The 56,186-nt window shown below is 53.8% G+C and overlaps 3 protein-coding genes across 5 annotated transcripts in view; 2 read left to right on the top strand and 1 right to left on the bottom strand.

The window, feature by feature from the left end:
- Positions 1 to 203, top strand: part of LOC119974352 (protein KIAA0100-like) — a 28,933-nt gene extending 28,730 nt beyond the window's left edge. The window contains exon 7 of the mRNA XM_038813123.1: positions 120 to 203. Coding sequence (XP_038669051.1) covers positions 120 to 203 — 84 coding nt within the window. The remainder of the gene's footprint in view (positions 1 to 119) is intronic.
- Positions 204 to 2,186: 1,983 nt separating this feature from the next.
- On the bottom strand, positions 2,187 to 8,820 carry emc6 (ER membrane protein complex subunit 6). Of its 3 annotated transcripts, none has more exons than XM_038814715.1 (2): positions 8,803 to 8,820; positions 2,187 to 3,829 (listed from the first exon to the last, which is right to left on the bottom strand). In XM_038814715.1, the coding sequence occupies exon 2, from the start codon at positions 3,794 to 3,796 to the stop codon at positions 3,464 to 3,466; it is 333 nt and encodes a 110-aa protein (XP_038670643.1). In that variant the 5' UTR covers positions 3,797 to 3,829; positions 8,803 to 8,820; the 3' UTR covers positions 2,187 to 3,463. The 3 variants fall into 3 exon arrangements, with proteins under 3 accessions (XP_038670643.1, XP_038670642.1, XP_038670641.1); XM_038814714.1 differs by lacking the exon at positions 8,803 to 8,820 and adding an exon at positions 8,243 to 8,342; XM_038814713.1 differs by lacking the exon at positions 8,803 to 8,820 and adding an exon at positions 8,119 to 8,213.
- Positions 8,698 to 38,391, top strand: shpk (sedoheptulokinase). The gene is made up of 8 exons (XM_038814712.1): positions 8,698 to 8,752; positions 13,663 to 13,824; positions 16,736 to 16,877; positions 19,673 to 19,856; positions 23,798 to 23,950; positions 24,444 to 24,619; positions 29,566 to 29,766; positions 37,134 to 38,391. The coding sequence occupies exons 2-8, from the start codon at positions 13,669 to 13,671 to the stop codon at positions 37,526 to 37,528; spliced, it is 1,407 nt and encodes a 468-aa protein (XP_038670640.1). The 5' UTR covers positions 8,698 to 8,752; positions 13,663 to 13,668; the 3' UTR covers positions 37,529 to 38,391.
- Positions 38,392 to 56,186: the final 17,795 nt, after the last annotated feature.

Raw genomic sequence — 56,186 nt, 5'->3', positions numbered from 1 at the left:
CCTCCTCTCCCCCTTCCCACCCCTCCTCTTCTCCCCCCTTCCCACCCCTCCTCAGTGGTAAAACACGCTCCAGACCCCAGCTTCAAACAAAACCATTATCTTTATTTTTTAAAATGTAGAAACCCACAGGAACACAACTAGGAAAGCAGCCAATCACCGAGAGTAAATGCTACACGGTCGGTGCCTCTTCATTCCGTTTTTAAATAAATTTTGCAGGGAAAATTTTGATTTTTGTTTGGTGAGGTTTTATTTAGCACGTGTGGGGCAGAATAACTGAAAATACTTTCACCGCCCCTCGGGGTGAGGGGGGGGTGAGGGGGGGGGGAAGGTTGGTTCCTCTCCCGGATTGCAAGTAAACCTGGGAATGGTGAACTTGGGGAGGGGTCCTGAAAAAACACCCCATCGCCCCACCTTAACTCAGTGGTGTTACCATTGTGCTTCTTGTGGCCAATTGTCGAGCTCCCTCGCGAGAGAGTTAGAGCCTAAAGCACAAACTCGCAGGGTGAGCACTGCCCCTCCCCACACTCCTCCTCATGAGGTTTCAGCTCCAAGCACAAGTGAGTGAGCCCCATGTACTCAGGACACGTTAGTGGAATTCTCACATTATCTTTATTGATGTAATCAATGCATTGCTTTTTTTAAAGAATGATTTTTTTTTAAGTAGGGTGCTGCTCTGTCAGATTCCACGGTAACGGGCTGATGAACGTAAATTTTACATGTGTGTAAAAGAAAAATCTGCAAAAAGCTACGAATAAAGTTGTTTTGTAACAATTGCTTGAGCGTGTTTCTGATTCAGACTAAGTGTCGCCAACTTAATAATAGTCTTTTAGTGTCACAAGTCGGCTTACATTAACACTGCAATGAAGTTACTGTGAAAAGCCCCTAGTCGCCACAATCCGGCGCCTGTTCGGGTACACAGAGGGAGAATTCAGAATGTCCAATTCACCTAACAGCACGTCTTTCGGGACTTGTGGGAGGAAACCGGAGGAAACCCACGCAGACACGGGAGAATGTGCAGACTCTGCACAGACAGTGACCCAAGCCGGGAATCGGACCCGGGTCCTGGCGCTGTGAAGGAACAGTGATAACCACTGTGCTGCCCACTTTCTTATGGCAGGAAGGATTTTCATTTCTAACCCATCTTTCGCAACCTCCGGATGTCCCAGTGCACCTCCCAGCCAGTGAACCTCCTCTTGAACTGCAGTAACTACACATAGCAACACGAATGATCAGATTATCTGCTTTCACTGATGTTGGTTGAAGTGATGGATCAGGACACCGGGGAGAGCCCGTCTGCGATGTGGGGCCTTTTAATGACGCACTGTAACAGGACAAAGTTCTGAAAGGTTCTCACCCTTCTGAAAGAGTCATTTACAGCATAAGAAAAGGCCATTTGGCCCATTAAATCCATGGCCTCCCTCCATGGACCCATCTCGTCCCATTTCCCCCACTCTGACACTAAACATTTCTATCTAAAGTGATTAGATATCATGCATGGACTAAACTTTGGATAGCTCTTGATGCGTTTAATTCTGGGGCCTAGACAACACCTGGAAGTCATTCTGTTTTCCATGACACTGGAGACCTGCATCATACAAGAATATAACAGCAGTCTGCACCTCCCATGGTGAGTAAACATGGCTGCTCCTGCCGGAAACAAATGGGGCATTTTATTGGCAGACTGTGCATCGATGTCGATGCACATTGCTTTTTGATGATTTGTCTGCTTTAAACATGAATACAGTAAGAAGTCTTACAACACCAGGTTAAAGTCCAACAGGTTTGTTTCAAACACGAGCTTTCGGAGCACGGCTCCTTCTTCAGGTGAAGAAGGAGCCGTGCTCCGAAAGCTCGTGTTTGAAACAAACCTGTTGGACTTTAACCTGGTGTTGTAAGACTTCTTACTGTGCTCACCCCAGTCCAACGCCGGCATCTCCACATCATGGTTAAACATGAATGGCAGGGCATGTGTGTTGTATCAAAACAAAACTCCTTTCCTAGCGACCTGTGGACACTGCAGCTGGTGACTGGTGGCGTCCAGTTGTGGGGGATGCCCTGCTCAGCGCAGTCTGTTAATAAGCTGCACTGAGCAGAGGGAGCGGGGAGCGGAGCGAGCTTGTCGCGGGGAGCAGAACCCAACTCTCGGGCAGCCCAAGTCAGACTTAAAAAGAATTCCAGAGTGGGAATGGATCTCCAGGTTCAGTTTATTTTTCTAAAAGCAGGTGGTCGGCCTGGAAACACAAATTAAGACCAGGTTATTTGTTACTTTTCTCAAACATTCACTGGTTCCCACACAACAGCCGAGGCTCTCCTTTAAAAACACACCAATTACCAGCAGTAGTGACAAAACTGTTTTAATTGTAAATCCCCGATTATCAGATTCTGAATGTGTTACAGCCTGTCTCACAGTGAAGCCGATCCGATCCTCCCTGACTATACTCCAGGGCCCATTTCTTAAATCTGCCCAGGCTCAAAACATTTCAGCAGCATCCCAGCCTTTCATTTTGCCAAATGCAGGCCATGGAGCACAGAATAAACTGTAGACGGTGCCAAATCTCTGTGACTGTGGCAGTCTTTGCTGCAAACTATCCCATCTCACTGTAACGATCATTCCCAACGGAGCCCTTCAATCTCAGTCAGGAACACCTGCTGGGATTTGTACAGCTCAGCTCAGCGAGTGAGGTCAACAAAACAATGCAGCGAAGAGAAGCCCCAATCTGCACTGCACGCCAGGCAAACAAGAACTTGTCCTGCCAGGTGTTGTTTACATAGAACCCCCCACCGGCCAGATAGTGGGGACGTGAAGCAGAGCCACTGCCCTCAGTGTTCCTGAGCTCCAGCCTGTGGATCCTGCACAAGCCGAGGGGCAGTGGGGCCACTGATCGGGTGGGTGGGTACATGTAGCATGCAGTAAAGGGAGACGTTGTGCTTTACACACGGAGGAGCTGGTGGCTGGCTCTCACTCACACAGCAGGTTTTAACCAGCAAATGGAGATGAGCGGGGAAGGGGCTGGATTCCAAGAAACGTTCTCTCCCCCCACCCCCCACAAACAAACACATTTCACAACATGGCAGAGGAATTGGAAATTTGAGACCTCCCTCCAGGGCCCCCCCCTCTCCAGGAGACCTGGCCAGTTCCACAACCCCTCACTGAGCAGCTCCAGTGCAGTGAGGAAGACGCTGCCTGATCAGACGCTCCAATCCCTGGGTTGCTTTTCCAGATTTGTAATGGGATTGAAACATTCCCGCAGCATTTGAAAAATGTACAACCACACTGACCCACCCAAAACCTAATGACAACTGGAATCTGAAGCGGAGTTTGACCCTACAACTGGTAAGAATATCTGTGCGGCTTGTAACTATGATGGGTTTAAATAGGAAGATTCAATACGTGGATAGGGGCGAGAGTGAAGGTATTTGTATCGCTCCAATTGTCCGCCGGAGTTAGTGGGGGTTTCCCACCTCAGTACACGTGCACCATCCCATACAGGAAGGTCCAGAACAGGATGTAGGTGAAGAGCCCACCAACTAGGCCTCCAGTGAAGAGAGGACGGCGGGACTTGAAGTACTTGCTCCAGCGACGGCCGGCTTTCACTATCAGCAGCACAGAGAGGAGGAAGGAGGCAACAAAGTAGAAGATGAAACCAGTCAGTGCTGTCAAACCCAGGATCCCGGCAGTGGCTCCAGACAGTGCAGACACGGACGTGCGGCAATAGTCCAGGATGGCAGCGTTTCCTCGTACCGCTAACTCGCTGATAAACTGGGGACCTTCCCGTTTAAAGCCCATGGCAGCCATTACAAGCTCAGGAATGCCACTGGAAAGAAGAGCCTGTGAGTGAACAAAGAGATGCAATGATAGCCTGCATTTATCTAGTGACTTTAACATAGTAAATCCCCAAAGTGTTTCGTAGGCGCATTAATTAAACATGGTTTGCTGGGTGGCGCAGTGGTTAGCTCTGCAGCCTCACGGCAGCGAGGGTCCCAGGTTCAATCCCAGCCCTGGGTCACTGTCCGTGTGGAGTTTGCACATTCTCCCCGTGTCTGCGTGGGTCTCACCCCCACAACCCAAAGATGTGCAGGGTAGGTGGCTTGGCCACGCTAAATTGCCCCTTAATTGGAAAAAAAACACAGTTTGAGACTGAGCTACAGATGGCGAAAAGGTCACCAAAAGCGTGGTCAAAGAGGGAGATTTTAAAGAGCATCTTAAAAAGGAGAATAAGGCAAAGGATATTGAGGGAAAGTCCAGAGCTTCGGACCCAGGCAGCTGACAAAGCCATTTAAATCAGGGATACCAGGGTGGCCTGAGATCTGAGCGAGTTGGAGGTTGGAGAAGATTTCAGAGAGGGGGCGAGGTCATGGAGGGATGAGAATTGGGGGCCCAGCAGACGGGTGGACTTGGTGCAAATGGGACATGAGCAGCTGAGGTTCACAGAGGCTCGATGGTGACAGGCTGGCATACAGTGGGTTGGAATCGCTGAGTGCGGAAGTAACAAAGACACAAATGTGAGTTTCAGCAGCTGATGGGTGAGGTGGAGATCAGCAATGCTACAGTGGCATGGTGCTGAGCACTGTTTCCTCACAGCGCCAAGGACCTGGGTTCAATCCCGGCCACGGGTCACTGTCGTGTGCCATGGGCAGCACGGTAGCACAAGTGGATAGCACTGTGGCTTCACAGCGCCAGGGTCCCAGGTTCGATTCCCGGCTTGGGTCACTGTCTGTGCGGAGTCTGCACGTTCTCCCCGTGTCTGCGTGGGTTTCCTCCCACAGTCCAAAGACGTACAGGTTAGGTGGATTGGCCATGCTAAATTGCCCTTAGTGAACAAAAAGGTTAGGAGGGGTTATTGGGTTACGGGAATAGGGTGGAGGTGAGGGCTTGAGTGGGTCAGTGCAGATTCAATGGGCCGAATGGCCTCCTTCTGCACTGTATGTTCTATGCTCTAGTGGTGGGAGTGGATGGTCTTATTGGCAGAGTGGATAAAGCTTTGGAACTTCATCTCACAATCAAATCAGATGGCAAGGTTGTGTTCAGTTCAGCTACAGATAAAGGGCAAGGAGAGGACAAGAGCTCGTACCTTGGGAACAAAGTGTGGCAAATACAGGGTAAAACTGCTGAGAAATGAACAGGACAGACAGGTACAGCACGGGGTTAGATACAGAGTAAAGCTCCCTCTACACTGTCCCCATCAAACACTCCCAGGACAGGTACAGCACGGGGTTAGATACAGAGTAAAGCTGTTCCCATCAAACACTCCCAGGACAGGTACAGCACGGGGTTAGATACAGAGTAAAGCTCACCCTACACTGTCCCCATCAAACACTCCCAGGGCAGGTACAGCATGGGGTTAGATACAGAGTAAAGCTCCCTCTACACTGTCCCCATCAAACACTCCCAGGACAGGTACAGCACGGGGTTAGATACAGGGTAAAGCTCCCTCTACACTGTCCCCATCAAACACTCACAGGACATGTACAGCACGGGGTTAGATACAGAGTAAAGCTCCCTCTACACTGTCCCCGTCAAACACTCCCAGGACAGGTACAGCACGGGGTTAGATACAGAGTAACGCTCCCTCTACACTGTCCCCATCAAACACTCCCAGGACAGGTACAGCACGGGGTTAGATACAGAGTAAAGCTCCCTCTACACTGTCCCCATGAAACACTCCCAGGACAGGTACAGCACGGGGTTAGATACAGAGTAAAGCTCCCTCTACACTGTCCCCATCAAACACTCCCAGGACAGGTACAGCACGGGGTTAGATACAGAGTAAAGCTCCCTCTACACTGTCCCCATCAAACACTCCCAGGACAGGTACAGCACGGGCTTAGATACAGAGTAAAGCTCCCTCTACACTGTCCCCATCAAACACTCCCCAGGACAGGTACAGCACGGGGTTAGATAGAGAGTAAGACCATAAGACCATAAGACATAGGAGTGGAAGTAAGGCCATTCGGCCCATCGAGTCCACTCCGCCATTCAATCATGGCTGATGGGCATTTCAACTCCACCTCCCAGCATTCTCCCCATAGCCCTTAATTCCTCGCGACATCAAGAATTTATCTATCTCTGCCTTGAAGCCATTTAGCGTCCCGGCCTCCACTGCACTCTGCGGCAATGAATTCCACAGGCCCACCACTCTCTGGCTGAAGAAATGTCTCCGCATTTCTGTTTTGAATTTACCCCCTCTAATTCTAAGGCTGTGCCCACGGGTCCTCGACTCCTCGCCTAACGGAAACAGTTTCTTTGCGTCCATCCTTTCTAAGCCATGTATTATCTTGTAAGTTTCTATTAGATCTCCCCTTAACCTTCTGAACTCCAATGAATACAATCCCAGGAACGCCAGCCGTTCCTCATATGCTAGACCCGCCATTCCAGGGATCATCCGTGTGAATCTCCGCTGGACACGCTCCAGTGCCAGTATGTCCTTCCTGAGATGTGGGGCCCAAAACTGGACACAGTACTCCAAATGGGGCCTAACCAGAGCCTTATAAAGGCTCAGTAGCACATCGCTGCTTTTATATTCCAACCCTCTTGAGATAAATGACAACATAGCATTCGCTTTCTTAATCACGGATTCAACCTGCATGTTTACCTTTAGGGAATCCTCGACTAGCACTCCCAGATCCCTTTGTACTTTGGCATTATGAATTTTCTCACCGTTTAGAAAGTAGTCTATGCTTGGATTCTTTTTTCCAAAGTGCAAGACCTCACATTTTCTCACGTTGAAATGCATCAGCCATTTCCTGCACCACTCTCCCAAACTGTCTAGATCCTTCTGCAGCCTCCCCACTTCCTCAGCACTACCTGCCTGACCACCTAACTTCGTATCATCAGCAAACTTCGCTAGAATGCCCCCAGTCCCTTCATCCAGATCATTAATATATATGGTGAACAGCTGCGGCCCCAACACTGAACCCTGTGGGACACCGCTGGTCATCGGCTGCCATTCCGAAAAAGAACCTTTTATCCCAACTCTCTGCCTTCTGTCAGACAGCCAATCCTCAACCCATGCCAGTAGCTCACCTCGAACACCATGGGCCCTCACCTTACTCAGCAGCCTCCTGTGTGGCACCTTATCAAAGGCCTTTTGGAAATCCAGATAGACCACATCCACTGGGTTTCCCTGGTCTAACCTACTTGTCACCTCCTCAAAGAATTCTAACAGGTTCGTCAGGCACGACCTCCCCTTACTAAATCCATGTTGACTTGTTCTAATCCGACCCTGCTCTTCCAAGAAATTAGAAATCTCATCCTTAACGATCGATTCTAGAATTTTACCAACAACCGAGGTTAGGCTAATTGGCCTATAATTTTCCATCTTTTGTCTTGATCCTTTCTTGAACAAGGGGGTTACAACAGCGATCTTCCAATCGTCCGTAGAGGGAGTAAAGCTCCCTCTACACTGTCCTCATCAAACACTCCCAGGGCAGGTACAGCACGGGGTTAGATACAGAGTAAAGCTCCCTCTACACTGTCCCCATCAAACACTCCCAGGACAGGTACAGCACAGGGTTAGATACAGAGTAAAGCTCCCTCTACACTGTCTCCATCAAACACTCCCAGGACAGGTACAGCACGGGGTTAGATACAGAGTAAAGCTCCCTCTACACTGTCCCAATCAAACACTCCCAGGACAGGTACAGCACGGGGTTAGATACAGAGTAAAGCTCCCTCTACACTGTTCCCATCAAACACTCCCAGGACAGGTACAGCACGGGGTTAGATACAGAGTAAAGCTCCCTCTACACTGTCCCCATCAAACACTCCCAGGACAGGTACAGCACGGGGTTAGATACAGAGTAAAGCTCCCTCTACACTGTCCCCATCAAACACTCCCAGGACAGGTAGTGTCTGGTTGATACTCTGCACTGCTCCCTTTGTCCTGGGCACTGCGCCCTCTGCTGTCCACCCTGTGGAGATGCAGGCCCGGGGTCCTCCCTCCCGCTAAGGTGTCCCAATCAGTGCCGGAGGGGGAGTGGCGGCCCCCCTCTCGCCAGCACGGCCCGCCAGCGCCGCGAACCCGCCGCCTGGCCGCTGCTGTCCGCGCTCTGTGGTCAGTGATGGAGAGCCGGTGACTGAGCATCGGGCGCCGCAGCCGCTCCTTCCCTCACACTCACTCAGACGGATGGACGGCGCCTTCCCCTCAATCGGCCGCCATTACCCAGGGATCCCCGCCCACGTCACCTTTAACCTTCACCATCCCGTCACAGAAAAACACAACTAAAATATCGCCGGCCTCACCCGCGGGGATTGGAACTCAATTCCCTGCCGACTGGAGCGGAGTCAACAAAATTCCAGCGGCGGGATGTGATTCCCGCAGGCTCGGCTTTGATTGACAGCGTGCGGCGGGATGCCCCGCCCACTACATCAGCCCGCCCATCTTTTCAAAGCCCCGCCCCCCGCGGAGCCCCCGCCCCATCGCGCAGTCCCGCCCCCCGCCGCGTAGTCCCGCCCCCCGCCGCGGAGCCCCGCCTCCCGCGGAGCCCCCGGACATCGCGCAGTCCCGCCCCCCGCCGCTCAGTCCCGCCCCCTGCCGCGCAGTCCCGCCCCCCGCCCGCGCAGTCCCCCCCCCCCGGGGAGTCCCGCCCCCCGCCGCGCTGTCCCGCCCCTGCGCAGTCCCGCCCCCCGCCGTGGAGCCCTCGCCCCATCGCGCAGCCCCGCCCCCCGCCCCATCACGCAGCCCCGCCCCCCGCGGAGCCCCGCCCTCCCCCGGCGGGTGACGGTTGGTGCTGCTGCGCGCGGCTCGGGCAGGTAATGATTTCCGCCTCTTTATGGAATCGCAATCCCCGGATTTCAGTTACCTGAGCGCACGGTGCGCGCTCTGCTCCTCCTAACCTGCCGCTTGTCCTCAGTAAATCATCCAAATGTCTGTTAATGCCATTGAGGCCGGTTTCCGAGGCGGGGCTGTCAATCCAAAGGTTGCTCCCGCCCTAATCTGTGCGGACACGCCCTAATCTATGCATGCCCCGCCCTAATTTATGCACGCCCGCCCCAATTTATGCACACCCCGCCAAAATCTAGTCATGCCCCGCCCGTCATGAATATACTAATCAGAAGCTCCGCCCCCGGAAGTGCGACTGAGCCAATGTCAGGCCCCTCAGGCAGCACAGGAGGCCATTCAGGCCGCACAGTGAGATAGCACAGGAGGCCATTCAGGCCGCACAGTGAGCCAGCACAGGAGGCCATTCAGGCCGCACAGTGAGATAGCACAGGAGGCCATTCAGGCCGCACAGTGAGCCAGCACAGGAGGCCATTCAGGCCGCACAGTGAGATAGCACAGGAGGCCATTCAGGCCGCACAGTGAGCCAGCACAGGAGGCCATTCAGGCCGCTCAGTGTGACAGCACAGGAGGCCATTCAGGCCCCTCACAGGCAGCACAGGAGGCCATTCAGGCCCCTCACAGGCAGCACAGGAGGCCATTCAGGCCCATCACAGGCAGCACAGGAGGCCATTCAGGCCGCACAGTGAGCCAGCACAGGAGGCCATTCAGGCCGCACAGTGAGACAGCACAGGAGGCCATTCAGGCCGCACAGTGAGACAGCACAGGAGGCCATTCAGGCCGCACAGTGAGACAGCACAGGAGGCCATTCAGGCCGCACAGTGAGACAGCACAGGAGGCCATTCAGGCCACTCAGCGAGACAGCACAGGAGGCCATTCAGGCCACTCAGCGAGACAGCACAGGAGGCCATTCAGGCCACTCAGCGAGACAGCACAGGAGGCCATTCAGGCCGCACAGTGAGACAGCACAGGAGGCCATTCAGGCCGCACAGTGAGACAGCACAGGAGGCCATTCGGGCAGCACAGGAGGCCATTCGGGCCGCACAGTGAGACAGCACAGGAGGCCATTCAGGCCACTTAGTGAGACAGCACAGGAGGCCATTCAGGCCACTCAGTGAGACAGCACAGGAGGCCATTCAGGCCACTCAGTGAGACAGCACAGGAGGCCATTCGGGCCGCACAGTGAGACAGCACAGGAGGCCATTCAGGCAGCACAGTGACAGCACAGGAGGCCGCACAGTGAGACAGCACAGGAGGCCATTCAGGCCACTTAGTGAGACAGCACAGGAGGCCATTAAGGCCGCACAGTGAGACAATTCAGGCCGCACAGTGAGATAGCACAGGAGGCCATTCAGGCCGCACAGTGAGATAGCACAGGAGGCCATTCAGGCCGCACAGTGAGATAGCACAGGAGGCCATTCAGGCCGCACAGTGAGACAGCACAGGAGGCCATTCAGGCCGCACAGTGAGACGGCACAGGAGGCCAATCAGGCCGCACAGTGAGACAGCTCAGGAGGCCATTCAGGCCGCACATTCCACATCACAACAAGCTCTGCAGAACAATCTTACCATCATCTCCCTCTGCTCCTTTATTTTGCCATTATGCCCAATAAAAATTATTATCTGTGTCCCTCTGCTTCCCAACCCTCCTGCCCCTCGGAAGGTTCCCCTCATTCACTCTGTTTAAACCCTTCATCATTTTGAATTCCTCGATTAAGCCCCGTCCTTAACCTTTTAGAACTGTTCAGATTCAGTCCGAGCGCTTCCAGCATACCATAGAATCGTGGAATTTACCATGCAGAAGGAAGCCATTCGGCCCATCGAGTCTGCACCGACCCTTGGAAAGAGCACCTTACTGAAGCTCACACCTCCACCCGATCCCCATGACCTAGTAACCCCACCTCACCATTTCTTGGACACTGAGGGGCAATTTAGCACAGCGATTCCACCTAACCTGCACATCTTTGGACGGTGGGAGGAAACCGGAGCACCCGGAGGAAACCCACGCAGACTCGGGGAGACTGTGCAGACTCCGCACAGACAGTGACCCAAGCCAGAAATCAAGCCTGGGACCCTGGAGCTGTGAAGCAATAATGCTAACCACTGTGCTACCATGCTGCCTACTCCACCTCAGATCCAACAAATGTTCAATCAAGACTTATTGTTATTTTTTTTTAAATATAGAATTTAGGAGAGTTTACGTGATATGCCTATTTGTTATTTTTGTCCACTTGTGATGTTCTTATTTTACATTTACTTGGCCTCAAATTCTGGCCTTATCAAACCTTTTTACAATTCGAAAAGATATTTCTTGTAATTCCCACGGGGAAGCCTCTTGTGTTCAAACCCCTCTGTGACCTCTCTGTAACCTCCTCCATCCTCCCAAGATTTCTGCACCCCTCCAATTCTGGCCTCTTACAATTACTGATCGCTGGCAGCGTCCTCAGCTGCCTGGGGCATACGTTCTTGAATTTCCTTCCTGAATTTGTGCACCTTTCTTTTCATTAATATTTTCCTTGAAACCGCCCTTTTCTTTTTAAATTTAGAGTACCCAATGAATTTTTTTCCAATGAAGGGGCAACTTAGCATGGCCAATCCACCTAACCTGCACATCTTTGGGTTGTGGGGGCGAAACCCACGCAGACACGGGGACAATGTGCAAACTCCACACGGACAGTGACCCGGGGCTGGGATCGAACCTGGGACCTCAGCGCCGTGAAGCAGCAATGCTAACCACTGCGCCACCGTGCTGCTCATGATACCACCCTCTTTAACCACACTTTTATTTTTAATATTAACCAAGTATCTCCCTAAATGACATGGTGTCAAATTTTGTTTGTTAATGCTACTGTAAAACACCTTGGAATGCCTTACTAAGGTTAATCAGGCGCTGTATAAATTGTGATGAATGTGAGAAATTGTCATATTTTTGCAGCAGTGTTATCTGCTGCAGTAATACCTTTTCAAAAACCTGGTCTAAAAGAAAGACAGACACTGTGACTGCAGAAGTTGCAATTAAGACATTGTAATGTGAGATCATTCTTCTTTCAAGCCATGCTTATGTTTTGGAGTTATCAAGCTTGTGGTATTTCTTTCAAAGAGCAGGGAGTTCTGAGTGTCCCAAACAACATCCCATGCTTAACCAAAAGGTCAAACTAACTGGTTACTCACTTCATTTGTTTTTTTTTGGACAAAATTGGCCGCTGTGTTTAACTACATAACAATGGTGACTGTGCTTCACAATGGCTTCTTCCCTGTAAAAGAGCTTTTCGTAGAATTTTTTCTGTGAAAAGCTCTTTTACAGGGAGGAAGCCATTGTGAAGCACAGTCACCATTGTTATGTAGTTAAACACAGCGGCCAATTTTGTCCAAGGGGCAGCACGGTAGCATTGTGGATAGCACAATTGCTTCACAGCTCCAGGGACCCAGGTTCGATTCCCGGCTTGGGTCACTGTCTGTGCGTTCTCCCCGTGGGTGCGTGGGTTTCCTCCGGGTGTTCCGGTTTCCTCCCACAGTCCAACGATGTGCAGATTAGGTGGATTGGCCATGATAAATTGCCCTTAGCGTCCAAAATTGCCCTTAGTGTTGGGTGGGGTTACTGGGTTATGGGGATAGAGTGGAGATGTTGACATTGGGTGGGGTGCTCTTTCCAAGGGCCGAATGGCCTCCTTCTGCACTGTAAATTCTATGAAATATTCCTGAGTGCTAACTGTATTTAAAAGTGGATTGGGCCAGGAGATGTTTGATTGGAAATAGATTGCAGTTGAATTATTATGTCACTGCATTTATTAGCATAGTTTAAGGAGTAATTGTAAGCTATTTTTTGTGTGATGTCAAAGATACTTTAATACTGTGTCAATAGTAACATTTTTTTTAATATACCATATCCCTGGTTTTGGGTGGAATCCCTCCTGGAGCGAAGGAGTATTCTTTCCTCACAGTCTTCCAAATTTAAAAACCGTTTTGCGGTTTCTGTCTGGTATCCTAGGAAACATTGGGGTCTGGTCCAAGATCGTAATAATGCCTGTTAAAGCTGTGATTAAGGGATTGTAAAAGTGAAGTCATCATTGATTTTGCAGGTGAAATGTTCTGCTAATGGAATATTGTTTGTATTTAAACAACAACTGGGGTGTCGATAATTAAGGAGGGGTATTGTGTTTGGTCCTGGCTAAACAGGTCATGGGTGATCTTGTGGGAGGAGGCAGATAAGCTTTGGATGCAGATGGTGTAATTAAAGGGAGGAGCTAGGTCTGTCTGAAAAGGTAGTTCTTCCGAGGATTTTAATCTGAGCAGAGTTTTTTTTGGTCCAGAAAGGTTCTCTCTCCAAAGACTCTGTACCGAGAAAACCAAGTAGAAACCTGGCTATTAACTTTATTCATGGGCGGCATGTGGCACAGTGGTTAACACTGGGACTGCACGCTGAGAACCTGGGTTTGAATCCTGGACCTGGATTTGAATCCCGGCCCTGAGTCACTGTCCGTGTGAAGTTTGCACATTCTCCCCATGTCTGCATGGGTTTCACCCCCACAACCCAAAGATGTGCAGGTTAAGTGGATTGGCCACGCTCAATTGCCCCTTAATTGGATAAAAAATAATTGGGTACTCCACATTTATTTTTTAAAAACTTTATTCGTGCGTGGTGTTTGAACTATGTTGGTTTGCTTAACTGGAATATAGAGGCAGATTTAGGAAGTAAGTTAAAGGTTCTCTTTTGCTTAAGAATTGTTAACTGTAAAGATATTTCTCTGTTGTTAATTTAGTTAATCTGTGTGTAAATTAAAGTAATAATTTCTCACAATTTAACAAAGTTCAAATAGTTGGGTTCACTTCCAAGGACCCTAACAAAATGTAAATTGTTAACTTTTTTTTGGTGTTTTTATAGTTGAAAATGAGTTTGCAAGCTCCTTCTCCCCAGTACGTGTTGGGTCTGGATCTTGGTACCAGCTCGGTAAAGGTGGTGTTGTTGGATATTGAGAGCCGGGCAGTGGTTGACAGCCAGATCCAGGAAACCAAGGCAGAGGTCAGCTGCATGGAGGGAGACAAGGTAAAGAAAACACAGCATCTTGCTTTGATTTACGCTGGCTGTCTCATTGAATTTCATGCAAAAAGGGGGCCAGTCTCCCCAATAAAGAGAACCCTTGCATTTTCATAGCACCTTTCATGACCTCAGGACATCACAAAGCACTCTACAGCCAAAGAAAGCCTTCCAAAGTGTAGTGACTGATGTCATTGTGTTAGACGCAGTTAAGAGAAGATTTACTGAACTGATATCTGGAATGGGCGGGTTGTCTTATGAGGAAAGGTTGGACAGGCTAGGCTTGTATCTACTGGAGTTTAGATGAGTAAGAGACCATTTGATTCCCTCAGTCCTGCGGCGCTCCCTCAGCCCTGCGGCGCTCCCTCAGCCCTGCGGCGCTCCCTCAGCCCTGAGGCGCTCCCTCAGTCCTGCGGTGCTCCCTCAGTCCTGCGGCGCTCCCTCAGTCCTGAGGCGCTCCCTCAGTCCTGCGGCGCTCCCTCAGCCCTGCGGCGCTCCCTCAGCCCTGAGGCGCTCCCTCAGTCCTGCGGTGCTCCCTCAGTCCTGCGGCGCTCCCTCAGTCCTGAGGCGCTCCCTCAGCCCTGCGGCGCTCCCTCAGCCCTGCGGCGCTCCCTCAGCCCTGCGGCGCTCCCTCAGCCCTGCGGCGCTCCCTCAGCCCTGAGGCGCTCCCTCAGCCCTGCGGCGCTCCCTCAGCCCTGCGGCGCTCCCTCAGCCCTGCGGCGCTCCCTCAGCCCTGCGGCGCTCCCTCAGCCCTGCGGCGCTCCCTCAGCCCTGCGGCGCTCCCTCAGCCCTGCGGCGCTCCCTCAGCCCTGCGGCGCTCCCTCAGCCCTGCGGCGCTCCCTCAGCCCTGCGGCGCTCCCTCAGCCCTGCGGCGCTCCCTCAGTCCTGCGGCGCTCCCTCAGTCCTGCGGCGCTCCCTCAGTCCTGAGGCGCTCCCTCAGTCCTGCAGCGCTCCCTCAGTCCTGCAGCGCTCCCTCAGTCCTGCAGCGCTCCCTCAGTCCTGAAGCGCTCCCTCAGTCCTGAAGCGCTCCCTCTGTCCTGAAGCGCTCCCTCTGTCCTGAAGCGCTCCCTCTGTCCTGAAGCGCTCCCTCTGTCCTGAGGCGCTCCCTCAGCCCTGCGGCGCTCCCTCAGCCCTGCGGCGCTCCCTCAGCCCTGCGGCGCTCCCTCAGCCCTGCGGCGCTCCCTCAGCCCTGCGGCGCTCCCTCAGTCCTGCAGCGCTCCCTCAGTCCTGCAGCGCTCCCTCAGTCCTGCGGCGCTCCCTCAGCCCTGCGGCGCTCCCTCAGTCCTGAAGGGTTGCCCTAGATTTTGTGCCGAGGTCTTTGGAATGGGACTTCAATCCATGACTTTCTGACGTGACAGTGGGAGCGCTGCCCACTGACACATCCCTAACTACAACTTTCTTCATTTACAAATAAACCCAAGGCCTGGTGAGGAGAAATTGTTTTTTTGCACAGCGAGTTATGATTTAGAATGACTGAAAGGGAATTGGAAAAATACCAGGAAAGAAAATATTTGGAGGTCTGCGGGGAAGAGGGCACGAATTGGACAGATGTTCCCATGCATATGCTGGTGCAGGTATTTTAAAAATTTAGAGTACCCAAATTATTTGTTTCCAATCAAGGGTCAATTTAGTGTGGGGCCAATCCACCTACCCTGCACATCTCTGGGTTGTGGGGGTGAGAGCCACGCAGACACAGGGAGAATGTGGAAACTCCCCACGGACAGTGACCCAGAGCCGGGATCGAACCCGGATCTTCAGCGCCATGAGGCAGCAGTGCTAACCACTGCGCCACCATGCTGCCGACTTGCTGGCACAGGTCTGATGGGCTGAATGGCTTTCTTCTGTCTTGTAAGGCTCTGCGATTTTAGGAATCAGAATTAACGGTTAAATTTGAATTGGAGAAAGAACAAAACCCCATTTCCTGTGCTGTTTTATGCAGATGATTCACACAAATAAGATAATCGTGTTGAGCCAAGAGGAATCTGCCTGCACCCAGTTACAGACACATTGTTTTCTTTGCTCGTGTTGCCAATTGGACTTTGGAAAAGTGTAACTGTGGCGAGGGGAATTTCACAAACCATTCTTTTTTCTTACATTTCGTAAATGCATTCATTCATTTTCAGTGCAACAAATCAAAGTAGACCCAAGAGAATTGAGAACACGTTACCCATCCCCATAACTTCTGGCGGAGATTAAACAACCATTCTAAGTTTCCAGACTTTGCATCAACAATTAGCTAGCTGTTGACTAAGAATAGTAGTATCTCAGACATGCTTAACTAGTCCCAGTTAACCATTAACCAATCACTGCTATGCATTACTCAAAACCTAGTCACTATTGCCAAGTAGATTATCCTTTAACCAGTCATCCAGTGTTAATCAATAAGCGATGACAGTGTTCATGAACTAATCACTAACTAGTGTCAACAGCAACTCAACGCCAACCCATCCCCACTTTTGTTCACCTAGTACACATACCATTCCAAATCAACTGTAAAGTAAAGCTTGGCACAGGCAGGTTGACATGGCACATTGTGAATATAGGAGCGGTGTTGTTGCAGCGATAATCCAAAGACCCAGGCTAAAACCTCCTATTGTGAGAGTGCACAAGGCACTTCCCTAAGAGGCTACAGACACAGAAATAACTGAACCCAGAGATACATAATGGGATGGGGAAAGGGACTAATTCAGGTTAAGAAGATGGGATGGACTTCCAAGAATGACCCAGCTGAAGCCCCTAAGGGAACACCTTTCAGGTGGGTCAATCCTAGCCTCCTTATTGGAAATGAAATTAAACATCGAACCTTTTCAGGTATTGTCAGCTGTGACGAACAAACAGGTAAAAGAAAGAAAAGGAGAATAAGGGAGAGGTTAAGGCTCACCAACACAGGAGAGGTTTGTCACCTTACTTTTCATTCCAGAGCCAGGAGCAGGATGTTGCTCAGATCTTGTCAGCTCTTCACCAGTGTGTTGCTGCTCTGCCCAGGGAACACCTCTGCAAGGTGCGCAGGATCGGTGTCTCGGGACAGATGCATGGAGTCATGCTGTGGAAAAGCCAGGAAGGTAAGTGCAGAACGGCACGGAGGTGGAAATATGCCCACTCCTTATTGCTCACTGGGGTTCAGAACAAACGCAGAATCTGGGAACTGCCTCTGACAAGACAGCACTCCCTCAGTACTGACCCTCTGACAGTGCGGGGCTCCCTCAGTACTGACCCTCTGACAGTGCAGCACTCCCTCAGTACTGACCCTCTGACAGTGCAGCACTCCCTCAGTACTGACCCTCTGACAGTGCAGCACTCCCTCAGTACTGACCCTCTGACAGTGCGGGGCTCCCTCAGTACTGACCCTCTGACAGTGCGGCACTCCCTCAGTACTGACCCTCTGACAGTGCGGCACTCCCTCAGTACTGACCCTCTGACTGTGCGGCACTCCCTCAGTACTGACGCTCTGACAGTGCGGCACTCCCTCAGTACTGACCCTCTGACAGTGCAACACTCCCTCAGTACTGACCCTCTGACAGTGCGGCACCCCCTCAGTACTGACCCTCTGACAGTGCAGCACCCCCTCAGTACTGACCCTCTGACAGTGCAGCACTCCCTCAGTACTGACCCTCTGACGGTGCAGCACCCCCTCAGTACTGACCCTCTGACAGTGCGGCACTCCCTCAGTACTGACCCTCTGACAGTGCGGCACTCCCTCAGTACTGACCCTCTGACAGTGCAGCACTCCCTCAGTACTCACCCTCTGACAGTGCGGCACTCCCTCAGTACTGACCCTCTGACAGTGCAGCACTCCCTCAGCACTGACCCTCTGACAGTGCGGCACTCCCTCAGTACTGACCCTCTGACAGTGCGGCACTCCCTCAGTACTGACCCTCTGACAGTTTAGTACTCCCTCAGTACTGACCCTCTGATAGTGCAGCACTCCCTCAGTACTGACCCTCTGACAGTGCGGCACTCCCTCAGTACTGACCCTCTGACAGTGCGGCACTCCCTCAGTACTGACCCTCTGACAGGGCAGCACTCCCTCAGTACTGACCCTGTGACAGTGCGGCACTCCCTCAGTACTGACCCTCTGACAGTGCGGCACTCCCTCAGTACTGACCCTCTGACAGTGCGGCACTCCCTCAGTACTGACCCTCTGACAGTGCAGCACTCCCTCAGTACTGACCCTCTGACAGTGCAGCACTCCCTCAGTACTGACCCTCTGACAGTGCAGCACTCCCTCAGTACTGACCCTCTGACAGTGCGGCACTCCCTCAGTACTGACCCTCTGACAGGGCAGCACTCCCTCAGTACTGACCCTGTGACAGTGCGGCACTCCCTCAGTACTGACCCTGTGACGGGACACTCTCCACATGCCTTGTTGAGTCCGGCTCAAACAACACTCAAACAACCTATTTTATTGCCATCCCATCCACCAGATTAAACATTCATTCCATCCTCCACTGACGCACAGTGGCAGCCGTGTCTCCAAAATTCCCTGCAGCAACTCTTCGAGGCTCCTTCGTCAGCACCTTCTAAATCCATGTCCTCTAACACTTCAAAAGACAAGGATGGCAGACTCATGGGAAACTACCACCAAGAGGTTCCCCTCCAAGTCACTCACCACCCTGACATGGAAATCTCTCACCATTCCTTCACTGTCTCTGGGTCAAATTCCTGGAACTCCCTCCCTAACAGCACTGTGGGTGTACCTACACCTCGGGGACTGTGGCGGTTCAAGAAGGCGGCTCACCAACCATCTTCTGAAGGGGCAATTAGGGATGGGCAATAAATACCGGCCAAGCCAGCAACATCCACATTCTGTGGAAGAATAAATTTTAAAATATTGACTTCCATTTTAAATAGACTCTTGTCATTTTCTCAATTAGCTGATACATTGAAAGCTTTGAAGATTCAGATGTCTTGATTTTGATCACAAACCAAAGCAGGGATATAGCCGGAGAAAATGCTTAGCATCTAGCACATGGGTTTTACTTTTAAATTCCACTCACTTTGCCCTTAACTTTTGAAAATATTTATTTATTGAGATTAAAGCTAACCCTAATCCAGGAACTGATGTGGAGATGCCGGCGTTGGACTGGGATGGGCACAGTAAGAAGCCTTACAACACCAGGTTAAAGTCCAACAGGTTTGTTTCGAATCACTAGCTTTCGGAGAAAGCTAGTGATTCGAAACAAACCTGTTGGACTTTAACCTGGTGTTGTAAGGCTTCTTACTGTAATCCAGTAAAGGAATAGATTGCTCCCTAACTAAAAAAGATGGATGGTTAGGGTGCGGAGAAGATGGAACGGCCACGATTAATAACCAGATATAGCTGGAGAATCACTTCTCATTTAGCTTAGTGGGCTAGACAGCTGGTTTGTGATGCAGAACAAGGCCAGCAGCGCGGGTTCAATTCCCGTACCAACTTACCCGAACAGGCTCGGGCTTTTCACAGCAACTTCGTACTTGTGACATGATGAGCCATCAATTGCACGAGAGACGAGTTGCTATACAAAAGTTAGGCTTTAATAAGCTAGAACGTAGCCCTGCGGTTGACTACAATAAAATGGACGACTGCCGGGCGTTCCGACTATTTATACCTCGGCGTGGTTAACTCAGCCTCTCGACCAATCGGAGAACTGTCACATGACTGGTCTCAACCAATCGGTCGAGAGGCACATGACCGACCAGGGCCAATGGTAAGCCGGTGTTCTGCACCAATGGCAGACAGCTATGCAAATCATATCACCACATGACAATAAAAGGTTATTCTTATTTTTATTAAAAAGAAACCGATTGCAGCGGATGTGGCCTGCTTCACCTTGGGAGACGTGGTTAGATACGCCATCTTGTTTCTCTCCTGTTTTAGGTTGTATGTGGCAGAATTCTGAAGCAGGTTTCACCTTCCAGCCCTGGAGAACGAGCCACCTGGTCACCTGGCAAGATGGCCGCTGCAGCCGCGAGTTTCTCGATTCACTCGCACAGCCCGATTCCCATATCAGCCTGGCCACTGGCTTCGGCTGTGCCACCATTTTCTGGTACATGAGAAACAGGTAGACATCTCCAAACTTCTTTGCAAACACAACAGGTAACGGAAACATTATGGCAGCTTTTATAAAGTTGAAGGGTTGCTCCTGATACGTTGCTAAATGGACAATGATACGATGGGGCTGGGGAACACAATGGGGCCTACTCTATCCTGTCCTCACCGATTAGAAACCAGGACCTGTTTGTTGGGAGCTCTCAGGGATGTGTTTTGTTGTGGTAATTTCCTGGAACTTAGAAGTTTAAGGGGGGGGTTTGATTGCACTTTTCAAGATATTAAGGGGAACTGATAGGATTAGATAGAAAACTTCCATTGGTTGGAGAGTCTGGGACTGGGGGGCAGAGTCTAAAAATCGGAGCCAGACCTTTCAGGAGTGAAGTTCAGAAACACTTTCTCACAGAGGGTGGGAGAAGATTGGAATTCCCATCCGCAAACAGCAATTGATGGAAATCAATTGATCATTTTAAATCCGAGATTGTTAGCTAAGGGAATTTGACGAGATGGGGCGAAGGCATGTAGACACAGTTAATCACGGCTACAATCTGATTAAACAGCAGAGCAGGCAGGACGTTACTCCAGTCCCTTTGAGGGGTAATATAGAAATGTAAGTGACTCCCTTCCCTGTGCTGGCAGTGAGGGATCCTGCAGCTGGACAGGATGAGGTTCCCTGGTCTTCCCCCGCCCTGTTTCCCAGCAGTGAGAGTCAGCCTGCCATTGGCCGGCAGCGGGATCTTCTAGTCCGCCGCTGTTAGTCGGATTTCTCATTGAACCCACCCCATGGGGAGCCCGTGGTGAGGGTGCGTCATCGGGAGAACGTGCCCCATATCTCAAAACCTTCCCCAACTCTCTCAAACCCGTCTTTCAGAAAGTGTCCGGAGGGTTTGAACTGAGCATTGTACATTCCCAAATTCCTGAACTGCTGTCACTGTTGTTTTGTGAACAAACATAGCAGCTTATTTGTGCATAGCAAGGTACCGTAAACAGCAACTGAGAAACATGACCAGTTGATCCCTTTATTTTGATATTGGTTAAGGGATAAATGTCAGAAATTCTAGCATTAAAGCATGCCATTTGGCCCATCAAATCCATTTTGGGATTGACTCCATGTACTAAAAGAGCCATTATCATATTTATCCCATATATCTTCAACCTCTTCTTACCCATCTACCCACCAATGTAACTTTCAGTGTTAACACAGTTTCTACCATGAGCACTAACTCCACGGTCTCCCAACTCACTGTGAAAAGAGGTTTCTCCTGTGTCTTGCACTCAATCTATGAGCCATCGTGGTTGGCCATGAGAACACTCCTCTCCTCCTTTCTCCTGTCATTTCCATGCTGGCTCCCTACAAGATCAACTCAGCTGGTCCCAAGTCTCTCCCACCCCCCCCCCCCCCCCCCCCCCCACCTTTTCCCTGAAACGCTTAACAGCTTTTTTCTCATAAGATAATGTCCCAATTTCTTTCTGAAAGCCACAATTGAATCAGTCCCTCCCACACCCTCAGGCAGCGCGTTCCAGAACGTAACCACTCAATGAGTAAAAGTAGTTTTCCTCATGTCCTCTTTGGTTCTTTGACCAATCAGTTTAAAGCTGTGTCCTCTGGTTCTCGATTATTTTGATAATAGGAACAGTTTCGATGTACTCTATCTAGGCCCCTCATGACTTTGAACACCCCTCTCCACCTTCTCATCTCAACGGAAAATAACTCCAGCTTCTCGAATCTCTATCCTTCTAATCAAACCCCTCAAACCTGTGTTTCCTGTAAATTATCAGACACTTTGACCAGTTTATTAGTAAAACATTTTACCCAGTTGCCCTTATTTGCGAGATGAACAAAGGACAAACATAGGTTTGCAATTCAACCCAAATTTATTCACAAACCCAATAAAATAGTTATTCTCCCCAAATTACCCCAAATATTACCTGCCCAAGATTCGAATACTACCCGTGCCGATGAACTGGATTGAGTTGCGGGTCCTCGTCTGTGAAGGTGGGCCTCGCACGCCTCTGTTGTCGGTTCTCTGGTCTGCCGTCATCGAGTCCTCTCCTGTGCATCAGGTTTTCGCCTCTTCTTATCCACCTCTTTGCGCTCTTGCAGAAGTTCCTCTGGCCCTCAGCCAATGAGGTCGCTGGGCGGGGTTCACAACACCCAATGAAGTTGCCGGTTGTAACTTTGCAGGAACTCCCCCCCCAATCCATTCTCAGGTGCATTGTCTGCACGTAACCTTATCCCATATAAGGTGACGGTAGGAATTCCAGGTGCCAGAGGGTCTGGCTTCACCTGGGCAATCTACAACAGTGGATCCATTTGAACGGGGCTGATTATCTTCCAATGTCCTGTTTACGGGACAGGCCCAGACTTGCCCCGGGCTCCCTGTCTCCACCCAGTGTATTCGAGTTTAGCTGTTTGACTTCCCATCAGGCCACTCTGTGGTTCTAACCGTGGCTTTACTTTAAAGTTTTCAACTCTTAATTTAAATTGTCCAATTCTGTGTTGGGCCTAAGATTCAGGCTGTTGGCCAGTTCACCAAATCTGAAACCATTCTCGTCAATCTTTTCAATACCCTCTCTAACGCCTGCACATCTTTCCGAAAATATGGTGCGCAGAACTGAGCTCAGTACTCGTGTTGAGACCAAACCAGTGTTTCATAAAGTTTCATCATAACTTATGTGCTTTTGTACTGTTTGCCTCTATAGAATCCACTGTCAAACCAGTATAATACTCAGGAAACCCACTCTAAATATCATTGCAGGATAGCTGTGAATACCGCAGGTCACACTGTTACAGTGCAGACCTTCTTCAAAAGAGTTCCTTGGATTTCTGTAACATAACCTCAGGCCATCCCAAATCACTTCATAGCTAATAGATTACTGTTAAAATGCAGTCTGGGGCAGCACAGTGGCGCAGTGGTTAGCACAGCTGCCTCACGGCGCCGAGGTCCCAGGTTCGATCTCGGCTCTGGGTCACTGTCCGTGTGGAGTTTGCACATTATAGAACATAGAACAGTACAGCACAGAACAGGCCCTTCGGCCCTCGATGTTGTGCCGAGCCATGATCACCCTACTCAAACCCACGTATCCACCCTATACCCGTAACCCAACAACCCCCCCCCCTTAACCTTACTTTTTAGGACACTACGGGCAATTTAGCATGGCCAATCCACCTAACCCGCACATCTTTGGACTGTGGGAGGAAACCGGAGCACCCGGAGGAAACCCACACACACAGGGGGAGGACGTGCAGACTCCACACAGACAGTGACCCAGCCGGGAATCGACCATGGGACCCTGGAGCTGTGAAGCATTGATGCTAACCACCATGCTACCCTGCTGCCCTTCTCCCGGACATTCTCCCCGTGTCTGCGTGGGTTTCACCCCCACAACCCAAAGATGTGCAGGGGAGGTGGATTGGCCACACTAAATTGCTCCTTAATTGGAAAAAATGAATTGGATACTAACTTTTTTTTAATGCAGTCTGTATTCAGGCATATGGCATCATGGATTAGTTACGATTTATTGGTCAATTCATATTCTTTGGGCAACTGAATTGAGGCTGTTTCTTTGTTCAATGCTGTACTCTCGTAAGGGGCGGCCCGGTGGCGCAATGGTTAGCACTGCTGCCTCACGGCGCTGAGGACCCGGGTTCAATCCCGACCCAGGGTCACTCCGTGTGGAGTTTCCCCGTGTCTGCGTGGGTCTCACCCCCACAACCTAATGATGTGCAGGTTAGGTGGATTGGTCACGCTAAAATTGCCCCTTAATTGGAAAAAATAATTGGGTACTCTAAATTAATTTTTAAATATGCTGTACTCTCGTTGGTCAACTTGTGTCCCTTAATATTTGAAATCAAGAATTGTTTTACAATATATTTTGAACATAAAGTTACTGTCTTAGAGCGTATTATGTTATATATTTATTAGTGAAAGTTTTATTATATTTGATTTCCAGGCCCCAATGTTTGGAGTTCTTTAACACTGCAGGGACCATCCACGATTATGTTGTTGCTGTCTTGTGCGGGCTTACGAGACCACTGATGTCAGCCCAGAATGCTGCCAGTTGGGGTTACTTCAATACCAGATGTGGAACGTGGAATCTGAAAATGTAAGCCTGCATTTAATTTTGTGTCAGAAGACCAGGCGGTCTGATGCTGTCAAGCACAGGAGACACCCACCAGTTCTGCAGAAAACTAATTTCCTTTACCCAGGGGTTGGAAGCAGGTCTCACACACCGCTACTGGGTGAAATCTCTAGCTTGCCCTGATGGTAATGCCGGGGAATTGACAACTTTACACACCAGCAGAATACATTCCTGGGTCAGGTACAATTTAGGCCCAGAGTGAAATCTCTACTCTGCCCCCAAACCTTTTGTAAGGGGCCACCTCCACACTACAGTGTGCCAATCTCCCCAAGCCTCTCGCCTCCCTGACGGTGATTCTCAAATCCATTGCTGAATTAGCTGCAGATTTGTGTTGTGGGGACTGTGTTGGGAACCACCCCCAGAATGAGAAGTGGCAGCAGCTCAGTTGTACCCAGTTATCTTTGTTCTGACCCTGAAATATCAACGTCGCTCACAGGGTTTTCCTTATCTCTTCCAGATTGCGGGATTCCGGATTTCCCACCTGCTTACTGCCCACGATCGCCAAGTCTGGTGCAATCGCAGGAAAGACCGTTCATGAGTGGTACGGTGTGCCAGAGGGGACAGAAGTTGGTGTGGCTCTGGGTGATTTCCAATGCTCTGTGTACTCCTGCATGACAGAGAAGACAGATGCAGGTAAGGGCAGAACTTGACTTGGCTTTATTTCCTGGATCCAAATATATATCGGACTGTACTTAAGGGCCCAGTGCTTCTACTACTGGAAGATAATTTGTTATTGTATATTGTTCTAGGTGACACGTTGGCGCAGTGGTTAGCACTGCTGCCTCATGGTGCTGAGGACCTGGGTTCGATCCCGGCCCCAGGTGTCCGTGTGGAGTTTGCACATTCTCCCCAAACGTGTTGAGACAATGCTCATTTCAAGTGCTTATCTCAGTACTTCTGAAATGTTGTGAGGGTTCCCGCCACTTCCACCCTTTCAGGCAGTGAGTTCCAGATTGTAACCACCCTCTGGGCGAAAAGGCTTTTCCTCACATCCCCCTCTAAACCTCCTAACCCTTACCTTAAATCTATGCCCCTGGGTACTGACCCCTCCACTAAGGGGAAGACTACCTTACTGTCCACCCTATCTATGTCCTTCATACTTTTATACACCTCAGTCAGGTCCCCCCTCAGCCTTCTCTGCTCCAGGTTGAAGAACCCCGGCCTAAACCAATCGCTCTTGACAGCTGAAACACTCCAGCCCAGGCAGCCTCCTGGTAAACCTCCTCTGCACCCTCCCTAATGCAGTGTTCTTCAAACTCGGAGCCGCCCTTCGCAGCGCACCCGATCGCGCGAATCAGCCGCAGCAGCCGGCTTTTAATAACGCCGGCTGCAAGCGGCTTTCAAAATGGCCGCAAACATATTTTTAAAAATCGACCGCAAAGGCCGGCTGCTGGAGAGACATAGAAGATTTTTTTACCTAATCTATCTAATCTTCCTGCCTAAAGGGAGGCAGAGGGCAGGTCACGCCCCCCCCCCCCCCCCCCCCCCCCACCCCCCGAACGTCGACGTCACGTGCTTTGGGCGCGGTTGCGATTCCTCCATTTTATAAGCAGCAAACAAGCAACAGGACAGTAAAAATTTAAAATGGATCGTTTTGTTACAAGGAAGAGAGGACCAGAGACACAAACAGGCCAGGATCTCACAACTAAACCAGCTGAAGAGAGTGGCTCAGGAGAATCCACAGCAGGACAGAGCAGTGTTGGTGAGAGCTGTACAGGAGAGTCCACAGCAGGACAGAGCAGTGTTGGCGTGAGCTGTTCAGGAAAATCGACAGCAGGACAGAGCAGTGTTGGTGTGAGCTGTACAGGAGGATCCACAGCAGGACAAAGCAGTGTTGGTGTGAGCTGTACAGGAGGATCCGCAGCAGGACAAAGCAGTGTTGGTGTGAGCTGTACAGGAGGATCCACAGCAGGACAAAGCAGTGTTGGTGTGAGCTGTTCAGGAGAGTCCACAGCAGGACAGAGCAGTGTTGGCGTGAGCTGTTCAGGAGAGTCCACAGCCGGACAAAGCAGTGTTGGTGTGAGCTGTTCAGGAAAATCGACAGCAGGACAGAGCAGTGTTGGTGTGAGCTGTTCAGGAAAATCGACAGCAGGACAAAGCAGTGTTGGTGTGAGCTGTTCAGGAAAATCGACAGCAGGACAGAGCAGTGTTGGTGTGAGCTGTTCAGGAAAATCGACAGCAGGACAAAGCAGTGTTGGCGTGAGCTGTTCAGGAGAATCCACACCAGGACAGAGCAGTGTTGGTGTGAGCTGTTCAGGAGAATCCACAGCAGGACACAGCAGTGCTGGTGTGAGCTGTTCAGGAGGATGCACAACAGGACACAGCAGTGTTGGTGTGAGCTGTTCAGGAGGATGCACAACAGGACACAGCAGTGTTGGTGTGAGCTGTTCAGGAGGATGCACAACAGGACACAGCAGTGTTGGTGTGAGCTGTTCAGGAGGATGCACAACAGGACACAGCAGTGTTGGTGTGAGCTGTTCAGGAGGATGCACAACAGGACACAGCAGTGTTGGTGTGAGCTGTTCAGGAGGATCCACAGCAGGACACAGCAGTGTTGGTGTGAGCTGTTCAGGAGGATGCACAGCAGGACATAGCAGTGTTGGCGTGAGCTGTTCAGGAGAATCGACAGCAGGACAAAGCAGTGTTGACGTGAGCTGTACAGGAGAGTCCACAGCAGGACAGAGCAGTGTTGGCGTGAGCTGTACAGGAGAGTCCACAGCAGGACAGAGCAGTGTTGGTGTGAGCTGTACAGGAGGATCCACAGCAGGACAAAGCAGTGTTGGCGTGAGCTGTACAGGAGAGTCCACAGCAGGACAAAGCAGTGTTGGTGTGAGCTGTACAGGAGAGTCCACAGCCGGACAAAGCAGTGCTGGTGTGAGCTGTTCAGGAAAATCGACAGCAGGACAAAGCAGTGTTGGTGTGAGCTGTTCAGGAGAATCCACAGCAGGACAAAGCAGTGTTGGTGTGAGCTGTACAGGAGAGTCCACAGCCGGACAAAGCAGTGTTGGTGTGAGCTGTACAGGAGAGTCCACAGCCGGACAAAGCAGTGTTGGTGTGAGCTGTACAGGAGGATGCACAACAGGACAGAGCAGTGTTGGCGTGAGCTGTACAGGAGAGTCCACAGCCGGACAAAGCAGTGTTGGTGTGAGCTGTTCAGGAAAATCGACAGCAGGACAAAGCAGTGTTGGTGTGAGCTGTTCAGGAGAATCCACAGCAGGACAGAGCAGTGTTGGTGTGAGCTGTTCAGGAGAATCCACAGCAGGACAAAGCAGTGCTGGTGTGAGCTGTTCAGGAGGATGCACAACAGGACACAGCAGTGTTGGTGTGAGCTGTACAGGAGAGTCCACAGCAGGACAAAGCAGTGTTGGCATGAGCTGTTCAGGAGAATCGACAGCAGGACAAAGCAGTGTTGACGTGAGCTGTACAGGAGAGTCCACAGCAGGACAGAGCAGTGTTGGCGTGAGCTGTACAGGAGAGTCCACAGCAGGACAGAGCAGTGTTGGTGTGAGCTGTACAGGAGGATCCACAGCAGGACACAGCAGTGTTGGTGTGAGCTGTACAGGAGAGTCCACAGCAGGACAGAGCAGTGTTGGCGTGAGCTGTTCAGGAGAATCCACAGCAGGACAGAGCAGTGTTGGTGTGAGCTGTTCAGGAGGATGCACAACAGGACAAAGCAGTGTTGGCGTGAGCTGTTCAGGAGGATCCACAGCAGGACAGAGCAGTGTTGGTGTGAGCTGTTCAGGAGGATCCACAGCAGGTCACAGCAGTGTTGGTGTGAGCTGTACAGGAGAATCCACAGCAGGACAGAGCAGTGTTGGTGTGAGCTGTTCAGGAGGGTCCACACCAGGACACAGCAGTGTTGGTGTGAGCTGTACAGGAGAGTCCACAGCAGGACAGAGCAGTGTTGGTGTGAGCTGTTCAGGAGGGTCCACACCAGGACACAGCAGTGCTGGTGTGAGCTCCAGGGCCTCTGGTGAACAGCCCATTAAGAAGTAACTGGAATCAGGCACAAAGCAGTATAAAGATGATTTTTTTAAGGTATGGTTTTATTAATTGTGCCAATGCAAATCAGGATGTAAGGCCCATGTGCGTTATACGCAGGGAAGTGCTGGCAAATGAAAGTTTAAAACCCTCAAAACGTCAAAGGCATTTGAAGACTAAGCTTGGCGAGTTCGAGGACAAACCTCTTGATTTCTTTCGAAGGCTGCAACGAGAACTTAAATCGTCGGCTGAAGTCCTCAGCAGAAATGTTACATTGAACGACAAAGTACAATTAGCGTCTTACATGGTAGCTTACCGCGTAGCTAAAGAGAAAATGCCCCACACTATAGCAGAGAGATTAATTCTCCCTGCAACATTAGATATAGTTCGTATGGTCATAGATGAGAGGTTCGTTGAAAAAGTGAAATGGATCCCACTTAGTGATAGCACAGTGGCTTGCCGAATTTCTGATATTGCTGAGAATTTAGAAGCCCAGCTTATTTCTCATTTAAAATCAGCGCAGGCATTCTCAATACAACTGGATGAAAGTACAGACATTTCAGATTGTGCAACCTTGCTAGTATACGTTAGTTATGTTTGGCACAATGAATTTGTTGAAGATTTGCTGTGCTACCTGACTTTAGCAACCCACACGACTGGCGCAGAAATGTTTGAAGTTTTGAATAGTTTTGTGGTTGGAATGTGCCGGCTCGACTGGGTTCATTATAGAGGGATCACAAGTGATTGGAGCAGCCAACGTGACTGGGAAAAACAGCGGAGTTATAAGACCATAAGACATAGGAGTGGAAGTAAGGCCATTCGGCCCATCGAGTCCACTCCACCATTCAATCATGGTTGATTTCAACTCCATTTACCCGCTCTCTCCCCATAGCCCTTAATTCCTCGAGAAATCAAGAATTTATCAATTTCTGTCTTAAAGACACTCAACGTCCCGGCCTCCACAGCCCTCTGTGGCAATGAATTCCACAGACCTACCACTCTCTGGCTGAAGAAATTTCTCCTCATCTCTGTTCTAAAGTGACTCCCTTTTATTCTAAGGCTGTGCCCCCGCGTCCTAGTCTCCCCTGCTAATGGAAACAACTTCCCTATGTCCATCCTATCCAAGCCATTCATTATCTTGTACGTTTCTATTAGATCTCCCCTCAACCTCCTAAACTCCAATGAATATAATCCCACGATCCTCAGACGTTCATCGTATGTTAGGCCTACCATTCCTGGGATCATCCGTGTGAATCTCCGCTGGACCCGCTCCAGTGCCAGTATGTTTCTCGGCCACCATTACTGAGACTAGTTTTTTCGTCCAGATTTATTTAAATTTGTCAGTTGCCATGATGGGACCTGAGTTCATGTCTCTGGATCATCGGTCCATACCTCAGGGTTATAGTTCAGTAGCGTACCCACTATTCTAGTGAACCCTTCAATTTGATTCCCTGCCTTGACGGCATTGTCAGTGATAGACAGTTTATGCAGATACCATCCCAGAATAAGTTCCAGGTTTGTACGTGTCAGATTTGGAGAACAAAGTATTCATACAACCTACCCACTGGTTCCTGATCAAGATCTTTCTCACTCTCTAGTTTTGAACATCAGCACTTCGGCCCAGCTGTCCTTTGCCCAGGCCCCTGACTTCCTGCCTCCAGCTCGACCCAATCCCACCGCTAGTGTTGCATACTTTCCATACTTTGATGGGAAATACTTGGCTGTGGCAGCTGCCTTGAATGGGGGCAACGTGCTGGCCTCCTTCGTTGGGATGTTGAAACAGTGGACACAGGAGTTGGGTAAGACATTTTTGGCTTTGGCGAAAGATGCAAATCACTTCCCAGACCTCTGAATGCATAAAAATATCAGACACTCGATTGTGGGCATCTATACCTCCATCTCCGCCCCTTCCCTGTCTGTCTGTCCATCTCCGCCCCTTCCCTGTCTGTCTGTCCATCTCCGCCCCTTCCCTGTCTGTCTGTCCATCTCCGCCCCTTCCCTGTCTGTCTGTCCATCTCCGCCCCTTCCCTGTCTGTCTGTCCATCTCCGCCCCTTCCCTGTCTGTCTGTCCATCTCCGCCCCTTCCCTGTCTGTCTGTCCATCTCTGCCCCTTCCCTGTCTGTCTGTCCATCTCCGCCCCTTCCCTGTCTGTTCATCTCTGCCCCTTCCCTGTCTGTCTGTCCATCTCCGCCCCTTCCCTGTCTGTCCATCTCCGCCTCTTCCCTGTCTGTTCATCTCTGCCCCTTCCCTGTCTGTCTGTCCATCTCCGCCCCTTCCCTGTCTGTCCATCTCCGCCTCTTCCCTGTCTGTCCATCTCCGCCCCTCCCTGTCTGTCCATCTCTGCCCCTTCCCTGTCTGTCTGTCCATCTCTGCCCCTTCCCTGTCTGTCTGTCCATCTCTGCCCCTTCCCTGTCTGTCTGTCCATCTCTGCCCCTTCCCTGTCTGTCTGTCCATCTCCGCCCCTTCCCTGTCTGTTCATCTCTGCCCCTTCCCTGTCTGTCTGTCCATCTCCGCCCCTTCCCTGTCTGTCCATCTCCGCCCCTTCCCTGTCTGTCTGTCCATCTCCGCCCCTTCCCTGTCTGTCTGTCCATCTCCGCCCCTTCCCTGTCTGTCTGTCCATCTCTGCCCCTTCCCTGTCTGTCTGTCCATCTCTGCCCCTTCCCTGTCTGTCTTTCCATCTCCGCCCCTTCCCTGTCTGTCTGTCCATCTCTGCCCCTTCCCTATCTGTCTGTCCATCTCTGCCCCTTCCCTGTCTGTCTGTCCATCTCTGCCCCTTCCCTGTCTGTCTGTCCATCTCTGCCCCTTCCCTGTCTGTCTGTCCATCTCCGCCCCTTCCCTGTCTGTCTGTCCATCTCCGCCCCTTCCCTGTCTGTCTGTCCATCTCTGCACCTTCCCTGTCTGTCCATCTCCGCCCCTTCCCTGTCTGTCTGTCCATCTCCGCCCCTTCCCTGTCTGTCTTTCCATCTCCGCCCCTTCCCTGTCTCTCTCCATCTCCGCCCCTTCCCTGTCTGTCTGTCCATCTCTGACCCTTCCCTGTCTGTCTGTCCATCTCTGCCCCTTCCCTGTCTGTCTGTCCATCTCCGCCCCTTCCCTGTCTGTCTGTCCATCTCTGCCCCTTCCCTGTCTGTCTTTCCATCTCCGCCCCTTCCCTGTCTGTCTGTCCATCTCTGCCCCTTCCCTGTCTGTCTGTCCATCTCCGCCCCTTCCCTGTCTGTCCATCTCTGCCCCTTCCCTGTCTGTCTGTCCATCTCCGCCCCTTCCCTGTCTGTCTTTCCATCTCCGCCCCTTCCCTGTCTGTCTGTCCATCTCTGCCCCTTCCCTGTCTGTCTGTCCATCTCTGCCCCTTCCCTGTCTGTCTCTCCATCTCCGCCCCTTCCCTGTCTGTCCATCTCCGCCCCTTCCCTGTCTGTCTGTCCATCTCCGCATCTTCCCTGTCTGTCCACTCCCGCCCAATTTTTCACAACCCCAAAACATGTGCGCATGATTTGCTGGCCCCCGCCCACACCTCTCACACTCATCTGCTAAACCCTGAAAGAACCCACTCATTCATGCCAGAATCATATGCACCCTGTGCATCACCTTGAACTGTATCCGGCTCATCCTTGCACAAGAGGTCAAGCTCACAGATCTAGGCGACCTAGAGGCCAATACTGATACTTGACATCTCAGTCCCACAGAGGTTTGAAGAGGTTTCAAACCTCTTCAAACTCCCCTAACCGTGACCATCCCATCTGCAGCCCAGTAGTGAGCCAGACAACCCCATCGCCATCGACTGTAAGACAGTGAACGTGACATGCCCACCAAGCTGTGCCTGAACCTCACTGAACACACAGGCCTTGCCCATCTCTGGAGTGGGAGTGCATTGCCTTGCAGCATGGCCAGAAAAGCCCCAGGACTGTATTTAATCTCTCACCCTGATTCAGATGTCCACAGAGCCCCAGGACTGTCTTTGCTGTGTCACTCCGACCTTTTGGCCCCAGACCAGGGAGTGTGACTGTCTTTCAGTGAGCACCTCCGTTCCCTCATCATTGATCAGAACACAAACTCTCCAACCCCTGCAATGAGTCTCTGTACAATCCATCCCTCTTGTGCCACACAAACACCCCCCCCCAACCCCTAACGATTCCTATTCTCCACCCCCCGCTCACCAGTCACAATGCTGGCTCTGTTTGAGGGTACAACCTGGCCTGAGAGCTGCTGCACAGTGATGTTTCCCCAGAGTACGGAGCCACCCACCGGAAGCCAACCCAACCCCATACCCCCAGCAGTGAGGCACCGCACCCAACCCCACACCCCCAGCAATGTGGCATCGCACCCAACCCCATACCCCCAGCAGTGAGGCATCGCACCCAACCCCATACCCCCAGCAGTGAGGCATCGCATCCAACCCCACACCCCCAGCAATGTGGCATCGCACCCAACCCCATACCCCCAGCAGTGAGGCATCGCACCCAACCCCATACCCCCAGCAGTGAGGCATCGCATCCAACCCCACACCCCCAGCAATGTGGCATCGCACCCAACCCCATACCCCCAGCAGTGAGGCATCGCACCCAACCCCATACCCCCAGCAGTGAGGCATCGCATCCAACCCCACACCCCCAGCAATGAGGCATCGCACCCAACCCCACACCCCCAGCAATGTGGCATCGCACCCAACCCCACATCCCCAGCAATGTGGCATCGCACCCAACCCCACACCCCCAGCAGTGTGGCATCGCATCCAACCCCACACCCCCAGCAATGTGGCATCGCACCCAACCCCATACCCCCAGCAGTGAGGCATCGCATCCAACCCCATACCCCCAGCAATGTGGCATCGCACCCAACCCCACACCCCCAGCAGTGAGGCATCGCATCCAACCCCACACCCCCAGCAGTGTGGCATCGCATCCAACCCCATACCCCCAGCAGTGAGGCATCGCATCCAACCCCATACCCCCAGCAGTGAGGCATCGCATCCAACCCCATACCCCCAGCAGTGAGGCATCGCATCCAACCCCATACCCCCAGCAATGTGGCATCGCATCCAACCCCACACCCCCAGCAGTGTGGCATCGCATCCAACCCCATACCCCCAGCAATGTGGCATCGCACCCAACCCCATACCCCCAGCAGTGAGGCATCACACCCAACCCCACACCCCCAGCAGTGAGGCATCGCACCCAACCCCATACCCCCAGCAATGTGGCATCGCACCCAACCCCACACCCCCAGCAATGTGGCATCGCACCCAACCCCATACCCCCAGCAGTGAGGCATCACACCCAACCCCACATCCCCAGCAGTGAGGCATCGCACCCAACCCCACACCCCCAGCAGTGAGGCATCGCACCCAACCCCACACCCCCAGCAGTGAGGCATCGCATCCAACCCCATACCCCCAGCAGTGAGGCATCGCATCCAACCCCAAACCCCCAGCAGTGAGGCATCGCACCCAACCCCATACCCCCAGCAGTGAGGCATCGCATCCAACCCCACACCCCCAGCAATGTGGCATCGCATCCAACCCCACACCCCCAGCAGTGAGGCATCGCACCCAACCCCATACCCCCAGCAATGTGGCATCGCACCCAACCCCACACCCCCAGCAATGTGGCATCGCATCCAACCCCATACCCCCAGCAGTGAGGCATCGCACCCAACCCCACACCCCCAGCAATGTGGCATCGCATCCAACCCCACACCCCCAGCAGTGAGGCATCGCACCCAACCCCATACCCCCAGCAATGTGGCATCGCACCCAACCCCACACCCCCCAGCAATGTGGCATCGCATCCAACCCCATACCCCCAGCAGTGAGGCATCGCACCCAACCCCACACCCCCAGCAATGTGGCATCGCACCCAACCCCACACCCCCAGCAATGTGGCATCGCACCCAACCCCACACCCCCAGCAGTGAGGCATCGCACCCAACCCCATACCCCCAGCAGTGAGGCATCGCACCCAACCCCACACCCCCAGCAGTGTGGCATCGCACCCAACCCCATACCCCCAGCAGTGAGGCATCGCACCCAACCCCACACCCCCAGCAGTGTGGCATCGCACCCAACCCCATACCCCCAGCAGTGTGGCATCGCACCCAACCCCATACCCCCAGCAGTGAGGCATCGCACCCAACCCCACACCCCCAGCAGTGTCGCATCGCATCCAACCCCATACCCCCAGCAGTGAGGCATCGCATCCAACCCCTCACCCCCAGCAATGTGGCATCGCACCCAACCCCACACCCCCAGCAGTGAGGCATCGCACCCAACCCCACACCCCCAGCAGTGAGGCATCGCATCCAACCCCACACCCCCAGCAGTGTGGCATCGCACCCAACCCCACACCCCCAGCAATGTGGCATCGCACCCAACCCCATACCCCCAGCAGTGAGGCATCGCACCCAACCCCACACCCCCAGCAGTGAGGCATCGCACCCAACCCCACACCCCCAGCAATGTGGCATCGCACCCAACCCCACATCCCCAGCAGTGAGGCATCGCACCCAACCCCATACCCCCAGCAATGTGGCATCGCACCCAACCCCACACCCCCAGCAGTGAGGCATCGCATCCAACCCCACACCCCCAGCAGTGAGGCATCGCATCCAACCCCACACCCCCAGCAGTGAGGCATCGCACCCAACCCCATACCCCCAGCAGTGTGGCATCGCACCCAACCCCACATCCCCAGCAATGTGGCATCGCACCCAACCCCACATCCCCAGCAATGTGGCATCGCACCCAACCCCACACCCCCAGCAGTGAGGCATCGCACCCAACCCCACACCCCCAGCAGTGAGGCATCGCACCCAACCCCATACCCCCAGCAGTGAGGCATCGCACCCAACCCCATACCCCCAGCAATGTGGCATCGCACCCAACCCCATACCCCCAGCAATGTGGCATCGCATCCAACCCCATACACCCAGCAGTGTTGCATCACACCCAACCCCACACCCCCAGCAATGTGGCATCGCATCCAACCCCATACCCCCAGCAGTGAGGCATCGCACCCAACCCCACATCCCCAGCAGTGTGGCATCGCATCCAACCCCATACCCCCAGCAATGTGGCATCGCACCCAACCCCATACCCCCAGCAGTGAGGCATCGCACCCAACCCCATACCCCCAGCAATGTGGCATCGCACCCAACCCCACACCCCCAGCAGTGAGGCATCGCACCCAACCCCACATCCCCAGCAGTGAGGCATCGCATCCAACCCCACACCCCCAGCAGTGAGGCATCGCACCCAACCCCATACCCCCAGCAGTGTGGCATCGCACCCAACCCCACATCCCCAGCAATGTGGCATCGCACCCAACCCCACATCCCCAGCAATGTGGCATCGCACCCAACCCCACACCCCCAGCAGTGTGGCATCGCATCCAACCCCATGCCCCCAGCAATGTGGCATCACACCCAACCCCACACCCCCAGCAATGTGGCATCGCACCCAACCCCACACCCCCAGCAGTGAGGCATCGCATCCAACCCCACACCCCCAGCAGTGTGGCATCGCACTGCCACGTCTACGGAACCGGAGCCGTGCTGACACAGATAGGCTTTGAATGTTGCACTCACCTCGAAGGCTTGAATGAAGTGAGGGCTGACTGATGCACGTCAATCATGTTTCACACCAGTGTAAATTCCCGCTGGCATGACGCAAGATAGGAAGACAGAATGTAATTCCCACAGGCAGTATGTTTAATGAGCAATCATGAGGTGATAATGAATGCAAATGGTGTTCCCGGCATTAATCAGCAGGATATTAATTAAACCCACCATGAAAAAGGTGAGGGGAAAATTGCAAACTCTTCTCCTGCCAGCAGGAATAACTGTGTCCAGATTCTCCATTCAGCTGGCCACGGCAGAGGGGAGAAATCCGCTCTTTATTTTCAGGTATGAGTGGTGCACTCTGCTGCATTTTTCATTGAAGCAGGGTTGATGGTCCGTATTGAGGGTAATGTGAGAGTGGGGGACACGCTGAGCCGAGGGGTTACAGATTGTGGGTTGGGTACAGTTCTGCTGCTGCTGATGGCCCACAGCGCCTCCTGGATGCCCACTTTAAAGTTGCTGGATGTGAGTGAAATCTCCCCATTTAGCACGGTGGCAGTGCCACACAATCTAGGGGAAGATATCCTGAATGTAAAGTCAGGGCTTTGTCTCAGAGTGACCAACTGCATGGTGGCCACTCTGACCGAAGGACAGCTGCAGCAGTCGGATTAGTGGGGATGGGGTCCAGTCGGTTGACCAGTCTATGGGACAGCTATCCCAGTTTTGGCACAGACCCGCAGCTGAGATGCAGGGTCAGCGGGGCTGGAGGCCATTGTTTCTGGTGCTGAGGTTGATGGTGCGTGGTCTGGGTGGTCTGGTGCTGAGGTTGATGGTGGGTGGTCTGGTGCTGAGGTTGATGGTGCGTGGTCTGGGTGGTCTGGTGCTGAGGTTGATGGTGCGTGGTCTGGGTGGTCTGGTGCTGAGGTTGATGGTGCGTGGTGATGGTGCTGAGGTTGATGGTGGGTGGTCTGGTGCTGAGGTTGATGGTGTGTGGTCTGGGTGGTCTGGTGCTGAGGTTGATGGTGCGTGGTCTGGGTGGTCTGGTGCTGAGGTTGATGGTGCGTGGTCTGGTGCTGAGGTTGATGGTGCGTGGTCTGGGTGGTCTGGTGCTGAGGTTGATGGTGCGTGGTGATGGTGCTGAGGTTGATGGTGCGTGGTGATGGTGCTGAGGTTGATGGTGCGTGGTCTGGGTGGTCTGGTGCTGAGGTTGATGGTGCGTGGTCTGGGTGGTCTGGTGCTGAGGTTGATGGTGCGTGGTCTGGGTGGTCTGGTGCTGAGGTTGATGGTGCGTGGTCTGGGTGGTTTTATTCCTTTCTTGACTTTTCCGACTGGTTTGCTCGGCCATTTCTGAGGGCAGTTCAGAGTCAGCCACATTGCTGAGGGTCTGGAGTCACATGTAGGCCAGACCAGGTAAGGATGGCAGATTTCCTTCCCGCAGGGGCCTTCGTAATGACAAGGGGCAATAGTTTCATTATTAAATTATAATTGCAGATTTGTTAATTGATTGGATTTAAATTCCTCCAGCTGCTGTGGTAGAATTTAAAACCACGCCCCCAAAGTTCTGGATATTTATTCCCTGCATCCCCGTAATGCTGATGCTGGTTTTTATTCACTTCCACAGGACAGGAGATACCAGAATCCACAATCTATTCCCAATCGATACACGCTGCCCTAAATGTCGCCCGGACTGACCTGGTGGTGAAGGCCACCATATTTGGAGAGAGACACTCACCTGACCAGCTGGCTTCAGTGACCAACATCTCCCCATCTAACCTCTCGTTGGGGCACGTGACCAGGGCCCTGTGTCGTGGCATTGCGGAGAACCTGAACTCCATGTTACCGTGCCAGTGGCTGATCGAGTCTGGGGTGCAGAGGATTATTGGCAGCGGGAGTGCACTGACCAGGAACGAGGTGCTGCAGCAGGAAGTGGAGAAAGTTTTCACCCTTCCTATTGTTTACGGGAAGACTGTAGATTCAGCAGTCGGCGTTGCAATGGTGATGCTGGACCGGAGATAGGGAGGAAAGAGATTCCCAAATGTGAAAGTAAATCAACAGCCAATCAGAATATAGGTGATCTGATCATAATGTTTTCCCAATGATTAAGAGGGGAGGATATGAAAGAGTTTGGCAGGAACTATCTCCCAGCACTTTCCCATCCATCGTTTCCCCAGGGTAGTCTGGATGAAATCGGCCATTGAGTGTAACTGGAGAGATCTTGTTATTGATGCAGAGTTAGTGCTGGCTGGGCAACATCACAGCTCACCCTGCTTGATCTAGCTATTGATCTCGCATCAATGCTGAAGTCGGACCAGCATACTACTGGAGAGGCGACATTCCAAACTTCCCCCTTGCTCTCAGTAGCAAGCACATAGAAAAAGAAGGAGCGGATATTTCAAAACAACAACCAGTTCTCACCAAAGCCGACAGAAAGGAAGCAAAGGCCAGTGTTAGGTTGCTGGAACTTTGACATCAGGCCCAATCCTATCGTTTGTACACATCCCTCCCCATTCACAAGTCTTCCCATCCCACACCGATCTGCTTCTCCACATGAGTCTCCCCCCCCTGCTTCATCCACTTAACTTTCAGAAGCATGGGGGTGAAGTGAGTGCCAACTCACTGTCGCACAGAACGAAGCTTGACATTCATCTGCATTTTTCTGACAGATTCCACCCAACTGCATCATGTGTCAGTCCTGTGTCATTCTTGACGAGGGGTAGAGCTGATTACCTGTCAACTTTTATATTTATATTTTTAGCCACGTGTAGTGGTGAACGTTGTGATCCACAGATAGGGTTTTGGGTTATTGATCATTGTTGATTGTATACATGTACAAGTGAATATTACTCAACACCAGCAAATAAAATTTACCAGAAAATACATTTCTGACATGATTCCTATAATTTCAAAACAATGAGGAACATTATTACGGTGGTTAAATATTTCTTGCGCTATATATATATATATATATTCATTGTGGTGTGTAAATATTCATTGTGCACATTACAGTGCAAAAATATTTATCATGTTATACATGCATTGCACTGTAGGAATGTTCATCGTGCTTTGTGAATATTTATTGCACTGTATCTATTTATTTTGTAAATGTATATTCTGTAAATATTTATCGTGCTGTGCATATATTTATTGCTCAGTGATGACATTTATAATCTGTGCGAACGCACAATGTCTCCATTAAGATAAGAGACAAAGCGACATTGCCTGAATACATACGTATTCCCCATGGATATTCGTTCTCCATAAGCTAAAGATTTTATTGTTTTAACTCCACTCATTTCATGATCAGAGTTTAATTGTGCTTTAATAGCAGATAACACTGAGAGTCTCCACTTATCACTGACTGCTACTCAGTGTGCAGAAGCAAAGCCATCTTCTTTGAAGATGTAACTGGTAGAGTTGGCCAGGGAGAACCGGTGGATGTGCTTTATTTAGACTTTCAGAAGGCTTTCGACAAGGTCTCACAAAGCAGATTAATTTGTGAAGCTAAAGTGCATGGGATTACGGGTAGTGTCTTGAGATGGATAAAAGCTGTGGGCAGCACGGTGGCACAGTGGTTAGCACGGCTGCCTCATGGCGCCGAGGTCCCAGGTTCGATCCCAGCTCTGGCTCACTGTCCGTGTGGAGTTTGCACATTCTCCCCATGTTTGCGTGGGTCTTGCCCCCACAACCCGAAAATTGTGCAAGCCAGGTGGACTGGCCACGCTAAATTGCCCCTTAATTGGAAAAAATGAATTGGGTCCTCTAAAAAATTATTTTTTAAAAAGAGATGGATAAAAGCTGGTTAGCAGACAGGATGCAAAGAGTTGGAATAAATGGGTCTTTTCTGATTGGCAGGCAGTGACTAGTGGGGTACCGCAGGGATCTGTGCAGGGACCCCCACTGTTCACAATATGGGCGCAATTTAATGGAAAGGTTTCTAAGTGTGTAGCGAGCGGGAAATGCTGTGAGCTCCCGACGCTCAGCCTGGTGGGGCCTTCACCGCTATAAACATTCATTGGGCCACTTAACGAGACCCCACGGGATTCACGCCGCAAATCATGGTCCGCCGGCTGATTCGCCTGGGACCGCGCTCGCCAGCCCTCCTCACAAGTGACTAGCACTTAAACCGCTCGTCACACCCAACCCCACTCCGATCACAGCTGTGCCGCCACAGAGACCAGCCCCACGTTTGCTGATGCCGACATGGGATGACTGTTGGACACAGTGGAGGCCAGACGGGATTCCCTGTTCGGCCGAGGGTCCAGGAGGGTCAGCCACTACCGCCTAGGAGGAAGTGGCAGCGGCCGTCGGCTCGGGGAGCGTGATCGGGAGGGCCGGCACCCAGTGCCGTAAGGTCACCGACCTGCACTGAGCTGCTTGGGTGAGTTGGGCACTGGACCCCCAACCACATACCATATGTGTGGCTAAGATGCATCCTTCTGATTGACCGCAGGAGAAGTTGGCCCACCGACGGGAGAGGACCCAGATGGGTGGCAGGGTGCCGGACATCAGAGTCCTCACCCCCTATGAGGTACGGACCCTGGAGGTTAGGGGGTGGCTGAGGACAGATTGGTCACCAACGTGGAAGTCAGCGCACGTCTTAGTGGTGAGGATCCACCGGCTGTCACATGTGAGCTTTAATGCCATGCAGACTGACCCATCCCTCCCGCTGACCACGTATTTATTCTCCTGCAGCACCTCCAGCTAATGGTGCAGCCCCAACCGTGGTGGTTTTAGCCGCCTGGTGCATCATAAGCAGCAGGCTGTCTCCACCTGTGAAGTGCATCAAGGGGATAGTCCTAGACGCAGCACTGGAGCATAGCCGTCTAAGCAGATCGAGGATCCCGGAGAGGGCACGGGGGGAGGGGGAGAAGGGGCTAGGTAAAGGGTATGGGGGGGGGGTATGCATGGGGGAAGGGTGGGGAGAGTGGGCAGCACCATTGGGAAATGAAAATCACTTATTGTCACAAGTGGGCTTCAAATGAAGTTACTGTGAAAAGCCCCTAGTCGCCACATTCCGGCACCTGTTCGGGGAGGCTGGTACGGGAATTGAACCCGCGCTGCTGGCCTGCTTTTGTCTGCTTTCAAAGTGAGACAGTGGTGGACACTCTGAAACCCATTAAAATATCTGCAGCTCAATCAATAAAACACCTCTGGCACTTTCATCCGCTCTGCAGCCAAGCACCAATGCCATGCCAGATCTCCCCAAAATGTGGATGCTGGAGCTATGCTGACCCCCTCCCCCTTACCCCCTCCACCCCATCCAGACAGGCAGGGGTCAGATTATGGCATAGATTGAGGAGCACCAGCACTCGGCTGTGGATTATCATCATCCCCCCTGCCCTCGGCAGTGACCCATTGACAGTGTCGACACAGGCCCATCACCCTGGAGTGATGTTCTGCAGACAAACAAAGAACAAAGAAAAGTACAGCACAGGAACAGGCCCTTTGGCCCTCTAAGCCTGTGCCAACCATGCTGCCCGTCTAAACTAAAATCTTCTACACTTCCGGGGTCCAGATCCCTCTATTCCCATCCTATTCATGTATTTGTCAAAAAAAGTATATCAAAGTTCTATGCTGACGAGAATTCCGTCAACTGAGCTAGAAAACAGTAGAGGAAGTTCCTTCCTTCATTCCCTGAATCATAGAATTTGCAAAGAACAAAGAAAAATACAGCAGAGGAACAGGCCCTTCGGCCCTCCAAACCTGTGCCGACCATGCTGCCCGTCTAAACTAAAATCTTCTACACTTCCTGGGTCCAGATCCCTCTATTCCCATCCTATTCATGTATTTGTCAAGATGCCCCTTAAACGTCACTATCGTCCCTGCTTCCACCACCTCCTCCGGCAGCGAGTTCCAGGCACCCACTACCCTGGGAAGGAGGAGAGGAAATGGTGGAAGGAAAGGTGGGGATGGTGAAGGGGGGAGGGGGAATGGCGGACAAGGCCACGCCCTATGTGAAGCGGATGAGGGCCTCCTTGGGCTTGCCGGGCAGTTGGAGCTGCCACCTGTCCTCCATCCTCCGGCTGGTCCTGCGATTCATCCCTGGGCTCATCCTCCAGCCCCTCCTGGTCCGGCTTCTCGGAGGAAGTGACCACATATTCCTCTACCTTCAGCAAGTTGCCCCACAGCTGTGCAGGCGACCCTCCGGACAGTGTACTGGAGTGCACCACCAGGGCGGTCGGGACATCGTAACCTCATCCTGAGTAGTCTGATGCACCGTTCAATGACAGCCCGGATGGGCGCATGGGCCCTCTTGTATCGGGAGACCGCATCGGTCACCGGCCTCTGTACTGGCGTCTTTAGCCAGGTCTAGGCCCTTATCCCCAAGAACCAACTGGCCATCCTGGGGTGGTCCTCGAAGAGGTCGGGAATATCCGACTGTCCCAGGATATAGCTATCGTGCACACTCTCTGGGAAACGTGCACACATGTGCATGATCCTCATGGTGGTTGCACACAAGCTAATGTTCCGTGGAACCCCTTTCAGTTGATGTGAGGCACTCCCAGACAACCTGGTGAGTGCAAGGTTACATGCGTGTCATCGATTAGCCCATGGACCTGGGGCACCGCCCATCGATGGCAGAGAATCCTGCTGCCCAGGCATCTTATTGGGCTTGGTCCATGTCAAAGTTCGTACAGTTTTCTGCCTGGGTAAACAGGGCATCCATGACCTGACAGATGCACCTGCGGGCTGTGAGATGCTGCACAAATCTCTGCTCAAACCCTGGAATGATCCTGAGGCGTAGGAGTTCAGGGCTGCGGTGACCTTGAGGTCCACCGAGAGCGCGTATCCTCCTCCTCCACGTGGTGCCAAGTCCGCAAGGCACGCGATGTCCGTCATCTATTCGAAAGACCAGCGACACCTCGTGTACAGTGCCTGTGTACAGGGCTCTTTGCCTGTGAGCCAGTTTCTTGTTTTTAAAAAGGAGTGCTAGTTGTTGCCCGCGTGACCACTTGCTGGGGAGGCCGTTACATCACAGGAGGCTGTTAGATTGGGGGTCACACCCGTTCATTGTGTGGAGATTAGCTTTAAATGGTGATTATTGGGTTCTCGCCAGGCTAAGACGAGATCCGGATTTCACTGAAGGGAGCGGGCTGGTTAGATTGCAAACAGATCAGTGTCCCCCGCAGACCTTGCCCGCTATTCAATGACCTCGTTGTGCTCTCGCTTAAGTGCAACAAAGCTATTAAATCACACCCTATATATTAATGATTTGGGCGAGGGAACTAAACTAAATGTATTATCTCCAAATCGGCAGATGATACAAAGTTGGGTGGGAGGGTGAGCTGTGAGGAGGATGCGGAGATGTTTCAGCGGGATTTAGACAGGCTGAGTGGGCACATGCACGGCAGATGCAGTATAATGTGGATAAATGTGAGGTTATCCGCTTCGGTAGCAAAAATAGGGAGGCAGATTATTATTTGTATGGATGTAAATTGAGAGAGACGGTTACTCAGTGAGACCTTGGTGTCTGAAAGTCGCTGAAAGTAAGCGCGCAGATACAGCAGGCAGTAAAGAAAGCAACGGGCATTTTTGTGAGGGCCACGAAGAATCCAGCACGCGTTTGTAGAGTCAAACGGAAAGTAACTTTATTTACAACAATATGTACACAGCAGCAGAAGCCCACCACTGCTTCCTTCTCTAGCCAGTACCACACTGACCAGCTCTATTTATACAGCTGCATCTGCTCACGATGGCCCCACTCCTCTCCTCATTGGGCGAGCTCATATTCCTCAAGTAGGCCGTCGGTGCCCGCAGGGGTTGGATTGATTTATCCATCCCTCTTTTCACATTTTGATTTGATGTTGATAATTTTCCGTTGTGCTTTGTTATTTTTGGGCAGTGTCTCCATCAGGAGCCTTTTAAGTTGTCCCTGAGTTAATTTCTGTTATTCTGTTGTGGGGATTGGACCCCAAAATATATCATGGGGTAACCAGTTGTCCCCAGCCAATTGGAACCGGGCAGGTTATAACAGGTATGTTGGCCTCCATAGCAAGAGGAATAGGAGAATAGGAACAGGGATATTTTACTGTAATTGTATAGGGCATTAGTGAGGCCACACCTGGAGTACTGTGTGCAGTTTTGGTGTCCCCTATCTGAGGAAGGATGTTCTCGCTATGGAGGGAGTGCAGAGAAGGTTTACCAGGCTGATTGCTGGGATGGTGGGACTGTCAGATGAGGAGAAACTAAATTGGTTAGGATTATATTTATTGGAGTTTGGAAGAGCGAGAGGGAATTTCACAGAAATTTATAAAATTCTAACAGGATTAGACAGGGTAGATTCAGAAAGAATGTTCCCGATGGTGGGGGAGTCCAGAACTAGGGGTCATAGTTTGAGGATAAGTGGTAAACCTTTTAGGACTGAGGTGAGGAGACATTTCTTCACCCAGAGAGTGGTGAATCTCTGGGCAGCACGGTAGCATTGTGGATAGCACAATTGCTTCACAGCTCCAGGGTCCCAGGTTCGATTCCGGCTTGGGTCACTGTGCGGAGTCTGCACATCCCGTGTGTGCGTGGGTTTCCTCCGGGTGCTCCGGTTTCCTCCCACAGTCCAAAGATGTGCAGGTTAGGTGGATTGGCCATGATAAATTGCCCCTAGTGTCCAAAATTGCCCTTAGTGTTGGGTGGGGTTGCTGGGTTATGGGGATAGGGTGGAGGTGTTGACCTTGGGTAGGGTGCTCTTTCCAAGAGCCGGTGCAGACTCGATGGGCCGAATGGCCTCCTTCTGCACTGTAAATTCTATGAACTGAATCTATCTATAATCTGCCACAGAAAGTAGTTCAGGCCAAAATCTGTGATTTCAAGAAGGAATTAGCTACCGCTCTTGGGGTTAAAGGGAATATGGGGGGGGGGGGGGGGGAGGAGGGATCAGGGAATTGAATTTGATGATCAGCCAGGATCATAATGAATGGAGGAGCAGGCTCGAAGGGCCGAATGGCCTCCTCCTGCTTTTTTCTATCTACCCATCAATACTTCTTGTGGAATGCTAATTGCCTGTATCTGTGAGCAAATGAGCCCATTAATGTCTCCAGCAATCCTTCAGAGAATATTGCATTACTCTGAGTAATGAGTTTTCTTGATAGCTTCTACAGGCAAAATCCCAGTTATTGAACTCTGTGCTAACTCACTCAAGGCTGTACTGGAGTCTTTTGATACACCCAGGAGACTCCCTGCAAGATCGCTCAATCTGCAGCATTGTATTATCTTTCTCCTTTTCTATTTCAGGCAAATAACATCAAGTCCCACATTATGAGGCACACAGATGGAGAGGTAACCTCCCCCATTCCACACTCTTTCCATTCAGTTACTCCTTGTGATGAAGATACCTCCTGCTGAACTGTGCTCCGACTGTGCCTGGTTTAGGAGAGGAAGTCCTGAAAAATAAACTGCAATTTTGGATTGATTGATTGCTTTTAGTCCCGCCAGAGATCATCGACAAGGAGAATCCGAGTCACAGGTACACCTTCTGAGACGTGTAAGTATCGAGTCAGTTAACCTGTCTCCCCACCCCTCTCTCTGCAGTTGCTTGCCTTTCTGATGTTCCTGCGCAGGGTCACTATCTTTGCATGCCCAGGACTTGTTGAATGTTGGGTTGGGTGGAAACACCCTAATTCACAAGGCTTTGTCACGTTTTTTTCCCCCCAGCTTTAGTTTCAGCTGCAGAGAAATTGATCTCTCCTCGTGCACAGAAGCTCAGTGTGACCGGGCATCGACCTCTGTGGTTCATTCTACTTATATTTTGCCCCCACTCTGGTGGTGCCAGGTTCCACTTTGCCATTCTGTGCATTAACTCCTTCAAGGCACCTCCCGTATTTTTTTCAACTCTCCCACCCATTCGTTCCCTGTCGCGGCATCGGTGAGGGGGCGCCGCCGATTTTTTCCACGTGAAACGCCACAGATCCTCCCCACTTTGCCTCAGAACTGGAGAATCTGGCCCACTGATTTTTAAGTCTAAAAGGATTGAATTATGCACCTCCTTCTACTGGCCTTGGAGGGGCAGCAGAGATTCAACAGAATGATACTGGGGCTAAAAGGGTTAAATGATGAGGACAGTTTTCATCAACTAGGTTTGTTTTTTTTTAAATCTGGATTTTGTATTTTTAATGTCACCGCAAGTTACATCGATGGTACAAAAATGGGTCATTGCAGTGGGACATGTGTAAGGATGTTAATGCAGAATCTTCAATCTCTCGGCCACAATAGCGAGGTAGCCACATCCAGCGCACTGCCAAAGTAGAAACATCACCATCGGTATTCACAGCTCTGAAAGGCTGGCCCCCAACTCTCCCAAGGCTGCCGGCAAAGTGCTTCCCAGCACATCTGGGCTATTGGCCACAATGGACCTCAGTGCTCTCTCTGGAGTTTAAAGCATGGAGGGAAGACCTAATTGAAGGATTTACAATGACTAAAGGTTTTGTAAGGGTAGACAGCGAGGAACCATTTACTCTGATTTGAGAGCCCCGAACAAGAGGAAGCAACCTGACCATTTGAGCCAGGCTGTTCAGGGGTGATGTCAGCAATCACACAAAGGGAAGTCAAAGTCTGGAACCTCCTCCCCCAAAATGCTGTTGAGTCTGAAATGAAAATGAAATGAAAATCGCTTATTGTCACGAGTAGGCTTCAATGAAGTTACTGTGAAAAGCCCCTAGTCGCCACATTCCGGCGTCTGTCCGGGGAGGCTGGTACGGGAATCGAACCGTGCTGCTGGCCTGCTTTAAAAGCCAACGATTTAGCCTGGTGAGCTAAACCAGCCCCTTCTGGGGGCCAATTGAAAAATCAGAATGGAGATTAATCGGGCAGCACGGTGGCGCAGTGGTTAGCACTGCGGCCTCACAGCGCTGAGGTCCCAGGTTCGATCCCGGCTCTGGGTCACTGTCTGTGTGGAGTTTGCACATTCTCCCCGTGTCTGCGTGCGTTTCGCCCCCACAACCCAAAAATGTGCAAGCTAGGTGGATTGGCCACTCTAAATTGCCCCTTAATTGGAAAAATGAATTGGGTAATCTAAATTTATTTTTAAAAAGCACGGAGATTAATGATTTTTTTTGTTGTTGGGTAAAGGTTCGAACAGCTTTGTGAAGCAAGAGCGATGGAGTTCAGATCCGGATTCTCAAATGAATGGGCTGGGGGGAACCGATTTTGGCTGTGTTTCGAATCATCACCCTTAAGTGAAGATTGTTCTCCAATATCCATCTGTTTTAAATTAACCTTCATTAACTTCGATCTGTGCACTGCGGTTTGGTCTGACTGAGCTCGAATCACTCAGCCACTTTGTAAACTGCTACATTGCTCAATTCCAGGCAAGTAGTGATGTTAGTGTATGTAACCACTCACAGTCTCTCTGCTACATTGCTCAATTCCAGGCAAGTAGTGATGTTAGTGTATGTAACCACTCACAGTCTCTCTGCTACATTGCTCAATTCCAGGCAAGTAGTGATGTTAGTGAATGGAACCACTCACAGTCTCTCTGCACAGAAACATTCCTTTGCTTTAGAAAATGTATTTTATTCCAAATATATTTAAAAGTGCAGAAGCCCAAATCAGTAACATTATCAACACCCCACAGTTCGCAGTTTGTGAAATTTTTTCCCCTTTTCACCCCGCCTCCCCCCCACCCACAACGAACAATTCCTCCAACATTGTCCCCACCATGTCTCAAAGCCGTCTGCTGATCCCCTCGACTTGAACTTAACCGTTTCCAGCCAGAGGAAATTATACAGGTCCCCCAGCCAGGCCCCCACCCCCCAGCCAGGCCCCCACCCCCAGCCAGGCCCCCACCCCCAGCCAGGCCCCCCCACCCCCAGCCAGGCCCCCACCCCCAGCCAGGCCCCCCACCCCCAGCCAGGCCCCCACCCCCAGCCAGGCCCCCACCCCCAGCCAGGCCCCCCACCCCCAGCCAGGCCCCCACCCCCAGCCAGGCCCCCACCCCCAGCCAGGCCGCCACCCCCAGCCAGATCCCCACCCCCAGCCAGGCCGCCACCCCCAGCCAGGTCCCCACCCCCAGCCAGGCCGCCACCCCCAGCCAGGTCCCCACCCCCAGCCAGGCCCCCAGCCAGGTCCCCACCCCCAGCTAGGCCGCCACCCCCAGCCAGGTCCCCACCCCCAGCCAGGTCCCCACCCCCAGCCAGGCCGCCACCCCCAGCCAGGCCCCCACCCCCAGCCAGGCCGCCACCCCCAGCCAGGTCCCCACCCCCAGCCAGGCCCCCAGCCAGGTCCCCACCCCCAGCCAGGCCGCCACCCCCAGCCAGGTCCCCACCCCCAGCCAGGTCCCCACCCCCAGCCAGGCCGCCACCCCCAGCCAGGCCCCCACCCCCAGCCAGGCCGCCACCCCCAGCCAGATCCCCACCCCCAGCCAGGCCGCCACCCCCAGCCAGGTCCCCACCCCCAGCCAGGCCCCCAGCCAGGTCCCCACCCCCAGCTAGGCCGCCACCCCCAGCCAGGTCCCCACCCCCAGCCAGGTCCCCACCCCCAGCCAGGCCGCCACCCCCAGCCAGGCCCCCACCCCCAGCCAGGCCGCCACCCCCAGCCAGATCCCCACCCCCAGCCAGGCCGCCACCCCCAGCCAGGTCCCCACCCCCAGCCAGGCCGCCACCCCCAGCCAGGTCCCCACCCCCAGCCAGGCCCCCAGCCAGGTCCCCACCCCAGCTAGGCGCCACCCCAGCCAGGTCCCCACCCCCAGCCAGGCCGCCCCCCCAGCCAGTTCCCCACCCCCAGCCAGGCCGCCACCCCAGCCAGGCCCCCACCCCCAGTCAGGCCCCCAGCCAGGCCGCCACCCCAGCCAGGCCGCCACCCCCCAGCCAGGCCACCACCCCTAGCCGGCCCCCAGCCAGGCCGCCACCCCCAGCCAGGCCCCCACCCCCAGCCAGGCACCCACCCCCCAGCCAGGTCCCACCCCCAGCCAGGCCGCCACCCCCAGCCAGGCCGCCACCCCCAAGCCAGGCCCCACCCCCTGCCAGGCCCCACCCCCAGCCAGGCCCCACCCCCAGCCAGGTCCCCACCCCCAGCCAGGTCCCCCACCCCCAGCCAGGCCCCCAGCCAGGTCCCCACCCCCAGCCAGGCCCCCACCCCCAGCCAGGCCCCCACCCCCAGCCAGGCCACCACCCCCAGCCAGGCCCCCACCCCCAGCCAGGTCCCCACCCCCAGCCAGGCCCCCACCCCCACCCAGGTCCCCACCCCCAGCCAGGCCGCCACCCCCACCCAGTCCCCCACCCCCAGCCAGGCCACCACCCCCAGCCAGGCCGCCACCCCCAGCCAGGCCCCCACCCCAGCCAGGCCCCCACCCAGGCCCCCACCCCCAGCCAGGCCCCCACCCCCAGCCAGGCCCCCACCCCCAGCCAGGTCGCCACCCCCAGCCAGGCCCCCACCCCCAGCCAGGCCGCCAGCCCCGGCGATGTCACCGGCCCAGCCAGGCCCCCACCCCCAGCCAGGCCCCCACCCCCTGCTAGGCCCCCCACCCCCTGCCAGGCCCCCCCACCCCCAGCCAGGCCCCCACCCCCAGCCAGGCCCCCACCCCCTGCCAGGCCCCCACCCCCAGCCAGGCTCCCATCCACAGCCAGGCCCCCACCCCCAGCCAGGCCCCCACCTCAGCCAGGCCCCCACCCCCAGCCAGGCCCCCACCCCCAGTCAGGTCCCCACCCAGGCCGCCACCCCCAGCCAGGCCCCCACCCCCAGCCAGGTCCCCACCCCCAGCCAGGCCCCCACCCCCAGTCAGGTCCCCACCCAGGCCGCCACCCCCAGCCAGGCCGCCACCCCTAGCCAGGTCCCCACCCCCAGCCAGGCCGCCCCCCCCAGCCAGGTCCCCACCCCCAGCCAGGCCGCCACCCCCAGCCAGGCCGCCACCCCCGGCCAGGCCGCCAGCCCCGGCGGTGTTGCCGACCCAGCCAGGCCCTCACCCCGAGCCAGGCTTCCACCCCCAGCCAGGCCCCCACCCCCAGCCAGGCCCCCAGCCAGGCCCCCACCCCCAGCCAGGCCCCCACCCCCAGCCAGGCCGCCACCCCCAGCCAGGCCGCCACCCCCAGCCAGGCCGCCACCCCCAGCCAGGCCCCCACCCCCGGCGATGTCACCGGCCCCAGCCAGGCCCCCACCCCAGCCAGGCCGCCAGCCCCGGCGGTGTTGCCGACTGCCTATCCAACAATATTCTTTGCCGGGCAATTGGGGAGGCGATGGCCACAACATTGGCCCTCCTCCTCCCCATCAGCTCTGGCATTTCGAAAACCCCAAAGGTCGCCACCATTGTGTCCAGCATACCTCTGCCCTCTCCCCCCCCCATCCCAAAATCTTCCATAGAGCCGCAAATACCGCCTCCCAGTATCTCTCCAACTTCTCACAGCCCCAGAGCGTGTGCATGATTCGCTGGCTCTGACCCAGAATTGTCACACTCATCTGCCACTCCCTGGAAGAACCCACTCATCCTCGCCTGGATCATAAGTCCCTGTGTGTGGCGCTAACAATTATAGTCAAAGACGAGAGACAAGTTCAAGCGAGGCTTTATTGCTGTGCGATGCTATTCCTCCGGCTGCAACTGAAGACTAGGGTCTGAGTGACTCACACGCATATTTATACACAAGCTCCCTGTGGGCGGAGCTAGCTGGCAGGGGCTTACCGGAGGAACCTGTATTACAGGTACATCCATACATCCCCTTACTGCAAGTATACATATCTACAGTGGTTATCACCACATTCACCCCCTGTAAAAAATGAGTCCGGCGGGGGTGATGTGTAACTATAATACAAAGGATGAGCTATTTACAAGGGAGTCCAAACAAAGAAAACCAGGAGTCCATCCGGTCAGCAGGTTACAGGTTGAGCCGAACCGGCGGTCGAATGTTCCGCTGTGATCGGCGTAGCTGTGGTGGTGACGTCGGTGCAGGTGCTGGCGGTGTTGGTGCTGGCTGCTGGCGGGATGACTCCGAGAGCAAGCCCAAATCTTCCGTGTCCTCCAGTGTGGGCAGATGGACGAGGGATGGACCTGGTGGGGACGAATAGGGGGGCGCCGGGGAAAAGGAGGGTGGCGCGGGGGCAGAAAGGGGCATGGGCATGGGATCGGCACCTGAGGGAGCCAGGTCCCGGAGCGAGACTGTGTCCTGGTGGCCGTCGGGGAACTCCACGTAGGCATACTGAGGGTTGGCGTGGAGAAGGCGTACTTTGTCCGCCAGGGTTCCGCCTTGTGGTGCCGGACATGTCTACGGAGAAGGACTGGGCCCGGAGTCGTGAGCCACGTCGGGAGCGGCACCCCGGACCTAGACTTCCTAGGGAAGGCAAAAACACGTTTGTGGGGTGTGTGGTTAGTCGCGGTGCACAGTAGCGACCGAATGGAATGGAGCACGTCAGGGAGGACCTGTTGCCAGCGAGCGGCTGGGAGGTTTCTGGACCGTAGGGCCAGCTGGACGGCCCTCCATACCGTCCCGTTCTCCCTCTCTACCTGCCCGTTTCCCCGGGGGTTGTAGCTGGTCGTCCTGCTGGAGGCGATACCCCTGCTGAGCAGGAAATGACGCAGCTCATCGCTCATGAATGAGGATCCCCTGTCGCTGTGGATATAGTCGGGGAAACCGAACAGAGTGAAAATGGAATCCAGGGCCTTGATGACGGTGGCAGACGTCATATCCGGGCATGGGATGGCGAAGGTTAGAAAATTCATCGACCACACTAAGGATGTAGGTGTTGCGGTCGGTGGAGGGGAGGGGCCCTTTGAAGTCCACGCTGAGGCGTTCAAAGGGGCGGGGCGCTTTCACCAGGCGTGCGCGATCTGGCCGGTAGAAGTGCAGCTTGCACTCCGCACAGATCTGGCAGTCTCTGGTGACTGTCCGTACTTCCTCGACGGAGTAGGGCAGATTGCGGGCTTTGATTAGATGGTACAAGCGAGTGACCCCCCGGATGGCAAAGGCTCTCGTGCAAGGCACGGAGCTGGTTCACTTGTGCGCTGGCACATGTACCTCGGGAGAGGGCGTCTGGGGGCTCGTTGAGCTTGCCGGGGCGAAACAAGATCTCGTAGTTAAAGGTGGAGAGCTCGATTCTCCACCGCAAGATTTTGTCATTCTTGATCTTGCCCCGCTGCGTGTTGTTGAACATGAAGGCTACCGACCGTTGGTCAGTGAGGAGAGTGAATCTCCTGCCGGCCAGGTAATGCCTCCAGTGCCGCACCGCTTCAACGATGGCCTGGACCTCCTTTTCAACAAAGGAATGTTGAATTTCGGAGGCGTGGAGGGTGCGTGAAAAGAATGCCATGGGTCTGCCTGCCTGATTTAGCGTGGCGGCAAGGGCGACATCTGAAGCGTCGCTCTCTACTTGGAAAGGCAGAGTCTCGTCTACGGCGTGCATCCCCGCCCTGGCTATGTCAGATCGAATGCGGGCGAAGGCCTGTTGTGCCTCTGCCGAGAGGGGAAAATGTGTGGACTGGATAAGTGGGCGGGCCTTGTCCGCGTATTGTGGGACCCACTGGGTGTAATAAGAAAAGAACCCAAGGCAGCGTTTGAGGGCCTTGGGGCAGTGGGAAGTGGAAGCTCCATGAGGGGGCGCATGCGGTCGGGATCGGGCCCCAGTAGTCCGTTTTGGACTACGTAGCCGAGGATGGCTAAGCAGTCTGTGCGGAACACGCACTTGTTGTACGTGAGATTAAGGAGAGATGCGGTGTGGAGGAATTTAGAAAGGTTGGCATCATGGTCCTGCTGGTCATGGCCGCAGATGGTGACATTGTCGAGGTACGGGAAGGTGGACTGCAGTCCGTACCGGTCAACCATTCGGTCCATTTCTTGTTGAAATACCGAGACTCCATTCGTGACGCCGAAGGGAACCCTAAGAAATTGGTACAGGCGACCGTCCGCCTCGAAGGCAGTGTAGGGACGGTCCGATTTACGGATGGGGAGCTGGTGGTAGGCGGATTTCAGGTCAATAGTAGAGAAGACCCGGTACTGTGCAATCTGATTGACCATATCAGAAATGCGGGGGAGGGGGTACGCGTCGAGCTGCACTGGTTGATGGTCTGGATGTAGTCCACGACCATCCTGTGCTTCTCCCCGATCTTAACCACTACCACCTGGGCTCTCTGTTGCTGGCCTCGATGATACCCTCCCGAAGCAGCCGCTGGACTTCGGACCTGATGAAGGCCTTGTCCTGGGTGCTGTACCGTCTGCTCCTGGTGGTGACGGGCTTGCATCTGCGGTCAGATTGGCAAAGAGTGAGGGAGGCTCGACCTTGAGGGTCGTGAGGCCGCAAACGGTGAAGGGAGGTAGGGGTCCGCCGAATTTGAGGGTGAGGCTCTGGAGATTGCACTGGAAATCCAGGCCTAGTAAGAGTGACGCGCAGAGTTTGGGGAGAATGTACAGACGGAAACGGTTGAATTCCACACCCTGTACAGTGAGTTTAACCAGGCAGAAGCCCCGGATCGGGACAGAGTGGGAACCGAAGGCTAGAGAGATCTGCCGGTTGGCGGGATGGACCGCAAGGGAATAGCACCTTATCGTGTCCGGGTGGACGAAGCTCTCGGTGCTCCCGGAGTCGATGAGGCAGGAGGTTACGTGGCCATTGACCAGCACCGATGTTGAAGAGGGTGCCAGGTTGCGAGGACTCGACTGGTCAAGCGTAACGGAGGCGAGCAGCGGGCGATCAGCAGTCGAGTCAGATGAGTCCGACGAGGAGCGGTGGCGACCCGTGTCCCATGGCCCCGTCCTGGGGGGAGGACAAAATGGCGGCGTCTGGAGTACCTGTGTGGGAGAAGATGGCGGCGGACAAAATGGCGGCACCCATGGAACGCACATGGCGGTGAGGGATGAAGATGGCGGCGCCCACTGATCGCACATGGCGGTGAGGGATGAAGATGGCGGCGCCCACTGATCGCACGTGGTGTCGGGGGAAGCGGACGGCAGGGCCTATTGTGCGATCGGCTGAGGCGAGGGGAAAGGGGGCGCGATAGTGGCGACCGTCCGGGACTGACACACCGCTGCAAAGTGGCCTTTCTTGCCACAAGCTTTGCAGGTCGTGGTGCGGGCCGGGCAGCGCTGGCGGGGTTGCTTCTGCTGACCGCAGAAGTAACAGCAGGGACTCCCAGGGAGCACAGTGCGGCGAGCAGCGCAGGCGTAGTGCGCGGGGGCGGCTGCTGGGGGGGGCCGTTTGCGGGGTCCACGAGGGGTAGGATGGGTGGGCCAAGCAGGAAGCGTAGTAAGTTCGCGCACTACGGGAGGCGGCCGTCATGGAAAGCGCCAGAGTCTTTGTGGCCGCGAGGTCGAGGGCGGCCCCTTCCAGCAGTCGTTGCCGGATGGGGTCCGATGCAATGCCTGTAACGAAGGCATCGCGCATGAGTAAATCAGAATGATCCGTGGCTGAGAGGGCCAGGCAGTCGCAGTCTTGTACCAGAGGTATAAGGGCCCTCCAGAAGTCCTCAATCTAATGAGGTGGCATTACCACAAGGGGGCACTACTCGACCCATATAAAAAGGACAAGGCACACAGGCTCTGCCTCTTCCACCGGCAGAAACCTAGAGAGCAGGACAGGGTTGATTAACAGCAACATCACACCCTAGCACGTGGTCTAGAGCCAGCTTATATAGTTAGCAGAATAGACTGAGTTACTAGAGGCAGATTAGCAGAGTGTCAAACTCATTTAGGAGAATTCTTAATCGCTCAATAAATACGTTGAACTTATCTCAGAGTCTGGAACATCGTTCAGCAAAGCCGACATCAAGTAGCAGCTTATGTTACTCGAGGTAACAGAACACAACACCCCTAACCTCCTCCACCAATGTTGTCAGATTCCAGTTGTGCATCATCACCCACCCGCCCCGTCACCTGGACCCCCAGATACCTAAACCTGTCCCTGGCTACCCTAAATGGCAACACCCCCAAACTGGCTCCCTGACCCACCGCATTCACCGGAAACGCCTCTCTTTCCAACATTCAGCTGTTATCCCGAGAAGGCCCCGCACCTCCCCAGTATGTCCATAATTCACCCCGTCCTCTCGAGCGGTCCGACACAAACAGCAACAGGTGGTCTGTGTGCAGCGACTCCCAGTGTTCCCTACTCCCCCTCACGATCCCCTGTTTCAAAATAATGCTCTCCAGCATCGAACGTTACCCATAGTTTAGCCGGTTACAGTATCCCAAACCGGATCTGCCTTCGGTCATAGCACTGCTTGGCCTTATTAAACCCATCACGCCTCTTCACCAGCCCCACACCAATATCTTGGTCATTTCAGACGCGGTTCCCCTCCCATCCCTGGCCCACTGCAGGATCCCTTCCTTCTCCACAGATTTATGGGGCTGGATTCTTCGTTCCTGCCGCTCAGTGCTGACTCCACGATGGAAACCTCAGCGCCACACCGGCACTGATTCCGCCACCGGTGAAGGGCTAGCCCCGGCGCCGTGTGAAACACCAGCGCAACGCGCAAAACCCCCTGGGCGAATCGCAGGGTCCATGCTGAACGCGGGCAGAGCTGCAGCCGCACATACACCTCCACCCCCCCCCCCCCACACACGCACCGACCGTGCCGGAAAAGATGGCGCCGGTCGTGCTGGACTGCGTACCCATCCACCCCGACCCCATAGCCGTCCCCCCCAGCCACTCCCCCACTACTCCCCCCGCCACTCCCCCACTACTCCCCCTGGCCACTCCCCCCACTACTCCCCCTGGCCACTCCTCCACTACTCCCCCCCGCCACTCCCCCACTACTCCCCCTGGCCACTCCTCCACTACTCCCCCGGGCCACTCCCCCACTACTCCCCCCAGCCACTCCCCCACTACTCCCCCTGGCCACTCCTCCACTACTCCCCCCCGGCCACTCCCCACTACTCCCCCTGGCCACTCCCCCACTACTCCCCCCAGCCACTCCCCCACTACTCCCCCTGGCCACTCCCCCACTACTCCCCCTGGCCACTCCCCCACTACTCCCCCGGGCCACTCCCCCACTACTCCCCCCAGCCACTCCCCCACTACTCCCCCCAGCCACTCCCCCACTACTCCCCCTGGCCACTCCCCCACTACTCCCCCCAGCCACTCCCCCACTACTCCCCCCAGCCACTCCTCCACTACTCCCCCCAGCCACTCCTCCACTACTCCCCCCGGCCACTCCCCCACTACTCCCCCCAGGCCACTCCCCCACTACTCCCCCTGGCCACTCCCCCACTACTCCCCCCCCCAGCCACTCCCCCACTACTCCCCCTGGCCACTCCTCCACTACTCCCCCCCCGGCCACTCCCCCACTACTCCCCCCCCAGCCACTCCCCCACTACGCCCCCCGGCCACTCCCCCACTACTCCCCCCGGCCACTCCCCCACTACTCCCCCTGGCCACTCCCCCACTACTCTCCCCCCCCCCCGCCACTCCCCCACTGCTCCCCCCGGCCACTCCCCCACTACTCCCCCCGGCCACTCCCCCACTACTCCCCCCGGCCACTCCCCCACTACTCCCCCCGGCCACTCCCCCCGGCCACTCCCCCACTACTACTCCCCCCCGGCCACTCCCCCACTACTCCCCCGGCCACTCCTCCACTACTCCCCCCCCTGCCACTCCCCACTACTCCCCCCGGCCACTCCCCCACTACACCCCCCCGCCACTCCCCCTACTACTCCCCCTGGCCACTCCTCCACTACTCTCCCCTGGCCACTCCCCCACTACTCCCCCCCAGCCACTCCCCCACTACATCCCCCTGCCACTCCCCCACTACTCCCCCCGGCCACTCCCCCACTAC

Source organism: Scyliorhinus canicula, chromosome 12 (genome assembly GCF_902713615.1).
Source record: "Scyliorhinus canicula chromosome 12, sScyCan1.1, whole genome shotgun sequence".
In the NCBI taxonomy this organism is placed as follows: domain Eukaryota; kingdom Metazoa; phylum Chordata; class Chondrichthyes; order Carcharhiniformes; family Scyliorhinidae; genus Scyliorhinus; species Scyliorhinus canicula.
This window is presented reverse-complemented; position numbering and strand designations above follow the sequence as displayed.

What these genes read in the sequence shown, in the direction of transcription:
- emc6 (XM_038814715.1), bottom strand. Translation starts at nt 3,796, where the DNA reads ATGGCTGCCATGGGCTTTAAACGGGAAGGTCCCCAGTTTATCAGCGAG.
- shpk (XM_038814712.1), top strand. Translation starts at nt 13,669, where the DNA reads ATGAGTTTGCAAGCTCCTTCTCCCCAGTACGTGTTGGGTCTGGATCTT. An exon ending in GGAACGTGGAATCTGAAAAT is followed by an intron (nt 23,951 to 24,443) that starts GTAAGCCTGCAT and finishes TATCTCTTCCAG; the next exon opens with ATTGCGGGATTCCGGATTTC. An exon ending in ACAGTGGACACAGGAGTTGG is followed by an intron (nt 29,767 to 37,133) that starts GTAAGACATTTT and finishes TCACTTCCACAG; the next exon opens with GACAGGAGATACCAGAATCC.